This window comes from Chiloscyllium plagiosum, chromosome 13, assembly GCF_004010195.1.
Source record: "Chiloscyllium plagiosum isolate BGI_BamShark_2017 chromosome 13, ASM401019v2, whole genome shotgun sequence".
Taxonomy (NCBI): Eukaryota; Metazoa; Chordata; class Chondrichthyes; order Orectolobiformes; family Hemiscylliidae; genus Chiloscyllium; species Chiloscyllium plagiosum.
The window spans coordinates 56,590,971-56,663,059 of NC_057722.1; the positions used below are offsets into that span (position 1 = coordinate 56,590,971).

The 72,089-nt window shown below is 41.3% G+C and overlaps 1 protein-coding gene across 1 annotated transcript; it reads left to right on the forward strand.

Annotated features, from left to right (window-relative positions):
• Window positions 1-19,088: 19,088 nt before the first annotated feature.
• LOC122556074 (D-beta-hydroxybutyrate dehydrogenase, mitochondrial-like) lies at window positions 19,089-57,655 on the forward strand. The gene is made up of 5 exons (XM_043702504.1): window positions 19,089-19,425; window positions 35,662-35,772; window positions 41,523-41,664; window positions 49,342-49,494; window positions 56,820-57,655. Exons 1-5 carry the CDS (start codon window positions 19,216-19,218, stop codon window positions 57,287-57,289), a joined length of 1,086 nt encoding a protein of 361 aa, XP_043558439.1. The 5' UTR covers window positions 19,089-19,215; the 3' UTR covers window positions 57,290-57,655.
• The last annotated feature ends 14,434 nt before the right edge of the window (window positions 57,656-72,089 follow it).

The window sequence follows — 72,089 nt, forward strand, 5'->3', positions numbered from 1 at the left end:
TGCATCCTTACCATAATACAGCAGAGACAGCGTATCCTTACCATAAAGCAATTGGGAATAGGCATCCTACCGTAATACATCGGGATTGGGCATCCTTACTTAATATCCTGGGGGTTGGGCACCCCTACCATAATACACTGGGGATTGGATACCTTTACTGTAATACACCAGAGCTTGGGCATCCTTACCGTAATAGACCGGAGATTGGGCACCCATACTGTAATACATTGGAGACAGGACGTCCTTACTGTAAGATATCCAATCCTTAGTGCATCATGTTAACAATGTTCAGTCCCTGGTCACAGGGGACTGACCATCCTAAATGTACTCCACTGGGGACAGGATACCCTTACCATAATATGCCAGAGACAGGGAATCCTTACAATAATCCACCAGACTGTTACAATTATGCACTATTGGAGCATCCTTACTGTAGTAAATCAAGGATTGTGCACCCTTGCCGAATTATAGCAGATACAGGGCATCCTTGCGTAATACACCAAATAGGGCATCCTTACCGTATTACAATGGGGATTGGGTTCATTACCATTATAGACTGGCGATAGGGCATCCTTAATGTAATAGACTGCGACAGGACGTCCTTACTCTATTACACTGTGGAATGGGATCTTTACTGTAATGCACTAGAGACAGGGCACTTTATTATAATACGTTGAGGATTGGACATCTTTACTATAATACACCAGAGATGGGCAGCCTTACAGTAATACACCAGTGAAGATGGTGTATCCATCTAGTAATACACTGGTTCAACCAGTCTACAGTAGTAGACAGAGGTTTGGCCATCCTTACTGTAAACACAACCAGTCTATTGTAATACCCTGAGGACTGGGTATCCTTACTGTAATACACTGGCTAAACCCCCAATCTGTGGTAATATACCAGTGACTGGGAATGCTTACTGTAATACTCTGCGGACTGTATCCTGACCATAGTGATTGCAAAATGTTCAACAGCATTTGCGAATCCTCAGATACCGAAGCAGTCTGTGTCCAAATGCAACAAGATCTGGACAATATCCAGGCTTTGGCTGACAAATGGCAAGTAATATTCGTGCCACACAAATGCCAGGCTATGACCATAACCAAGCAGAGCCCAGCTAACCATTTCCCCATGGCATTTAACTGTGTTACCTTCACTGAATCCCTCATTATCCAACATCCTGGGAGTTATCATTGACTAGAAACTCAACTGGACTCACCACATAAATGCAATGGCTACAAGAGCAGATCTGAAGCTAGGAATACTGCAGTGAGTAACTCACCTCCTGACTCCCCAAAGCCTGTCCACCATCTACAAGGCCCAAGTCAGGAATGTGATGGAATACTCCCCACTTGCCTGGATGACAGCAGCCCCAACAACACTCAAGAAACTTTACACCATTCAAGTTAAATCAGCCTGCTTAATTGGTACTACATCTACAAGCATCCATTCCATCTACCACTGACTCTCAGTAGCAGCAGTAGATACTATTCACAAGGTACACTGCAGAAATTCACTAAAATTATTTAGACAGCACCTTCTAAACACATGACTACTTCCATCTAGAAGGAAAAGATGTATTGGAACACCATCACCTTCAAGTTCCCCTCCATGCCACTCACCATCCTAGAAATATATTGGCGTTCCTTCAGTGTCCCTGGGTCAAAATCCCAGAATTCCTTCCCTAATGGCATTGTGGGTCAACCAACAGCAGGTGGACTGCAGCTGTTCAAGAATGCAACTCACTATCACCTTCTCAAGGGCAGCTAGGGACAGGCAATAAATGCTGGCCAGTCAGTGATGCCTACATTCCACAAAAATGAATGAATTAAAAAAAAGACCAACTCAAACATTATACCAGGGACTGAACATTGTTAACATGATGCACTAAGGATTGGATATCTTACTATAATACTCTGGGAACTGGCTATACATAAGGTACTACCTAGGTCTGGGTATCTTTTTCATAATACACGTGGGAATGGGACTTACTGTAATATACCAAGAACTGGGTGTTCTTAGCTTAATACATTGGGGACTTGGCATCCTTACCATAATATAGTGGAGACTGGATATCTTTACTGCAATGGACAAGGGACAGCATACCCTTACTGTAGTACTTGGGTATCCTTAGCGTAATAAGCCAGGATTGGGTATTCTTGCCATAATATATAGTGTTAGGGTATCCTTCCAATAGTACACTGGGTCTGGGTATCCTTGCAGTAATACATCAGGGCAGAGTATCCTTACCATATTACAGCAGGGCTTTCCTCTGGCTATCCTTAACACATCCAAGTCTGGATATCTTTACCATAATATGTCAGGTACTGGATATCCTGAGAACATCAAAACTTGGTATAATTACCAGATCTGGGTACCTTTAATGGAAGGTAGCTGTGACCTAGAATTTTTACAGTATTACACACAGGTCTGGATATAGTTACCAAAGTACACCAGAGTCCGGCTATTGCATTCAAGGTTTGCTATCCATACTATAATAAGCCTGAGTCTTGATATCATTACCATAATATACCAGATTTTGGGTGTCCTTATCATAATGCTCCCTTAGGCTGGGTATCCTTACAGTGAGACGTCCAGGTCTGACTGTCCTTATCAGAATATATGTCAGTCTGGGCACCTTTATCATAATACACCCCCCTCTGGAAGCTTCTAATGCAAGGCATTCACTCTGGGCACCCACTACTGTAATACATCCAAGTCTGAGTATTCTTACCATAATACATCAAGAGTTTGGATATCTTTACCATAATACAATCCCCTCGGAGAAAGTGAGGACTGCAGATGCTGCAGATCAGAGTCAAAAAGTGTGGTGCTAGAAAAGCACAGCCGGTTAGGCAACATCCAAAGAGCAGGAGAGTAGATGCTTTGAATATAGGAGAGGCCTAACGAGGCTGAGAGATAAATGGGAGGGGATGGGGCTGGGGGACAGGTAGCTGGGAATGTGATAGTTAGATGGAGGTCAGGTATCATGGTGATAGGTCGGAGTGGAGGGTGAAAAAACGATGGATAGGTATGACAGATCAAGACAGCGGTGCCCGAGTGGAAGGTTGGATCTGGGATAAGGTGGTGGGAGGGGAGATGAGGAAACTGGTGAAATCAACATTGATCCCATGTGGTTGGAAGGTCCCAAGGTGGAAGATGAGGTGTTCTTCCTCCAGGTGTCAGGTGGCTAGAATCTGGCAGTGGAGGAGGCCGAGGACTTGCATGTCCTTGGTGGAGTGGGAGGGAGAGTTAAAGTATATGACTACAAGGTGGTGAGGTCGTTTAGAGCATGTGTCCCAGAGATATTCTCTGAAACGTTCTGCAAGTTGGCATCCTGTCTTCCAAATGTAGAAAAGACCACATTGGGAGCAACGGAAACAGTAGGTAATGCGCGTGGAGGTGCAGGAAAATCTCTGCCGGATGTGGAAGGATCCTCTCTGGCCTTGGATGGACGTGAGGGGGGAGATGGGGCACAGGTTTTACACTTCCTGCAGTGGTATGAGAAAATGCCGGGAGTGGAGGGCGGATTGGTAGGGGGCATGGACCTAACAAGGGAATCGTGAAGAGAATGGTCTCTGCAGAATGCAGATATGGCAGTGGAGGGGACGGGCGGGGAGGTGTGAAGGAAATATATCTCTGGTGATGAGGTCTTTTTTTAGGTGGTGGAAATAATGGAAGATGATACGTTGTATCTGGAGGTTGGTGGATTGGAAAGTGAGGACCAGGGCGTTCTGTCCTTGTTGCTATTGGAGGGATGGAGTTCTTGAAGAAGGAGGCCATCTGGGATGGTCTATGGTGGAATTGGAACTCCTGGGAACGGATGCAGCAGAGGCAGAGGAATTAGGAGGAATGGATAACATTTTACAGGAGGTAGGATGGGAGGAGGTGTAGTCCAGATAGCTGTGGGAGTCAGTGTGTTTGAAGTAGTTGCCTGTGTCGAGTCAGTCGCTGGAAATTGAGATCCTTAAAGAAGGAGGCTACCTGGGATGTTCTATGGTGAAATTGGTCCTCCTGGGAGCAGATGCAGTGGAGGCAGAGGAATTGGGAGCAAGGGATACGTTTTACAGGAGGTAAAATTCCATTTCGGGTGACCGACTCAACACGGACAAATTATAGAATGTGTGATCCCAGCCATGACACTTTTGGCATTGCACATCAGGACAGCACAGTGACTCAGTGGTTAGCACTGCTGCCTCACAATACCAGGACCTGGGTTCAATTCCAGTCTTGTTTGACATTCTCCCAGGGTCTGTGTGTGTATCCTTCAGGTGCTCCAGTTTCCTCCCCCAGTCCAAAGATAAGTACATGAATAGGAAAGGCTTGGAGAGCTTTGGGCCAGGAGCAGGCAGATGGGACTAGCTTACTTTGGGATCATTTTGATATGGATTCCGTGCTGTATAATGCCATGTGATCATAGAGTTGTTAATTAATCCTAGCAATCTGATTCCAAAAGATAATTTTTGAAGCAATCACAATACATTAGATTGTTGTAATACTAATGACAACTGCAGGCCTTCCCAAATAGTGACTTGTAACCCACAGTGGGGTCATCTGATGAAATTTAGGGTTCACAGCTCCCAAATCTAAAATACATGTTATAGAGTACAGCAAGGCCAAGAGGAACAGTTGAAGATGTAATAAACGTCAGTGTGTTGTCTGACTTCTCTGTCTTTCAGGATGGTGAGTACCTGAAACACCAATCTAGTGGTAATCATCCTTGCTGGTAAGCTAATTAGCTAATAACAGCAGTTAATAGTGCATTAGGATGGACTAATATCAGCAGTGTTTATCTTTTCATTCTTACTTGTCTCGCAGACTGGATGGTTCTGCCAGAGACTGTTGGAGCTCACTCTACCTGGTGAGTTTCACAAGGCAAAAGTGGTTCTTTCTACCAGCCCCATGTCCACCCCATCCAACCCACCATGGTCAGCTACATAATACGGATTAGCTGCAAATGGTTAATTCCCCTGGCAAGTCTGTGACAGAGTGTGAATATGCATGAGGTAAGGTGTGAGGCAGAGAGTATTTTGACAAGTGAAGGAGTGTTTGGAAAGTGTTGTTGGAGGACCTTGGGTGAGTTGTTGCATCAAATCATACATAACATGTCACTGGTGAAGGTGTGGGATGGGGTGCCAATTAAGTTGGCTGCTTTGTTCTGGATGACGTCAAACTTCTTGAGTGTTGCTGGAGCTTCACCCATCGAAGATAAATGGAGAACATTCCATCACACTCCTGACTTGTGCGTTGTAGATACTGGACAGACATGGGGGAGGCAGGAGATGAGATCTTGACAAAAAAATCCTAACCTCTGACCTGCTATTATAGTCGCAGTGTTCACTACCAATTGGCTGGTGCTGTTCAATATTTGGTAACCCCCAGGATGTTGAGAACGGGGAATTCAGTAATCGTAAAGAGTGCATCTTTTTCTTATCCAATTTTTTTGATTACTTCTGATTTTTTTTTGATATTGGACTAAAATGGGGAATGAACTGTTTTGAATCTAAGGACTTAGGAAGGAATTGCTGCGCTTTTAAAAACAAATCACTGTAACTCATTGTAAGTTGTCTTTACAGAGCTGCTTTGGAAGCAGTGTGGGAAGGGCGCTAACATAGCATGACACTGGGGCGTGTGTGCAGGGTGGGACTTAGCTGGCAACAAGAAGCTGATTGGTTTATGCAATAATGACCTATTGTGATTGTCAAAGGTCATCACCCTGACATAAAGTCTCTTATTGGTTCCTGAACAGCTGAAGAGTTGTGTTTGTGAGAATGATACAGTTACAGAAGATTTCGGAACTGGAATGGGGAAGGTCTGCCTCCATATGTCAGCAGCCAAATAACTCAAGCCTGTTGTTTTCTCCCCTATTTCTAGGAATTGTTGTCTCTAATCAGTGACTATGAAACTGAACAATTAATATGTAAATGCTCTGTGATTTCAGCAAAGAGCTGATAATTTGGGAAGTGAAGACTTTGGAGAAGAAAAGAGAAAGGAACATCTTATCTAAGCCTGAAGACTTGTGTTATTGCTTTGTGATTCTGCAACATATTGCAAATTCATAGTTATTTGTTTGTGGTTCAAATTTACTTATTTGTAATAAGCAATTGTGCATGTTGGTCAGTACTTTCTTTGACCTAATTATATCAGACAGGTAAGATGGGGACATTGTATACTTTGACTAAATCATTCATTTTTATGACAACACCAGCACTAGTTGGGCTTGAGAATCAGTACATTTTCCAAATGGGTCATAACAGTTGGTAATGGCATTGAATGTCAATGGATGATGAATAGATTCTCTCTCGTTTGAGAAATTTTGCAGTGGTTCAAGGAAGCAGCTCACCTTCTCAAGGGAAATTAGGGACTGGCAATAAATACTTGCCTAACTGACAATGCCTATATCCCATGAATTAATAAAATCAAAATTAAGGATGTGCAACAAATACTGGCATTGTCCACAATGCTCAGATCATGTGAAAGAACAAAATAATGCAGAAATTGTTGAAGGTGGCCAGTCGTATTGTTAAAATCATTAAAAAGGCTAACAGGATTCTTGAGCTATAGAAATTAAAGAGTAAAAATACAAAAACAAGGAAGTTGCAATACCTTTTTGAAAAGGTTTACTAACCTTTTAGAAATACTTATTATCTGATATATGATATCCAATGGGGATGATACAAATCAAGTGAAAGGTTAGCAGAGTATTCAGACAGGTTTACTTATTAGATTACTTCACTCTTGGCTTGCATTTTGATTTTGTCAGTACATACCCAGATGTGGTCCGCTGGCCAAAATGTTTGCTCACTTCTCAATTTGTCTGCTCACTATATAATGCCATCTGAATATTGATAGAGACAATGGACAAAGCCTGGAAAAAAGAGCTGAAATCTAGAGTCTGGAGAGTAGCAGGTGATGGAGGAGGTCTCCGACGGCAGCAGCAGTGGCAGCAGCATTAGGACAAGCGAGACAAAGCTCCACCCTACCCTGTCGAGTAAGGAGCAGGTCCTGCGCTCACACCCCCAGCCTGGTCTCACAGGCTGGGCTGAGGTTCCAGGTGCACAGTTAGGCCTAGGCACCTGAAGGAGCAGAAGCATCGGTAAAATAGACGGATGGCAGATCGACAGCAGCATTTGGAAGAGCATCAGATGGGTAACAGGAGGCTTCCCGTGTCCCAGCAATGAGGTGGGGGAGTTGAGTGGCAGTCTCGGCCTAATGTAACCATCTTGGCCCGGCTATGGCTGTCTTCCTTAGTGGAGGCTTCCCACCCAGTGTTCCTAGTGGCGTGGTGGGGTGGTCTTGTCCTGGCTGCGTTTTCAGGGTATTCTATCTTTCACAGTTGGCTTTCCTCAAGCCCAGGAGCCTTTAACTGAACTGCGATGAACTTTGTTTTAATATTACTTTTATTATTATGTATGGCTTCTGTTATTAATATATGTGCTGTGGTTTAGGGTGTAGGTTTGCTCGCTGAGCTGTAGATTTGATATCCAGACATTTCATTTACCTGGCTAGGTAACATCATCAGTGGCGACCTCCAAGTGAAGCGAAGCTGTTGTTTCCTGCTTTCTATTTATATGTTTGTCCTGGATGGGGTCCCTGGGGTTTTTGGTGATGTCATTTCCTGTTCGTTTTCTGAGGGGTTGATAGATGGTATCTAGATCTATGTGTTTGTTTATGGCGTTGTGGTTGGAGTGCTAGGAGTTCTCTGCATGTCTTTGCTTTGCCTGTCCCAGGATAGATGTGTTGTCCCAGTCGAAATGGTGATTTGTTTTTCCTCCGTGTGTAGGGCAATGAGGGAGAGATGGTCGTGTCTTTTTGTGGCTAGCTGATGTTCTTGTATCCTGGTGGCTAACTTTCTTCCTGTTTGTCCTATGTAGTGTTTGTGGCAGTCCTTGCATGGAATTTTGTAGACGACATTGGTTTTGTCCATGGGTTGTACTGGGTCTTTCAAGTTTGTTAGTTTTTGTTTGAGGGTGTTGGTGGGTTTGAGTGCTACCAGGATTCCGAGGGGTCTTAGTAGTCTGGCTGTCATTTCTGAAACTTCTTTGTTGTATGGTAAGGTGGTTAGGGTTTCTGGCTGTGTTTAGTCTGCTTGTCATGGTTTGTTCTTGAGAAATTTGCGGACTGTATTTTTTTAGTATCCGTTCTTCTTGAATACGTTGTATAGGTGGTTCTCCTCTGTTTTCCGAAGTTCGTCTGTGCTGCAGTGTGAGGTGGCTCATTGGAATAGTGTTCTGATACAGCTTCGTTTGTGTGTGTGTTGGGATGGTTGCTGGTGTAGTTAAGTATTTGGTCAGTGTTTGTCAGTTTTCTGTATACGCAGGTTTGTAGTTCTCCGTTGTCCATTCTTTCGACTGTGACGTCCAGGAATGCGAGTTTGTTGTCGGTTTCTTCCTCCTTGGTGAACTTTATGCCTGTGAGGGTGTTGTTGATGATGTTAAATGTCTCTTCTATCTTGTTTCATTTTGTGATGACAAAGGTGTCATCTACGTAGCGGACCCAGATTTTTGCTTTGATGGTTGGTAGGGCTGTTTGTTCTAGTCTTTGCATTACTGCTTCTGCTATGAATCCTGATAGTGGAGATCCCGTGGGTGTGCCGTTGGTTTGTTTGTAGATTATGTTGTTGAAGGTGAAGTGGGTGATGAGGCACAGGTCCACTAGCTTCATGATGTTTTCATTGGTAATGTGATTGATGGTGGTTGGGGTGTGAGAGATGGTCTCTTCTAAAAGCATGGTAAGTGTTTCCTTTGCCAGGTCGATGTTGATGAAGGTGAACAGTGCTGTTACGTCGAATGAGATCATTGTTTCGTCTTCCTCTATTTTGGTGTTTTTGATGATTTTTATGGACTACCAAAATCCATAAACCAGGAGCCCCCCTCAGACCCATAGTCTCACTACCCGGAACACCAACTTACAGACTGGCCAAAGAACTACACACAAGACTGAAATACCTAGTAGAAGAGTCACAGCACTCCAAGCACTCCGCCCAGGAATTCCTAAAAATCATCAAAAACACCAAAATAGAGGAAGACGAAACAATGATCTCATTCGATGTAACAGCACCTCTTTGTGTGCGAGCTGCTAGTCCAACTAAGGCCATCCATAGTTTGAGGTGGAAGATATTGTACATGATGATCCCTTTACAAATGAAGCAGGACATGCTCTAGAGATAATAGAAAAATTCATTGGAACATATCTTTAGGAAGAGGGAAGAGACGGACTGGAGTTTGTATTGAACTATGAATTGCAAATAAATAGATGTGGAAAACAGGTTGACACCAGCTTTCTGCTTCTGTAAATGGATGGTTAGCAATACAACTCATATTTGATGCAGCCCATGTGAGTATTGGTTCAAACATCCTGCCTTTCTTCTGTGGTCAGACATACCCAAACTTGGATCTGAGGGCACAGCCTGACAGTAAAGGGAAGACCCTTTAGAATGGAAATAAGAAGAAACTTCTTCAGCCAGAGAGTGGTGAATCTGTGGATATTCATTGCCATGGAAGGCTGTGGAGGTCAGGTCATTGAGTGTATTCAAGACAGACATAGATAGGTTCTTGATTGTCAAGGGGATCAAGGGTTATAGGAAGAAAGCGGGAGAATTGGGTTGAGAAACTTACCAGCCATGATTGAATGGTAGAGCAGACACAATGGGCCAAATGACCCAATCTCTGTTCCTATGTGTTATGAAGATGTAGAGGTGTACTGTACCTTTAAGAGAATTGAAAAGCTAGCAAAGACTGACAAAGCACACAGAGTCCTGAACAAGGTAACAATGAAACACTTGGTTAAAACAGATAGCAGCAGATGGGTTGCCATGAAACAAAGACAAATTCAAATTTGGCCAATCAGTTTAAATTATGGCCCAAGATACCAAAAGCCAATCAAATTTGAATTTAGTATTTTGATAATATTAAAACCAATGAAATGATCCAATGTTTTGGGGTGTAAAACCAGACATTTTGAACAATTAGGGGGAGAACAGCCAAAGACCAACAAATGTAGACTGCTAGCTGTAGACTGAAAAGCTCTCTGAAAGGTACTTGTCTGTGGGGAGTTTGTACAGCAGAACATTGAGGCTGACCTGGAGAGAATCTACAGAGGAAAATCTACAAGGGAGCATTGGCAAAGCTGACTAGTTTTGAAACATGACTTTTTTTTGTAAATCTTAATCGAGATTTTTTATTGGACTAGTATTGTAGAGTGGGAGTAAAGGATAGGTTTAAGAGAAAGGAGTTGTAAATAGTTGTTGGTTTTAATATTCTCTGTTGGACTTAAAGAATAAAGTTGTTAATTTTTACTTTAAATAGTGACCTCTGGGATAGTTCTTTGCCTCTTCAATTTTGATAAGAGGTGAATCGTTTCTGTGTGGCTGGTTTAAATTAGCAGAGGGACTTACCCCATGTTGTAACATGTCTTACAGTCTTATGGTCAAACAGGCCTTTGAAAAATGGCACATGATGGCTACCAGTAAACCTGACACCTTTTGCAAACAGTGATCAGTGACAGTATATTTAACTGTTAAATAAGGAGAGGCTGGAACGATTAGATTAGATTCCATACAGTGTGGAAACAGACCCATCGGCCCAACCAGTCCACACCGACCCTCCGAAGAGTAACCTACCCAGACCCATTTCCCTCTGACTAATGCACCTATCACTATGGGCAATTTAGCATGGCCAATTCACCTGACCTCCACATCTTTGGACTGTGGGAGGAAACCAGAGCACCTGGAGGAAACCCACACAGATATGGGGATTATGTGCAAACTCCACCCAGACAGTTGCCCGAGAATGGAATCGAACCTGGGACCCTGGTGCTGTGAGGCAGCAGTGCTAACCACTGAGCCACCGTGCCCCCTATTTATTAGATTTCCCACAGTATGGAAACAGGCCCTTCAGCCCAGTGAGTCCACACCAACCCTCTAAAGAGCAACCCACCCAGACCCATTCCCCCACCCTATATTCACCCCTGACTGACACACCTAACTCTATGGGCAATTTGGCATGGCCAATTCACCTGACCTGCACATCTTTGGACTATGGGAGGAAACCGGAGCACCCGAAGGAAACCCACGCAGACACAGGGAGAATGTGCAAACTCCACACAGACAGTTGCCCGAGGCTGGAATCGAACCCAGGTACCTGGTTCTGTGAGGCAGCAGTGCTAATCACTGAGCCAGATAGGCAGGGACTTTATTCACTGAAGTGCAGGAGGTTGAGGGGTGACCTTATGGAGGTTTCCAAAATCATGAGGGATATAATTAAGGTGAATAGCAAGGGTTTTTTTTTCTCCAGGGTGTGGGAGTTCAAAACTAGAGGGCATAATTTTAAGGTGAGAGGGGAAAGATTTAAAAGGGCCCTAAAGGACAACTTTTTCACACAGAGGGTGGTTTATAGATGGAATGAACTGCCAGAGAAAGTGGTATGGTTACAACATTTTAAAGACATTTGGACAGGTTCATGAATAGGAAAGGTTCAGAGGGATATAGGCCAAACGCAGGCAAGTGGGACCTATTTAGGAAAACTGAGGTGAGCCAAAGGGTCTGTGTCTGTGTTGTATGACTCTATGACACTTTGACTCTATTTGAGGTTGTGATCAGATCAGCAATGATCTTCCAGTCATAGAGATGTACAGCATGGAAACAGACCCTTCGGTCCAACCCGTCCATGCCCACCAGATATCCCAACCCAATCTAGTCCCACTTGCCAGCGTCTGGCTCATATCCCTCCAAATCCTTCCTATTCATATACCCATCCAAATGCCTCTTAAATGTTGCAATTATACCAGCCTGCACCACATCCTCTGGCAGCTCATTCCATACACGTACCACCCTCTGCGTGAAAACGTTGCCCCGTGGGCCTCTTTTATATCTTTCCCCTCTCACCCTAAACCTATGCCCTCTAGTTCTGGACACCTCGACCTCAGGGAATAAACTTTGTCTATTTATCCTATCCATGCCCCTTATGATTTTGTAAACCTCCATAAGGTCACCCCTCAGCCTCCAACACTCCAGGAAAAACAACCCCAGCCTGGTCAGCCTCTCCCTGTAGCTCAGATCCTCCAACCCTGGCAACATCCTTGTAAATCTTTTCTGAACCCTTTCAAGTTTCACAACATCTTTCCGATAGGAAGGAGACCAGAATTGCACGCAATATTCCAATGTTGTAATCTGAGGTAACCCTCTTCGCTGTCCACTACACCTCCAATTTTGGTGTCATCTGCAAACTTACTAACTGTACCTCTTAGGCTTGCATCCAAATCATTTATGTAAATGACAAAATGTAAAGGGCCAGCACCGATCCTTGTGGCACTCCACTGGTCACAGGCCTCCAGTCTGAAAAACAACCCTCCACCACCTCAGTCTGAAAGACAACCCTCTGTCTTCTACCTTTGAGCCAGTTCTGTATTCAAATGGCTAGTTCTCCCTGTATTCCATGAGATCTAACCTTGCTAACCAGTCTCCCATGGGGGAACCTTGTCGAACGCCTTACTCAAGTCCATATAGATCACATCTACTGCTCTGCCCTCATCAATCTTCTTTGTTACTTCTTCAAAAAACTCAATCAAGTTTGTGAGACATGATTTCCCATGCACAAAGCCATGTTGACTATCCCAAATCAGTCCTTGCTTTTTTAAATACATGTACATCCTGTCCCTCAAGATTCCCTCCAACAACTCACTGGTCTATAGTTCCCTGGCTTGTCTTTACCACCCTTCTTAAACAGTGGCACCACCTTTGCCAACCTCCAGTCTTCCGGCACCTCACCTGTGACTATCGGTGATACAAATATCTCAGCAAGAGGCCCAGCAATCACTTCTCTAGCTTCCTACAGAGTTCTCGGGTACACCTGATCAGATCCTGGCGATTTATCCACCTTTAACCGTTTCAAGACATCCAGCACTTCCTCCTTTGTAATCTGGACATTTTGTCAGATGACAGTAAAGTAGGGTTTCTAAGCCAGAGATTGTCTGCTTTCTTTATTTTATTTCTTTTGTTTTTTTCTCTCTCTCTTTTCTCATTTCTTTTCTTTTTTTTAAACTTATCTCTTGTTGAAGAACTTAGGCACAGTGACGGCATCGACAGTGGCAAGTGGGCCAAGTGTGGCAGGGTCAGAGGCGAGTTTGATTTCCTGGCGGAAATTTAGCATTGTTGAGGTGGTTCTGGCACTGATTTATGGCTGCTGTGGTGGAGGTGATTTTGGGTTCCTAGCGGTGTTTGCGCCTGGTGCAGATTTGTGGAGGTGATGGCAGGGGTGAGTTTGGGCCCATTACAAGATCAGATGACACCAGCAAAGGCTGCATCGGTGAGGTAGGCCAGAAGTGGACTCGTGGTGGCAGCACAGTTGAGTTTGGGCCAGTGCGGTACCCAGCAGTGTCATTTGCATCTGCATTATTGAGGGCTCATAGTGGCGAGGGCGTTGGTGAGATGGTGCTGAAGTGTGGCAACTTTTATTCCAGCGATAGTGGCAGGGCGAAGGGGACTTGTGCCTGGCCATCAGGCCCATTGACCCATAGTGGAGCACTGAACAAGAAGGACTGTTAAGTTGAACACTTGTTCCTTTTTTCTTCATTTTTCTGCCCTTATGTCCTACCATTTGTTTTTTGTTCTGTACTTTGAAATGGCGCCAGAATGTGGTGACACGATGCAATACCTTTTACTGTATTTTGTAACAAAATACACATTACAATAAATCAAATCAAATCAAGTCAAATTATTGAATGACAAAGCAAGTCCAATGGTCAAATAGCCTATACCTGCTTCTTAGTTTGTCTGGTGATACTATTTTAAAAATAAATGCAGAACCATGAGGACGATTTTTTCTTTATTATATGTAGCCAAGCTGCACAGTTAGAATGAGGGAGACTTCGCTGGAGTGAGACTGAGAGAGAGTGAGTATGGAAATTTGGGGCAAAGTGGGAATTCAGGGCTGACAGGGAAAGAATTGCTTTACTGGGAGCTTACTGCCAGAAATAAGATCTCTAATGCGAGAGGTGTATAGATGGCTCAGAATTATTATTGGTGTCATATTCCAGTGAGAGTAGAAATAACAGACCATATCGGATGGATATGTGGCTGGGGAAATGAATGAGGGATCGTTCAGATTCCTGGGATATTGGAACTAGTTCTGTGGAACCAGTATAAGCAGGATGGATTGCATCTGGGCAGGATTGGGTCAAATATCTCTGGGGATGTGGGGGATTTGGGTTTATCTGGAATAGCAGGGAACCTAAGCATGGCAATAATGAATAGTGAAACAAGAATAGAAACAAAAACCAGAAAGGCAAAAAGCAAAAGTTGAAAACTGAAAAAACATCGGAGAAAAACAAATGAGGTCACACTGCAAAATAAAGAAAAAATGATTAACAAGCTTAAAAACAAGCCAAAAATGTTTGTGTTGTAATGCATGGCAAATCCACAATAATGAAGATTTAAAATCTATTCATCTTTAGAGACTACTTATGTCCTCTTGACAAGTTAATTTACTGCTTATTTTTGCATCTTTAGCAAAGTTCGAAATCATGCCTAAGGTCTCCTCATCCAACTCATTAAAATAGGTTGTAAGTGGAGGTCACAGTACTGATCCCCATCTACACATTACATCAACCCAGCAAAACAATTACTTATCAATCCAGAAATGACACGTTTATGCCTACTGTCTGTTTCCTGTTTGCTAACTTTTCCTCTGAATTAATATATTACACCATGAGCTCTTACTGCATAAAATAATCATTGATGTAGCACCTTTTCAAATGCCTCTGGAAATCTCAATATGCCATATTTACAGGTTCCCCTACAGTTCTGTTGTTAGTTACTTCTTCAAAGAAAGGATATGGATTCAGTGCTGGAAAGTGGAATTAGAATAGTTTGGTCCTTGGTTTTGACCAGTGCAGACTTGATGGGCAGAAGTGTCTTTTCCTGTGCCTTACTAATTAGCAACACAAATAGATATAATGGTAATGGTATTTTTGCAATTATGGAGATCCAGCTGCAGGGTGACTGAGCATGGGAATGGAAAAATATGGGGTATTCATTATTTAGGAAGTACAGATGAAAAGGGAAAGGAAGTGGGATGGCATTTTTACTAAAGGCAATTCAGGCAATACTAAGGAAAGATATTGGCTTGGAAAATCATGAATCTGCACAGATGCTGAAAACAAAAACACCATGAGACAGAAAACATTGTTGGGGATTGTTTGTAGAAGCATAGAATCACTACAGTACTGAAAGAGGTCATTCAGCCCATCAAGTCCACTCTGATCCACTAAAAGCATCCCACCCAGACACTTACCCTATCTCTTTAACCCTTCATTTCCCATGGCTAATCCACCTAGCGTGCACACCCTTGGGCACTCTGGACAACTTAGCATGGCTAATCCAACTAACCTGTACATCTTTGGACTATGGGAGGAAACCGGAGCACCTAGTGGAAACCCACTCAGAGAGAACATACAAACGCTCTACATATAGTTACCCAAGGCTGGAATCAAATCAGAGTCCCTGGTGCTGTGGAGCAGCAGTGCTAACCACTGAGCTACCATGCTGACCTAAATGTAACAAGCCCCAGGGTTGTTGATTTGTTATCATTCATGGGAGCATGGAAATCACTGGCCAGGCCAATATTTATTGCCCATCTCTAATTGCATAGCGGGCAGTTGAGAGTCAACCATATTGCAGTGGGTCTGGAGTCACATGCATGCCAGATTTCCCTCTCTGAAAGACTTTAGTGAACTAAGTGGTATTTCCAACAATCGGCAATGGTTTCATGGTCATTATTAGATCTTAATACCAGATATTTTATGGAATTCAAATTCCACCATTTGCTATGGCAGGATTTGAACCTGTGTCACCAGGGCATGACCTGGGTTTCTGTATTAAGAGGTCTATGACAATACCATTAGGCCATTGTTAATAGTGGAGATTTAAAGGAAGGCAATAAAGAAAAACCTCAGGCTGCAACTGTAATCAAGAGTGACTACAGAAGGATTTCCTGTAATGTTTTTTCAGACCAAAACACTGAGGAGCCAGTTGGAGAACAGCATATTCTAGGATGGGTACAATGCAACAAGAAAGGATTAATTCACAATCTTGTGGCACAGGTTCCTCGAGGAATGGTGACCATTATACAATAGAACTCTTCATTAAGATGGAGAGTGAAGTAGTTAAATCTGAAACTGAGGTCCTAAATATATATAAAGGGAACTAAGAGGGAATAAGGTGCAGATGGGGAACCTGACTAAAAGAGTTGATAGTGGATATCATGGTTTATATTTAAAGAATGTGAATATGAATTGCAGCAATTATTCAATCTTGCCTGTTGTCAAAAAGGAAACAGGCAAGGTGGGTCACCCATAACTAAGAAAAGAAATTAGGGATAGTATTACAGCCAAACAGGAGACACAAAATTGCCAGAAAATGCAAATCTGAGAATTGGGAATATTTTAAAATTCACCAAAAGAGGGCAGAATGATTGATCAAGAGGGTGAAAAATATGAGAGTAAAATTGCAGGGAACATGGAAATTGACACATGACAAACCCTTCATTCCCAGATCATTCTTGTATACCTCCTCTGACTCTCCATATTCACCAGCATGTCTTTTGTTAGACACTGGGCCCCAAAATGCTCATAATATTCCAAATGCAGTCTGATTAGACTCTTCTTACACAGCCTCAGTGGTACATTTCTGCTCTTGTTTTCTAGCCTTGGTGAAATGAATCCCAACATTACATTTGCCTTCCTAACCACACAAATGAACCTGCATGTTAACATTTAAGAGAATCCTGAACTAGGACTCCCAAGTCCCTTTGCACTTTAGATTTCCATGACCTTTCCCCTGTTTAGAAAATAGTCTATTCTTCCTATCAAAATGTACAACCTACGCTTTTGCACATTGTATTCCATCGGCCACTTATTTTCCCACTTCCTGACTATGACTAAGTCCTAGCGATTTTTGAGAAGATTTGTAGCTCAGGTTGATAAGTTAGCTTGCTGAGCTGAAAGGTTTGTTTTCAGATGTTTGTGACTAGGTAACATCATCAGTGAAGCAAGCTAACTTACATACTTATGAATAAGTCCTTCTGCAGCCTGCCCATTTCCTCAACACTACCTGTCTCTCCATCTATCTTTGTGCCATCTGCAAACTTAGCAAAATGCCTTCAGTGCCTTTGTCCAGTTTGTTAATATATAACATGAATAGTTATCGTCCCAACACCAACCCCTGTGGAACTAGCATCTCGCTGTCATCTAGAAAAATACACCTTTACCCCCACTTTCTGGTTTTTGCCATTCAGCCAATCCTCTATCCATGTCAGAACCTTGCCCTAAACACCGTGGGCTCGTCTTATTTAGTTGCCTCTTGTGTGGCACCTTACCAAAGACCTTCTAGAAATCCAACTAGATCATGTCAATGGCTCTCCTTTGTCTAATTCGCTCATTACCTCCTCAAAGAATTTTATCAGATTTGTCAGGCATGACCTTCCCCTGACAAAGCCATGCTGACTCTGTCCTGTTTTATCATGCACTTTCAAGTACTCTACAATCTCATCCTTAATAATGGATTTCAAAATCCTACTAATGACTAAGGTCAGGCTGACTGTCTATAGTTTCCAGACTTCTGCCTTCCTCCCTTGAGTGAGTGAACAGACACATGGCAGGTGCAGTACAATGTAGCTAAATGTGACATTATACAATCCCTTGTAAAAAAAAAACAGTAAGGCAGAGTATTGTTTAAATAGTCATATATTGGGAAATGTGGATGTACAAATGCTGAACAAAAAAAACCTCAGAACAGCAGATGCTGGAAATCAAAAACAAGAACAGAAACATGCAACATTGTTGGAAAAGCTCCAGTCTGGCAGCATCTGTGGAGAGAAAACAGAATTAAAATTTTGGGCCTTGTGACCCTTCTTCAGACTGGAGCTTTTCCAACAATTTCTGTTTTTGTTTCTGATGTCCAGCATCTGCTGTTCTGAGTTTTTTTTTTGTTCAGCATTTGTACGTTCACATTGCCAGACCTGCTGATCTTTCCAGCAATTTCTGTTTCGGTTTTGAATGTACAAATGCACCTGGGTGTGTCCTTGCACACCATCAATTACAGTAACCAGGTAGTTGCTGTAAGCAATTATGAAGGCAAATGGCCTGTTGGCCTTCACTGCAAGCAGACTTGAGTTCAGAAGTAAGAATGTCGTACTGCCGTTATATGGATCACCTTGGTGAGCCTGCACGTGGAGTATTGCATGCAGTTTTGGTCTGTTTACCTAAGAAAGGATACATGAGCCATAGAAGCAGAGGTTCAGTAGACCGATGCTGGGGATGGCAAGATTGTCCTGTGAGGATATGTTGGTTTGACTGGGCCTGTATTCACTAGAATTTAGAAGAATGAGAAGGAATCTGATTGAAACGTATAAAATTCTATTGAGTTTGGACAGGGAGGATTGTTTTTCTGGTTGGGGAGCGTAGAATCAGTGTCACAGTCTCGGGATTTGAAGTAGACCATACTTTTCAATATTTTAACATCTAGTAATGTTCAAATAAAATGAAAAAAAAATTTCAATATGCCTATGATTTTTCTCGTGTTGCATATAGGGTTGTGGGGACTTACTCTCAGTCCCTGTTCATTATCACATGGCATGCTGCCTGTGGGATTTTGTTACGTGCAAATATTTTTCGTCCAGCTTTTCAAAAGTACTTCATAGAAGTAGTGAGCTTTTGAGATGTACCGACAGGAGGAGAAGCGCCATGGAAGTGGGAAGTCTTTCTTTCGAAGAATAATAAACCCAGAACTGTTTATTTCGGGTTGGCAAACGGCAAAGTTGAGGGTTGGATTTTTGTGATGGGTTGTGGGTGGATGGTGTTAAGATGTGGTCAGCCAAGCGGAATAAACTGGAGAAGCTCAGTGGCCTGCTCCTATTCCTCACTAAATCATCAAACTGTCATAAACTAGTTAGCCGAAGAGTTCAATCATGATGAACGATCGGAAAGCATTCCCTCGCCGTGTCAGTGGACTTGCGGTCTGTCACACTCCTGTTGGTGAGCAGATACAGTAACGTTTTCATAAGATTTTACACACGGAAGTGATCTCATTCTTCGTCCGGATTGAGTGGTTTGTACAGCGGAGTGGGAGGGGGAATGGATCCTGAGCTGCGGTAGGGACTCCGAGGACAGAGCAGTTAGGTTGTTGTGGAGCGGAGCCCAGCCCAGGGCGGCGGCGAGATGTCCAAGACCTATGTGCAGATGGCCTTCATGGTCCTGTTTTCATTCCTGTTGACCCTGGGCTTGGGCTTGTGGCTCCCCGAGGTTCTCAGTGCTTTTGTCCAACTGTTTGGTTTGAAGGAGGATATGGTGACTCACAGTATCGTGCTGATGTACCTGGTTTTTGTGTTGTACTTGGCTGTGCCCTCTCTACCGCGGGGCTCGGTGAAGGTAAACGCTTATCATTTGTTCAGTCACGTTAAATATGATTAAATGCTGCTAGGAATTTTGTCCCGGTGCAGGCGATTCGTTACTCTCTGGCATCCTGTGAAATTAGTCTCTTCATTCTTTACGTTTATGACCTTCCTGAAGTGACAGGAGGAAATAACCAATTGAAATGCCTACACGGTAACGCTAAGGATGAGTTACCCAGGAATAACCATTTTTCTTTAAACGGGGAATCAAATCTATTATAACTTCCTGAGTACCTGGCCTCGCTCTGCATGCTTATGTCACTTTCTCAAACTTTCTAACTCACTGCGACATGACAGCAAGGTTTTCTTTATCACTGTTACATTTCCTGGAAGTCTATTGATTACATTTCGTGTGAAGGACCAGTTGCAATCTGTGATCCCTTGCCCTTCTAGCTTTGTTTATTCTGCCATTCAATATCAGGAATACAAACAGGGAGGATGTTTTAAGCACGTAAACTGCCACTTTTAAGTGTTACTATCTCCACTGTTAGGTACATAGAGATATGCAGCATGGACACAGACCCTTGGTCCAATTTGTCCATGCTGACCAGATATCCCAAATAAATCTTGTCCCATTTGCCAGCATTTAGCCCATATCCCCTTTTGGATGGTATGGTGGCTCAGTGGTTAGCACTGCTGCCTCACAGCACCAGGGACCCGGGTTTGATTCCAGCCTTGAGCAACTGTGTGGAGTTTGCACATTCTCCCTGTGTCTGTGTGGGTATCCTCCAGGTGCTCCGGTTTCCTCCCACAGTCCAAAAGATGTGCAGGTTAGGTGAATTGGCTATGCTAAATTGCCGATAGTGTCCAAGGATGTGCAGGTTAGGTGCATCAGTCTGGGGTAAATATAGGGTGGGGGTATGGATTTAGGTGGGTTATTTTTCAGAGGGTTGTTGTGGTTCTATTTGCCGAGCTGGGAATTTGTGTTGCAGACATTTCGTCCCCTGTCTAGGTGACATCCTCAGTGCTTGGGAACCTCCTGTGAAGCGCTTCTGTGTTGTTTTCACCGGCATGTTTCCATGCTGATGGGATGCTAAACAAAATTCTAAACTGTTCCTATTCACATACTCATCCAAATTGCTTTTCAAATGTTGTAATTGTATCAGTCTCCAATACTTCCTCTGGAAGCTCATTCCATACATGCACCACCCTGTACAGCTGTATGGAAAAGTTGCCCCTCTCATTGATTTTAGATCTTTCCCCTCTCACCTTAAACCTATGCCCTCTAGTTTTGAACTTCCCCACCCTGAAGAAAATAGATTAGATTATAGATTAGATTAGATTACATTACAATGTGGAAACAGGCCCTTCGGCCCAACAAGTCCACACCGACCCGCCGAAGCGTAACCCACCCATACCCCTACATTTACCCCTTGGGCAATTTAGCATGGCCAATTCACCTGACCTGCACATCTTTGGATTGTGGGAGGAAACCGGAGCACCCGGAGGAAACCCACGCAGACACGGGGAGAACGTGCAAACTCCACACAGTCAGTCGCCTGAGGCGAGAATACTTTGTCTATTTATCCTATCCATGTTCTTCATGACTTTATAAAACTCTATAAGGTCACCCCTCAGCCTCTGACGCTCCAGGGAAAACAGCCCCAGTCTCTTCAGTCTCTCTCTAGGTTCAAACCCTCCAACCCTGGCAACACCCTTGTTAATATTTTCTGAACAGTTTCAAGTTTCACAACATCCTTCCTAGAGCAGGGAGACCAGAATTCCAAAAATTCATGACCTCCCAACTCCTATACTCAACGCATTGACCAATAAAGTCAAACATACCAAATGCCACCTTCACTGTCATAGCTACCAGCGAATCTACTTTCAAGGAACTATGAACCTGTACCCCAAGGTTTCTTTGTTTGGCAACACACCCCAGGACTTACTGTTAAATGTTAAGTCCTGCCTGATTTGCCTTTCCAAAATGCAGCACCTCACATTTACTTAATTTAAACTCCATCTGCCACTCCTCCGCCCATTTGCCCATCTGATCAAGATTCCATTGTACTCATAGGTAATCTTCTTCACTGTCCACTACACCTCCAATTTTGGTGTCATCTGCAAACATAGTAACTATACCTCCTATGTTCATATCCAAATCATTTATATATAAATGACAAAAGCAGAGGAGCAAACACTGATCCTTGTGGCACACCACTAATCACAGGCCTCCAGATGGAAAAGCAACCCTCCATCTCCACCCTCTGTCTTCTATCTTCGAGCCAGTTCTGTATCCAAATGGCTTCTCCCTGTATCCCATGTGATCTAACCTTGCTAACCAATCTACCATAAGGAACCAAATCAAATGCTTTGATCTCATCAGTCCCCTTCATTGCTTCTTCAAAAAACTCAGTTAAGTTAGTGAGACACACTTTCCCAAGCACAAAGCAATGTTGACTATCCGTAATCAGTCTTTGCCTTTCTAAATGTATGCAAATTCTATCCCTCAGGATTCCCTCCAACAACTTGCCCATCACTGATGTCAGGCTCACTCACATGTTGTTCTCTGGCTTTTCCTTACCACCTTACATAGTGGCACCACATTCGCCAACCTCCAGTCTTCTGGCACCTCACCTGTAGCTATTGATGATACAGGTATCTCAGCAAGGGGCCCAGCAGTCACTTGCCTAACTTTATACTCTTCTAGGGGTTGTCCTCCTTGGAACACAGCAGAATCCCTGCAGTCTATATCTGACATATACTTCCTTCTTATTCAACCAAAACCTCAATTTCTTCAGTCGTCCAGCATTCCCTACACCTATCAGCCTTGCCCTCCACCCATGGTAAAAAACAACATTTCTCACAGTGCCTTTCTCTTATGCTAGTCTAACGACTCTTCCATATAGAAACATATTGATGTTATAACATGGTCACATACCATTGTGTCTCATCAGTCTTATTGCTGTTTCTCCTCATACAATCATGGGGTTTCCAGCACTAAAAAAAGACCCTTCAGCCCGTTGAGTCTGTGCCAGTCAAAAGCAACCACCTAGCCATTCTAATTGCATTTTCCTAGCACTTTGCCCATAACTTTGATTGCCTTGACACCAAAAGTAAGCATCTAAATACTTCTGAAATGTTTTGACAGTTTTTGCCTCTACCATCTTTATAGTTCCAGATTCCCACCACCCTCTACGGTGTTGAAAATGTTTTTTTCTCATATATCCTCTGTAAACCTCCTTCCCCTTATTTTAAGTATATGCCTCCATGCCATTGATTCCCTCTACCAAGGGAAAAGTTCTTTTCTGTCTCTCCTAGCTATGCCCCTCATAAGTTTATGCATCTCAATCATGACACTCCTCATTCTGCTGTGTTCCAAGGAGGACAACCCCAGTGTATGCAATCTCTCCTCACGAAACTCACCAGTCCAGGCAACAACTGGTAAAGATCCTCTGGACTCTCTCCAGTGTTGTCACATCCTTTCTGTAATGTGAATTCCAGAACTGCGCACATTACTGCAGCTGTGGTCTCGTCAACATTTTATACAACATAATTTCTCTGTCCTTAAACTAATGGCAAGCATCTCATATGCTCTTTCAAATACTTTGTATCCTTGTCCTGCTACACAAAGGGACCAGTGGACATGCACACCAAGATCCCTGTAATCCTCAGTGCTTCTGAGGGACCAACTGCTCATCACATATTGCCTTGCTTTGTTTGTCCTGCTTGAGTTTCTCACCTCACATTTATCCAAATTGAATTTCATTCGCCACTGATCAGCCTGTCCGTATCCAGTAATCTAAGGCTATCCTCACTATTTACTGCCCCACCAGTGTTTCTATTAACTGCAAACTTATTGATCAACCCTCCAATACTCAAGTCTAAACCATTTATGTATACCGCAAACAGTAAGAGTCCCAACACTAATCCCTGTGGAACTCCATTGGACATAGGTTTCCAGTCACGTAAATATCCCTCAACTATCATCCTCTCCTTCCCGCCACTCAGTCATTTCTAAATTGAATTGGCCAAATTTCCTTGGATCCCAGGGGTTCTTAACTTTGCTGTCAGTCTCCCGTGCAGGGCCTTATCAAAAGTCCTGCTGAAGTCTAAGCAATCTGTGTCAAATGCAATGCTCTCTGCTATACACCTGGTCACCTCTTTGAAAAATTTAATCAAGGTGGTCAGATATGACCTCTCCTTAACAAAACCATGCTGACTGTTCTTGATTAATCCATGCCTCTCCAAGTGCAGATTAATTCTATCCTTTAGAATTGCTTCCAATTGTTTTCTCCATCACCAAGATTAGACTGACTGCCTGTAGTTTCCTAGCTTATTACTTCTTCCCTTCTTGAAGAACAGTATCCCATTGCCTGCCCTTCAGTCCTGTGACATGTCCCATGTGGCCAGAAGGGAATTGAGGATTATTGTTAATGACTTTGTTAATTCCTCTGTTGTCTCATACAACAGTCTGGGATAAGTATTTTTTCAAATTCATTCTTGGACATAGACATCGCTGACTGGCCAGCATTTATTACCCTTGAGAAGGTGGTGGTGAGCTGCCTTCTTGGACTGCTGCAGTCCACGTTCTGTAGATTGACCCACAAGGCCCTTTGGGAGAGAATTCCAGAATTTTAACACCGCAACAGTGAAGGAAACACAGTGTCTTTCTAAGTCAGGATGGTGAGTGACTTGGAGGAGAACTTGCAAGTTGTGGTGTTCCCATGTATCTGCTGCCCTTATCCATCCTGATGGTAGTGGTTGTGGGTTTGTAGGGTGCTGTCTAAGAATCTTCAATGAATTTCTGCAGTGTATCTTGTAGATGGTCACAGCAGTGTATACTGGACATCAGTGGTGGAAGGAGTGGAAATTGTAGATGTGACATCAGTCAAGCAGGCAGCTTTGTCCTGGATGGTGTCAAACATTCTGAGTATTGTTGGAGTGTACCCATCCAAGCAAGTGCAGAGTATTCCATCAGAATCCTGACTTGTGACTTGTTGATGGTGGACAGGCTTTGGGGAGTCATGAGGTGAATTACTTGCTGCCGTATTCCTAGCCTCTGACCTACTCTTGTAACCACAATGTTTATGTAACAAGTCCACTTGAGTTTCTGGTCAATTGTAACCCCAAGAATGCTGATACTGGGGAATTCAGTGATGTAACACAGTTGAATATCAAGGGGCAGTGAATAGGTTATCTCTTACTGGAGATGGTTATTTGGCCTGGATGTTACTTGCCACTTGTCAGCCCAAGCCTGGATATTGTCTAGATCTTGTTGCATTTGAAGATGGACTGCTACAGTATTGGAGGAGTTGTGAATGGAGTTGAAAATTGGTGAGCATCCCTACTTCTGATCTTATGGAGGGAAGGTAATTGATGAAGCAACTGAATGTGGTTGGGCCTAGGACACTACCCTGAAGAACAGTTGTAGAGATGTCCTGAAAGTAAGATGATTCATGTCCAATAACCATAGCCATCTTCTGATGTGTTAGGTATGACTCCAACTAGAGGAGAGTTTGCCCCTAATCCCCATTGATTCCAATTTTGCTAGGGATCCATGATACCACACTCAGTTGAATGCGGCCTTGATGTTACGGGCTGTCACTTTCACCTAACCTCTGGAATCCAGCTGTTTTGTCCATGTTTGAGCCAAGGCTGTAATGAGGTCAGGAGCTGAGTGGCCCTGTTGGGAACAATCCATAACAATATCAAACTTAATGGAGTTATGATTACAGTCTGCAAAATGGCTTACTGCTGATTCTTCAGTATTGGTAGGAACAATCCATAACAATATCGAATCTAATGGTGTTATGATCATGGTCTGCAAATTGGTTGACTGCTGATACTGCAATCACATGTCTAACTGCATTAACTAAAATTAAGTTCAGGACCACCCAATCTATTGTAGGCCCTTCTATGTTCTGGCTTAAAAATCTTTCCTAGATGCATTTTAAGAATTCTGCCCTTTCTAAACCTTCTTATACTGTAACTACACCAGGTAATATTGGGGAAGTTAAGCTGCAAACAACTAGTACATTCACTATATTTCCTCAATCTATCAAATCTGTTATCTTCTTTAGGCATTCTATGAATTTCTCTCGGGTTATGGCTTCTGATTCTTTTCAATATCATTCTCTCTTAATATCTGCTAATTTCATGCTAGTTAAGGATTCTAAAACATCCTGATTGTTATGCTGGCCTGTAATTGTTTCAATTAGCTTTGTCTGTCTTTTCAAAAATGGGTACTACTTGGGACTCTTTCCAAACTCAATACAGCTCTGAATTATAATTTCCAAGGCCCCTACAATTTCTTATTCAACTCCTTCAGGTTCCTGGGATATATTCCATTGGACCTTGGTCCCTCACTCTACATAACTTATTGAAAAGAAATTGCCATTTCACCGTCTCTATATAAGTAGTTTAGTTCTCAACTGCTCCAGAATTCACCTTTTTGATATTTCTGTCTTGCACGTTCTTCCATTTAATGAAGACCAGTTCAAAGTGACGTGACTTTGTTTCCACTAGAGTCAGCTATCTGAAACAGAAATGCCTATATTATCTACCGTTACATAAGAAACTGGATATGGATGTTGTGGTGTTGAAGAATCCACAGACCTCTATTACAAGTAGATGTGACATGCAAGCATTATATTCACAGGCACATTGGTTAACATGAAGCTGGAAAATTGTAACAGCAGTATGCTTTCATTACTGTGTCATGCCACAAGTGATTCTGGCAGAAGATAGCATATTTGACCTTTATAGCCTCTGGTTATATGCTATGATAGCATGAGCATGTCTCTTAAACATACTGACTCTGAGATCTAACATAATACAAACTAACTTATTCAACTATCCCATATTTTGGAATGCCATCATAAGTTGGCAATCTGCTGCTGCTGCCTGGGCTCTTATCTCACTTCGAATAGTTCTGTTTCTATTGATTTAGAAAAAAACTATTTTTAAAATGTGGGCATTGACCTAGTTATCTAGTTGCTCCTAGACAGTGATGGGATGTAGCTGTCTTGAAACACCGGTGGTAGTTTGGTATGATTTTGTAGCTTGTTAGTTCACTGAAGAGGATATGTAAGTCTCATATAGGGACATCACTGTATGGATAAAATAAGGCAAGATAGTTGGGTTCTTTCCTCAAAGAACATTTGTGAAATAGTTTGCTTTTTCAACAATCCGGCAGCTTTTACCAATGCCAGCTTTTTACTTTCAGATTTGTTTCAACTGTTTTCAAGTACAGGCAGCTCCTTGGTTGTGAATGTGTTTTGTTCTGGAGTCTGTTCAAAAGTTGGGTTGTGCACAAGTCTAAACACAATACAGAACAATGTGAAGTAGCTGTTTGTAAATTTGGAAATGTTCATATGTCAGAACTTTAAAATTATACAGCCGCATGGGAATGCGTTAATAAATTGGGGACCCCCTGTATTCAAACATGAAGAGATATTAAGGGAGAGAATATATCTGGAAACAATAAAAAAAAGGGAACGACACAGCTATCACCTTTTATGGTAAAAAATTATTAAAGACCTCAGGAGAATGCTCATTTAGCAACCTGTGATAACCTACAGGTGATAACCGAGAAGGAAGTTGCTGAAATGCTATACCACTATTTTTACATTTGTATTTCAAATAAAGAATGCAGAAACATTTCAAACAGGAAGAGACTACTAATGGTGAGAGAAGATTAGAAATGGCTAAAATCACATGGAAACATGTTAAGGAAGTTGCAGAAATGCAAGATAAACACTGTCAGGGCTCAGATAGTTTTCCGTAGAGAGATTTGAAGTTGTCTCCATAGTAATACTTCCTGAAGTCTCTGGACCTGCAGAAAATTCCAAGTAATTCCATGATCAGAAAAAGTGTTAAGAATGACTGTTAACATGCAGATTTTATGAAAAGATATAATTGCACAGGAATGTTAGAATTGTAATGACAGATGTCAAAAAATGACAATCACTATGGCTTTTGAAATGGCAATTCACGATCAATCCACTCACTGGATTTCTTTGAGGATGTTGGGACTGGGTGGATGGAGTGAGATAATTGATGTATATTGAGTTTCAGAAAGGAATTTAACACTGCCAACTACTGCAGAAGATTAGTGCTTGTAGAATGTATTGGAGTGTATCAGTCTGGATTATAAATTAGTTGGTTGCTTGTGATCCAGACTGGAGTACCTGTGTGGTGACTGATCACTGGTGGTGTGTTATCGAGGTTAGTGTTATGAATGTTAGTCATTTATATTTGTGGATAATTTGGAATTATGTCCCAAATATTTAAAATACAAGGCATCAAACTGGGCATAGTTGCAAATGATCATTACAAATTTAGAGCCAGCTAAATGTAACTAGAAAAACTAAAGGTACGGATTTTAACTTATGGTAGGATTGGTGCTTGTTGCAGACTGGTGGGTTATTGGGATGAGTGAACAGTTTCTATGCTGAGGCCTATAAGAGTTTAGCTTCAGGGTTTCATTTCCAATTGCAGTCTGGAATGCTGGTTCATGCAACAATCCAATCTTGCATATGTAACTAAAGTCCATGAACTAAAATCTCAGCACCTTCCTGACAAGATTGCAACTCCACTGTTGAATAAGGGTCTGAAAGAGTTAATGCTGACACATGCAATAAGCGCCACTCACCATGATGATGGATTGAGGGATTGCAAGGAAATAATCTTGAAGATGTTACAGAAAATCACCAGACCGTTTAAAATAACAATTCACAATTAATCGACTGACTGGATTCATTTGAAGATATTATGGAGTGAGATAGTTGATGTTGAATTCCTGATTTTGGAAACAAATTTAACACTGCCAACCACCAAAGAAGATTGGTGCCTATAGAATGTATAGTGGTTCATTAGCCTGAACTATAAATGGATTGGTTGCTTGTGATATATATTAGAGTAGCTGCGTGGTGACTATGGATTTGTGAGCAGAGCGGCTTAGGATCTGCTTCTCGGATGCTGCCTGAACTGCTGTGCTCTTCCAGCACCACTAATCCAGAATCTGGTTTCCAGCATCTGCAGTCATTGTTTTTACCAAGGTGTGAGAACTGACATTTGGTCTTCTCAAAGTTTTATAACATTGTCTATCATATCAGTGTAACTTGAAAATAGTGGCTAATATACAATAAACTATATTACAATAAACTCTTCTAGTTTGGCCTGGAAGTGATTTTCCTCTACCACGTTGGATGAAGCAATCTCTGTAGTTTTCTACACTTAAAGCACCCTTTCTCTTGATGCATTATAGTGAATTGGCATGCCCTTACAACATCTCTCTGAAGGACTCCATGCCTAGCAGCAGGCAGATGTGATAAATCAGGCAACAGGAGTTCACCAGCCTTTGGAAGTGGTCACTATCATGAGGCTTTTTCGTGTTGATAATGGATGGAGGGTGGATGGTGGTGGTTAAGGGTATAGGTGTGAACTAGAGTTGGCCCACTGAAACCCAGAGGGATGCTTCTGAGCCATCAGAAGCGAAAGAAAATTTTAAACAATGTTTAACCTCATTGAGCCTTTTCCCAGTCCTGTCGTGAAACTTAAAATCATGGTCTATATCTGTTATTGAAGAGCTGTTTAAGGGTATGAAACCTTGGAATGAGAGTTCATAATAAAAAAAAGTGAAATACTGCTGGAAAATTCAAACAAAATAGAAAACACTTTGCAGATATCCCAGCATCTTTGGAGAGACAAATACATTTAATACTTCATCAGAACATTAGTGCAGACTAATTTGAAACATCTGAAGAGTGTTGCAACATGAGAAAGATATTTGGCTCTGACCTCAAGAGTTCTGTATGATAGTTATAGAATCACAATTTGGGCATTTTGTACAGTATTCATCAAAATACTTTAGTTTGCTTCTAAAAGGACTTAACTTATGCAAGCAGGTGAAAAGCAGCTGCATTAAGTCCATTTACAGAAACTCAAGCGATAGCGAGATGTTAACAACACTGACACAGAAGTATTTAAGGTTAAGGATTTTGTAGAATGTTGATTTAGACAAGTTTGGCAGGCATGTTGACAGTTCAAATAAAGGTCAGAATTTCAAATGGTGAATAACAAAGAAAAGGGTAATTCATGCATAATGTATTTTGGATAAAAATGGTGTAAGCATGTGGAACAGGCTATTCATAGTGCTTAAATAAAACAACGAACTGTGGATGCTGGAAATCTGAAACAGAAAGTATAATTAATGTTTTGAGTCATTCTCACCGTGTCTGTGTTGGTTTCGTTGGGTGCTCTGGTTTCCTCCCATGATCCAGAGATGTGTAGGTTAGGTGAATTGGCCATGCTAAATTACCCATAGTGTTCAGGGATGTGTGGGTAGGGTACAGTAATCAGAGGTACAAGTAGAGTAACAGGGTGGGGAAATGGGTTTGGGTGGGATATTCTTCGGAAGGTCGGTGTGGACTTGTTCGGCCAAAGGACCTGTTTCCACACTGTAGGGATTCTGTGATTCCAGTGAGTCTTCGTCAAAGTTCTGCTTTCTCACCACAGATGCTGCCAGACCTGTTGAGTGTCTCCAGCAATTTCTGTTTCTGTATTAGTAATGCTTTCTGTTTTTATTTGATATATAAAGCATTATAATCATTTGCTTTGGATTTAGTCTGTACTACATTTTCTCCTTTTAAAGTTTCAAAGGTGAACGAACAAGAAAATTGAAAATGTCCAAATTGGCACATGGCAAGTTCCTAGTAGTGGATGGGACTACCAGGTACAAAGTAATCTCAGTTTAAAACCCACTTAGTCTTGTAAATCAGGTTTGAAGGCCCAAGTCGACTTTCAAATGAAATAAGTGGATATATCCTCCTTTGGGAGTTCTGCTTTCATTTACGCATTGTGTCAGCACTCTGGATTCAAGGCATACAATCTGTAAGTGTAGGGCCAAGGCAAAATGCAACTGCACTAGCAGTACAGTTGCAGTGTGATAGCCCTAAGGGATATGCATTAATGTAGCCTGGTCAGAGGAGATGAACAGGTTAGATTAGATGTTTCCATACTACTTCCCACTGTACTTTTGAGGCTTAAATTACATGAGCCCCTTGTAAGAACTTGGGGGAGTAGGGAATAGGACTCATATGAGCAGGGTAGAGTGGCAGAGCTATGTGATGGTCTTGGTGCCTCTGAACTCATGACCAAAACATTTCAGCTTGCCATTACTTTGGGAAACCCTGGATTAGATAATGTGTCTGCCGGTTGCTCCTATGGACTGAATCGTATGTTTTTTAGGCAAACTGCAAGTTGTGTTTCTGGGGGGATTCTTGTTGTGAGGCCTGGCTAGATGTCTTGCCACAACCTACTGCCTTTAATTACTTACTCTGCACCTCATGTCTAACTCTTACCACATCAACATGCTGTGCCTGGAACAACTCTCCACTCACTGGATATCTACCAAAAGCCTGGCAATCCTTGTGCCCATGTGATATTTAAAAGCCTGTCCTGCACCTGGGCAAGCACTGTTGGTCTGGAGCTGCCCTGACAATTGCCCTGGATATGGCAGTATCCCACTTTGCTGCCATGGACCTGGGTATCCAGCTGGATGAGGTGATGTAAATGTGGGACTACCTCTTTCCCCCTAGGGTCACCAGTGACTGCCATGACACCAGAGCAGCATGGTTACAGTGCTGAGATAGAGTCATAGAGAAGGAATGCCCAACACTGTGGATGGTCAATGGCCTTCTTCATTCTGCCACAGTAAGTGCCACCCTCTTCTTTCCAATACTTCAAACTAAAGCTATCTTTGCCACTGGAGCCACCTCCCACCAAAGCACATGCTCTCCCACACCAATCCCCAACACTATGAACCCCACATGCCCTCTGCACTGCCTACTCACTCACTTGGGAAACCCCACTCCTACCTGCAACAATGTACCAAAGTATATTTGTTCCACCCTCGTCCTTATTTCTTATATTCTTCATTCTTATATTATTCGTTCTGTGTTTTGGAAAAGCACATCAGAGCAGGACTTAGACACTTAATGGTAAGGTCCTGGGGAGTGTTGCTGAACAAAGAGACCTTGGAAGTAGAGTCGCAGGTAGATTGGACGGTGAAGAAAGCGTTTGGTATGCTTTCTTTTATTGGTCAGAGCATTGAGTTTAAGAGTTGGGAGGTCATGCTGCAGCTGTACAGGACATTGGTTAGGCCACTTTTGGAATATTGCATGCAATTTTGGTCTCCTTCCTATCAGAAAGATGTTGTGAAACTTGAAAGGGTTCAGAAAAGATTTACAAGGATGTTGCCAGGATTGGTGGATTTGAACTATAGGGAGAGGCTGAATAGGCTGGGGCTGTTTTCCCTGGAGCGTCAGAGGCTAAAGGGTGACCTTATAGAGGTTTACAAAATCATGAGGGGCTTGGAAGGGATAAATAGGCAAGGTCTTTTTCCTAGGGTGGAGGAGTCCAGAACTAGAGGGCATAGGTTTAGGGTGAGAGGGAAAAGATATAAAAGGGACCTAAGGGGCAACTTTTTCACGCAGAGGGTGGTGCATGTTATGGAATGAGCTGCCAGAGGAAGTGGTGGAGGCTGGTACAGTTGCGAAATTTAAAAGGCATCTGGATGGGTATATGAATAGGAAGGGTTTGGAGGGATATGGGCCAAGTGCTGGGAAATGGGACTAGATTAGGTTAGGATAACTGGTCGGCATGGACGAGTTGGACCACAGGGTCTGTTTCCATGCTGTACATCTCTATGACTCTATAAGGCATGTTGGCATTGTTGTCTAGGCCAGCATTTATTGTCCATCCCCAATTGCCCATAGGGCTGTTAAGAATCAACCACATTAGTGGGTCTGGAGTCACATGTAGGCAGACCAGGTAAAGATGGCAATTTCCTTCCATAAAGGGCATGAGTGAACCAGATGGGTTTTTCTGACAATCGACAATTGTTTCATGGTTACCATTGGACCCTTCACTCTGGATTTTTAATACCTGCCTCTCTCTCATACCAGGAGGAAAAAGGTCCACACTAAGGCAGATACTGTGAGGACAGGTGGTTGGTTGCCGGACATTTGGTTTCTCACCACTTTGAGGTGAGGATCTTGATTCTGACTGCTTCAAGTAGCTGGCTGACCATGTCCAAGCCCATTGACTGGTATTGTAAGCTGTCCTTGATTTACTGTGCTGGGACTCCTTAAATGAAGGCTGTCTCCCTTGACTTGACTGGTCACTGTTGATAATCATGATAAACCTCCTGTCTTTGTACCTGTGCTAGGTGACGAGGTATGACTGAATTAATAGGAGTCTGCTAGCTCTGGTCGAGGGGGAAAAAATTCAAAAACATGCAATGCAAAGGGATGCATCCAGATAGCGTTCACTCACTCTGAACCTATGAGAGCCAGTGAAGGGCCAAGAGTTGGAGCCTGAAGTAATCTGTGAACTGGGGACAGCCCCTGAGTGTACAGTATATTGCAGCAACATGAGAGTGATAGTTGCCAGTGCAGAATGGAATTGTAGAAATGTGCCGAAAGGAAATCAGAGATGTGCCATGAGGGCTCTTTGAAGCTGGCTCATGTTGGATGCCAGTGTCAGTGTAGGTGGGAGGTGTGTGGGCTGTGTGCTGTGAGATAGCACATGGAATAGTACAGCACAGGAACACACCCTTCATCACGCAATGTTGTGACAATAAGTTAAACTAATCCCTTCTGCCTGCCCTTGGTCCATATCCCTCCATTCCCTGCATATTCATGTACTTATCTAAAAGTCCCATAAATGTTCCTGTTGTATCTGTCTCCATTACTACTCCTGGCAGCACATTACAGACGTCTACCACACTGTGCAAAACAATTTGCCCCTCACATCTCTTTCGAATTTTTCCCCTGTCACTTTAAATACATTCCCCCTAGTATTAGACATTTCAAATCTGGGAAAGATTCTGACCATCAACCGTATATAGGCAAAAGTGAGGACTGCAGATTAGATTAGATTAAATTAGTTACAGTGTGGAAACAGGCCCTTCGGCCAAACAAGTCCACACCTGCTGGATATCTGAGTCTAGATTAGAATGGTGCTGGAAAAGCACAGCAGGTCAGGCAACATCCGTGGAGCAAGAAAATAGACGTTTTGGGCAAAATCCTGAAATGTCGATTTTCCTGGCTTCATTCCTGATGAAGGGCTTTTGCCCGAAACGTTGATTTTCCTGCTCCTTGGATGCTGCTTGACCTGCTGTGCTTTTCCAGCACCACTCTAATCTAGACTCATCAACCCTATATGTCGTAATTTTATAGACTTCTATCAAATCTTCCTTCAGCTTCTGCCACTCCATGGGAAACAACCTGAGTTTTTCTAGCCTCTCCTTATAGCTCATACCCTCTTATCCAGGCAGCGTTCTGGTAAGTCTCTTCTGCATCCTCTTCAAAGCCTTCATATCCTTCCTGTAATGTGGTGACCAGAATTGAATGCAGTACTCTAAGTGCGGCCTAATCAAAGTCTTGTAAAGTTGCAACATGACATCCTGACTCTTGTACCCAGTTTCCCAAGCAATAAAGTCAAGCATGCCATATGCATTCTTTACCACCCTATCTATTTGAGTGCCACTTTCAGGGAGCTGTGGACTTGAACTCCAAGATCCCTCTATACATCAAGTAGATGTCCCTCTGTAGATATTGTACCCAGTGCACAACATGGAGGCCCTTTGGAGCAAGTGGTGATCTGAAGTAATTGAAGCTGAGCTGCAGACCTACTCTAATTTCTACGTCAAGTGTTCTCAATGTCTTGTTTGTTTGGTGAGTTTTGTAAAATGGAAAGCTGAATACTAATGAGGGAATGTGTGCCATTAATATGGTGTAACAAGCCGTAATCACCCATAATTGGCACCTTGCTGCTGCCTAGTGATAAACTTGCATTGCTGCTCAGCAAAAGCTTAAAAGATGGAGCAAGATGCTTGTGACTTTGAGATAGTCTTCATCAGACAAATCTCACCATGATCATGTTGCTCAGACACCTCTAAGATTCCTCGCTACGTTATATACTTCTGAAACAAAATTCTTGATGCAAATGAGAAAAACTAGGGTTTGTATCACCAAGTACTAATTATTCCCTTTAATAATGGTTAAACCCACTCTTATATTAATCACTTGACCATGTAACAAAATATATTTAATCTTTTATATTTCATTGCCTTCAAATAAGTTTTGTGTTGTGTACATAACTTACATTACTTTTAATATTGTGGCTCTCTTTTAGTCAAAATGTATGGGCAGATTGAGTTGTTGAGGCAGCTCTTAATAAAATTGCTGTTTAACAGAGCAATTTTAACGTAATTTTCCAATATTGGTTAGAGTATTGAGTACAGGAGTTGAGAGGTCATGTTGTGACAGTACAGGACATTGGTTAGGCCACTGTTGGAATATTGCATGCAATTCTGGTCTCCTTCCTATGGGAAAGATGTTGTGAAACTTGAAAGGGTTCAGAAAAGATGCACAAGGATGTTGCCAGGGTTGGAGGATTTGAGCTATAGGAAGAGGCTGAACAAGCTGGGGCTGTTTTCCCTAGAGCGTCGGAGGCTGAGGGGTGACCCTATAGAGGTTTACAAAATTATGAGGGACATGGATAGAGTAAACAGGCAAAGTCTTTTCCCTGGGGTCGGGGAGTCCATAACTAAAGGGCAAAGGGTTTGGAGGGATATGGGCTGGGTGCTGGCAGGTGGGACTAGATTGGGTTGGGATATGTGGTCAGCATGGACGGGTTGGACCGAAGGGTCTGCTTCCATGCTGTACATCTCTATGACTCTATAACAAACTTGAAAATTTGTAATTAATATCATTGTTAAGCTGGGATATCTCCCTGTAAAGCACTATTTTAAATATCTTGGGACTATTTAACACAGGTTCTTGGTGTTCAAGCAGAAAATAATTTATTAAGCAGTAAGTACTGAATTTGCAAGGTCTTGCAGGATTTTTCTGAACTAAGTCACTTCCTGTAATTATTTTAGGATTATTTACTCAGGACTTGCACATGAAGACTGATCCCCTATTTTGATATGCAACAAGTCTGTGTAATGAGTCTAATGCTTTGAAAATCATGATCAAAATCTTCATTCTAATGCCATTTGCCAGTATTCAGCTAGTAAATATAATGCATTTAATTATGTAACAGTAGTTTACTCGGTTTAAATTGTTTGGTAGCTCAAGGAGGATCAGAGTATTTATTTTTTATAGTAATATTTCATAGCTAATTTTGTTGGAGGGTGAGGTGTGTTCCTAAATTCATGTAAAATTAACACATTTACGTTATTGGTGATCCTTGTTTCTAGATTAAGGACAAAGCCGTCTTGATCACAGGATGTGATAAAGGAATTGGGTTTGCTCTGGCCAAGCATCTACACAGCAAAGGCTTTACGGTCTTTGCCTGTTGCCTCTTAAAGGTGAGTCTGTGACGTGTTCTATTTGTTCTGCTTGGCCTTTGGAGTGAAGAAATTCAAAAGCATCTTGTTTTCTAATTTGGCCAATTACATTTTTGATGACAAAAGTTGTGGGAGATGGAAACGTTGGAGCAACACTGTTGGTTTGGACGTGATTTAGAAAGCTTTGCTTGAGAAGCAGAAATTTTTGGAAACTCTAAGCAGTTTTTGGAACATCTGAAGAGAAAAACAGAGTTAATGTTTAAGGGCATTGACCTGCATTCGAAAGTTTGAGTGTTTGAGTAGCACTTGGCAATGACACTTAAATGGAAATACTTTTATCAATAAATATAACTTGACAATATTGCCATGCTAAGAATCCTTTTTTTTTTAAGTTTGGATTTAATTTTTTTACCTCTCATTCCAGACGTAAAGAAACTCTATTCTAAGCTATTTTCATACTCAATTTCTTCCTTAGATTTTCTGTTTCTTTAAACAGACATGGTGCAGGGTTACCATGCTGTCATCAGCACGCATAGGTAAATTGGCCCCACATGTAACTTTTTCCAGTTTTCAATGTACGTACAAATGAAGAAAACAGTAGAACCCATAACCCTAGTGTCAAAAATACTGTGAAGGTAAGATGCAGATATCTTGGTTTCCATTAGTTTATATATTTTTTTAAAACACAATCAAAAATACAGCAATAAAATAACTACTGTCTCAAAATTTCACAGCATCCCAGAACCCGTATAGGTTGAAAATCAGAACAGTGCAAGTCTGATGTGAATGTTTAAATGCATACTTTTTGAAACATTTTTGCCTTTTGCCTTTTTTTGGGAGCTGGAGTTGCATTTTAAATCTCTCCACTTCTGTCATGCAAACACAGAATTACTTACTGTGAACTCACTTTGAACTTGATTAAACTTTGGCATTGCCACCCTAACTTGAGTAAGAACAACAAATTATGTTCCTGTCTGACTGTGGTACGTCCTAGCTCATTCTGAGTCATGCTTGTGATTCATCTCCTGATGTTGAATTCACTCTCTTCATTCTTCCATCTCCGCACTTTAACTACATAGAGTTTCGATGATGTGTTTCATAATCTGTTTGGCCTCTACACAGTCAAACACTTAGGATGCATGCTAAAACCATTTTTATTTTCCATTCCTCTTCTTTTTGAAAATATAATAAAAAGCCGAGTGCTTTGCAGTTCAAGCTAATAAAGTACATGCCATCCAATGTGCACCTAGAAAACAAAATGTCAGTATTTCAGCCATTTTACCAGAGTTGAAAAGCTGTAGAGATCTCTTATAGAGGGCAAAGTGAAGAGGCAAAAAAAGTCAAATTGGATATGGTTGGGTGGTGTTGTTGCAGATGAGGTACAATAGCCATGTGAGGATGGTGCAAGACAGATAAGCATGGCATACCATGTCAGCTGATTTCCTGGCAGGAGTAGTGGCAAATTGCATGCAACGCTGTCAGGACCATAACAATATGTATATGGGATACAGTAGCAAAGTAATTATGTTGTCAAACTAATAATCCAAAGACTACTTTATCTGGAGACATGAGTTCAAATCCCTCCATTGGAGCTTGGGAACTTAAATTCAGTTACAGAGTTATAGGGATGTACAACATGGAAACAGACCCTTTAGTCCAGTTTGTCCATGCCGACCAGATAGCCTAACCTAATGCAGCACTAAGCCCATATCCCTCTAAACCCTTCCTATTCATACACCCATTCAGCTGCCTTTTAAATGCTATAATTGTACCAGCCTCCACCACTTCCTCTGGCAGCTCATTCCATACATGCACCACTCTCTGCGTGAAAAAGTTGCCCCTTAGGTCCCTTTTATATCTTTCCCCTCTCACCCTGAACCTGTGCCCTTAGTTCTGGACTCCCTAACCCCAGGGAAGAGATCTTGTCTGTTTATCCTATCCATGCCCCTCATGATTTTATAAGCCTCTGTAAGGTCACCCCTCAGCCTCCAATGCTCCAGGGAAAAGAGCCCCAGCCTATACAGCCTCTCCCTACAGCTCAAATCCTCCAACTCTGGCAACATCCTTGTAAATATTTTCTGAACCCTTTCAAGTTTTACAACATCATTCCGATAGGAAGAAGACCAGAACCGTACACAATATTCCAAAAGTGGCCTAACCAACCTCCTGTTAGTAAGAGTATTGGTAACCATGAAATTACCAAATTTTCATTGAAAACCATCTGGTTCACTAAAGCGAAATCAATCTGCTGTCCTTAACCAATCTGTTCTTAAGATACTCCCAGACTTTCTGAAACGGTCCAGCCTGACAAAAACTCTTCAGTGGTTCATGAAGGATGTCCAGCTCCTCCTGGCATTTAGGGATGGCCAGCAATTGCTAACTTTGATGCAAACAACCTGTCAACAAATAAAAATAAAACGTGTATTGTAATTGTGATATGAATTAAATGATAAAATGCTGCAAGTAAACTAAAATTTGCAAAGTTCCAGTTCAATTCCCGCCTCAGGCTTCTATCTGTGTGGAGTTTGCACATTCTCCCCGTGTCTGCATAGGTTTCCTCCAGGTGTTCTGGTTTCCTCCCACAGTCCAAAAATGTGCAGGTTAGGTGAATTAGCCATGCTAAATTGCCCGTAGTGTTAGGTGGTGGGGTAAATGTAGGGGAATGGGTTTGGGTGGGTTGCGCTTTGACGGGTCGGTGTGGACTTGTTGGGCCGAAGGGCATGTTTCCACACTGAAAGTAATCAAATCTAATCTAATCTAATCTAATCACTAAACAAACTTTATGATTCAAATCACTAAAGTATTGAATGTGCATTCTTATTAATGCCATTAAGTTCAAAACTGTAGCACATTTTTCATATCATTTGTGTGCTGTTTGTCTGGAGAAAGAAAAATCAGTCATTGTGTTTATCAGACCAGATTTGTAAATTATTTAAGCTGCCTTGTTAAAATATCTAGATAGATAAGATAAAAGTCCCTACACGAAATCCAGTGGCTTATTTCATGGCAAGTATTACTTATGAGCCATGTTTTATATTAGTGCTCAATATGACCCGTGTCGAAGATTGTGTGGTGCTGGAAAAGCACAGCCGGTCAGGCATCATCCGAGGAGCAGGAGAGTCGAGGTTTTGGGCATAAGCCCTTCATGAAGCTCTTCAGCCACGTCCTGAAGCAGACTCGCTACCACAGTCATATCTCCTTTTAAATTTTCAGCACCACACTCTTTGACTCTCATCTCCAGCATCTGCAGTCCTTACTTTGTCCTAGTTGATTATAACCTTACTCTTCTTCCAAGGATACCAACCTTGAAGAAGTTCTCCTCCTTCCTCTACAAGGAACTCAGTGAGTCTCTCTCTCTCGCTGCACCCCTCAGGTCATCTCCTCTGTCCTGAAGCTCTTCAGCCATGTCCTAAAGCAGACCTGCTACCACAGTCACATCTCCTTTTCAATTTCCAGCATCACACTCTTCGACTCTCATCTCCAGCATCTGCAGTTCCTCACTTTCTCCTCCTCCACATGATCTGTACCTTATTTGGACTAATTTGTGTACTTTCCTGTGAAGTCAATGGAAAATATAATCGGGCTATGTGTAAAGTTGGTGGTCAATCTGACTGTGATAATTTTCAATCGACGGGGGGGGGGGGGGAGACAATTATCAGAACTGCTGTTTATTTTTAGCATTTATTTATTGCTGGCCTTATCAAAGTGACCAGTCTCTATTAATTAGGCTTAAGCAGGTTCAGAAATGACATGAGGAAAGCATCAGTGGTAAAGAGCTCTGACTGTGATAATTTTCAATCGACGGGGGGGGGGGAGAGAGACAATTATCAGAACTGCTGTTTATTTTCAGCATTTATTTATTGCTGGCCTTGAAGTTTACTCCGAGCAATGCTTTTTTCCTATTTCGTGTCTTAAGCATGTGTCCATAAATTTGAAATTTGGTCGATTTAGTAATAAAAAGACACTACTGGGAATGAGCATAGGAACAAGGGAATTCTGAGATTTTTAAAAAAACAACCAAGATCCGTTTAGTTCACTTTCTGATAGTTTACGTTATAACAAAATAGAGTTGTTGGCAAATCAAAGTGACCAGTCTCTATTAATTAGGCTTAAGCAGGTTCAGAAATGACATGAGGAAAGCATCAGTGGTAAAGAGCTTCGGGAACCGTGGGTCCAAAGTTATCTTTTACCTCCCAAGCATTCAATAGTTACCATATTAAATTCCTCAAATTCTGTTTCTCAAAATGGAGCTTGCTGCATCTTCTAGTGATAATATTTTTATTACTTATTTATACAAGGGCAGGAATGGGAAATATAATGACACCATAGTGCCAAGAGTGCACATTTATTTTTAAAACATTTACATGAAGAATGAAATTTGTCGGAACAGAATGGCTATTTATTGTCATTATTTATTATTTCTCATATATTTATTTTGAGATTTCCACAGTAAAATTATTTTAATGGAGATTTGATTGTACTTCAGAGGCTCCATAAGGCTTTGGTCAGACTACACTTAGAGTATTGTGTGCAGTTTGGCCCCATATCTCAGGAAGAATGTATTGGCCTTGGAGCGTGTTCATAGGAGACTCACGAGAAAGGTCTCAGGCGTGAAAATCGTAACACATGAGAAACGTTTGAGATCCCTGGATTTATACTGGTATTATAATGGATGATGGGGGGGCTATTGCAACATGAATGCTGAATGTTCTGGACAGAGTAGATGTTGGGAAGATGTTTCCATTGGTAGGAGAGATTAGGATTTGAAGGAATAGCCTTAAAAGGAGAAGGTGTTTTAGAATGGAGATAACAAGAAACTTCTTGAGCCAGAGAGTGGTGAATCTAAGTGGAGGCCAGGTCATTGAGTATATTAAAGACTTAATTAGACAGGTTCTTGAGTATTCAGGGGACCAAGGGTTACGGGGAGAAAGTGGGAGAATGGGTTTGAGTAACTTATCAGCCATGATTGTATGGCGGAGCAGACTCGATGGGTTGGATGGCCTAATTTCTGCTCCTATGTCTTTCGGTCTTGTGGACTTTACCAACCAGATTCATAATCTAATAGTCTGCCAAAGCTCATTGTCTAAACTCATGACTAAAGAATGGTCATTTGAGCCTGGTACCAAAGGGGAAAGACCCATGACAATAGCCAACAGGAGTCTGTTTCTACAAAAAATATCCAAAGAAGTGTGAAATTTGGCAAGAAATTCCAAAATGAAATATAAATTTAGCAAAATGTAGATACTTCTTTAAAAAAATGTCATAACTTACCTGTAAAATATTAGCCTAGATTAGATATTGAGAATGAAGCTTATGCAGTAAATTTGATAGCATCTTTGTAGAAGCAGACTCCTGTTGGCTGTTTTCTTGGGTCTTTCCCCTTTGGTACCATGCTCAAATGACCATTCTTTAGTCATGAGTTTAGACAATGAGCTTTGGCAGACTATTAGATTGTGAATCCAGTTAATAAAGTCTATTCATCTTATTCAACATTCACATCTGTGCACTTTTTAGTGAGGTCACTGAGCAGCATTTACCTTGTGAAACCCAGCCGAATATTCTGTTTTGGGACTATAGGGATCACTGGTTGCATTCCACCGCAAAATGGACAAGTTTAGCTAATTGCACAGGTTCACCATTGAACCTGGGATCTTTCTGTTCTATTGTTTGTTGTGACTCCACTAAATATATCTACCCTGAACCAAGAAGAAACTTGTTTTTGTTTCATTTAGCAGTTGAAAAATGGCAGTAATTATATTTTTCTTTGGAAGGATAAGAATGGAGAAGGTGCTCAAACACTTGAGAAGATGAAATGTGAACGTATGAAAGTTCTTCAAATGAACGTATGCACAGATGAGGAGGTGCGACAGGCCGTGGATTTTGTAAAGAGCCAGTTGAAGGAACCTGAGAAGGGTATGATGTGGGTTCCATTTCAAATTGGATCTGGTCATATCAATAGGATAATTTAACAAAATATATTGCAAGTCCACTCTCTCTGAGATGTAAGTTTTAATATTAGTCAGTAAGTGAGGTAGTGATTAATTGAGGTTGGATTTGTTGTAGTGATGAAGAGGTCATTTTCTTTGTGGTTTTATCCTCCCTTTGACTTGATTTGGTCTAAAACATAACTATATTTCAAATTGACCTTCTTTAAAAACACATAGTTATTTTCCAAGGCTATTTTATGGTTTTTCTTTTTCCATTACTAAACATCATGTTTCCTATGAGATCCAGATAGATTATTCATGAGTTTTACAGTGCAGCAGAATAAAATCTTACCAGTAGCCTGATAGTGCAGAACATCATCAGAGTGAACCACACATTTAATTTTTTCCTGTGGAACTTTGATATCAATAGTTACTTTCTGATCATTATCAAAGTTTCATCATACACGTTGACATTCTGCAAAAAAAAAAATCCTAAATAACAGACTTCTAACATTTTCAGAAGTATCTCTATAGTGTTAGTACTCCATTTTCCATTGCAGTAGTTCTCTGGCTGACTGAAGCAGTCAGTTTATGCCAAAGTTGTTAATGGTTTATGTTGTGGATTCACAAAGACTTAGAATCAATTCAAATCCAAAATTCAAATTGAATATAACCATTACAGCCGATGGCAAGAGATGTTTCTCCCATCTACCTGGATTCAAGGGGTTCCAAGGGTTATAGCACAACATTGTAGTGCTTTTTAATTCAAACACAAGGTATGTTTGTTTTTTGAATAAAAAGTACAGGTTGTTGGATGAAGACACCATAGATTTACAGCTTTCTTCATTCATGTTATTTTTAAATTTAGATTTAGGTTTAGGTTTAGTGGTTACACTTTCTACACTGATATCTACTGTCCAAGACATTTCTTAAAGCAATTATGAATATTTTACATGACTGTTAAAACTGGAATGATCACATTTATTTGATATTAAGGTTAACATGATATAGACAAATATTTTTTGTTAAACCACAACAGAGAGTTTGAGCTTAGCGTGCAAGACTGGAAATGAAACACTGCGATTGATGTATCCATGCATGATAATACAACTGCAGCAGCCACTGTGGGACTGTCATTTCCATGGTTGATATTCAGAATGTGGTTGCTATAAGTTTAGGGATTGAATATTGGGAACTGCCATTGATATTTAACACGATCTATGTCCTTCACCAGAAACTAATGTGCAATGTGATTGAGAATTCTAATGATGCTGTTGATCACAAAGTTGGAAGAGAGATTGCAATGAGTAGCAATCAGTGCACAATATTTAGTACAGCAGAAAAGAGTATGATATTTGGTAAAGAAAAAGGCTTTATTCATGAGTCAGCGACATCTAGGAGAGAAACTTGTTAAATTGTACATTATTCAACAGAGTTGTATAATGATATAAATGAAGTTATGAAACAAAAGCACACCTTGTATGTGGAATAGAAGGTGTCTATTGCAGCTAAGTTTCCAGTTTTCTCAGAGAAATAAGGCAAATCTCCAACTGAATGATCAAAGCATCAGGAGATTGCTTTGAACACTCAGTTCTTGATTGCTGTTGAATATGGGGATATGGGAACCAAGGGTATAATCTTGCATGGTCACAGCACATATCCCATATCTTACAGAATGCAGTCTTTCATATGACTGTCCTTTTCAAATCATTTTTGCATATTAGTGTGTCTGTGTGAATGAACCAAAATTACTTCTATCATGGACACACATGATATTGGGTAGCTAGTGACACATTGAGGGAGTAGAAGCCCTCTTAATTCTCCTTGCTATAGAGGAAAATGGCAACATTGGTGCTGTTAGTAATTTGGTGAGGTGGAACAGCTGGCAAAGGCAAGTAGCCAATGCTCTTGCTGTTTAAGAGACGTTCTGAGGCAATTTGTTGGAATTATTTAAAATCTTGAAGCATTTGATAGGATGAATAAAGAGAAACTTTATATACGTCGAAGGGTCAATAATCAGGTGATATTGTTTAAGGCCTCACAGCGCCAGAGACCTGGGTTCAATTCCTGCCTCAGGCGACTGACTGTGTGGAGTTTGCACATTCTCCCCGTGTCTGCGTGGGTTTCCTCCGGGTGCTCCGGTTTCCTCCCACAGTCCAAAGATGTGCAGGTTAGGTGAATTGGCCATGCTAAATTGCCCGTAGTGTTAGGTAAGGGGTAAATGTAGGGGTATGGGTGATTTGCGCGTCGGTGTGGGCTTGTTGGGCCTAAGGGCCTGTTTCCACACTGTAATGTAATGTAATGTAATGTGATTAGCAAAAGCATTAAAGGCAACATGGCGAGAAGCTTTTTAATGCAGTGAGTGTTTAGGGCATGAAATGGATGGACACATAATTAGTAGAAGCAAAGTAATTGTAGCTTTCAAAAGAGAAGTGGATAAATACTTTAGAAAGAAAAAAAATATAGTGATAGGTGAAAGGCATCACTAAGTGGCTTAAACTAGATTATTCTGCAAATTACCCAGTCCCGATGACCAAATAGCTTCTGTGTTGTATTTTCTTATAACTCTCAATCTATGTGTAATGCACTGAATTGTTGTAACTGGTAGTTTAGATCTTTTTTACATAACAAATGGTGTTGTATATTGTATAACACTGTTTCCAGCTATGTTTTAAGTTGGTATCTGTGTATTTGGTTACTTTGACTTGGTCTAGCATGTATTGCTGTTATTTATTTGAGTTGCAGATCTTGATGTAACCAATCTAGAGATAATTTTGGCACTCAGCCTCAACCTCACCATGCATAACGCATTCATATGGAAGATAAACTGTCAGTGAGGCATCTACAAAATCCTTGGCTTCATCTGTTAAATATTGATCATCTGCTGCTGAAAACCTCATTCTTTCCTTTCTGCAAGAGGGCTGATCAGGGTTCAGGAGAGAGGCAGAAGGAGCAGCAGACAGGATCTCAGATGCAAACTCATACTGGCATTGAAGATGTTGACCCCTCCAAAGGGGCCTCTCGGTTCAAGATCAGTCAAAAGAATCATTAGGAGTACGGTCTGTTTAAAGCAAGGTTATCAGTTTAATAAATTAAGGCAGCCTGGCGCAGATTTATCCAGCACACAGAGGTAAAAAGCTTCTGTGTTCCGTGGAGAAATGGCGCCATTATATTCAAAAATTACAAATTATTTATATGTTTTTTAAGAGACAGTATAGCCTTAATTACAAGAAAGGACCAATCAAATGTAATAAGGTGACATGATTGACAGCAGGCTAATCCAAGGATATTCCATGGGAAAGGGGTCTTAATTACATAAATCGTCATGTCATGGTAGCAGTTCAAGGTTAGTTCGAATACCAAATCACTGTCTTATGATTCATATTATGAAAACTCCATTGTTTTCTCTTATCTCTCTAAATACAACCAGCTTAGCAAAGCATCAGTTCAAGTTCACAGAGTCGAATGATTATTTGCAGCCATTTTGTTGTGTTATTTTAAATTGAGAAGCCATTTTGTGGTTAATAAAAATCTACATATACTTGTTGCTTCTGACAACAGCCTAAATTCTAATTTTAGATCCTCAGCATCACCTGGTAGGCACTCACCAATGACATTGACAGTGTGAGGAACCGTGCATGTGAGGATGGACCTAGTGACAGGCAAATGAACCTGGCATCTCTGGCCAATCAGGATTGGAGGAAATTGAAAACAATACATCATGAGCTGTTAATATTGACTCATTTAACTGCAAATTGGGTAACAATTTGGGATATAGTGTGAGAGTAATTTGAGACTTGGCTTTTGGTAAGTGTAGCATGTTTGTGTAGAACTTTAGACTCATGAATACCAATGGTCTTTATGATTTGTGCTCATATCTGAATCTGTTACAGAGTTCACAATAGGGATTGGTTTCTATTAGTGGTTAAATATTCCACTATTATTGTGTCTCATACAACGACCAGATGTAAAGCAAATGAAATGGACTTTGAGGAAATTGCAAGATGACAAAATACCAATCTCTTTTAAAGCAACAGTTCTGTCAAACTCCCTTGTGAATGATATCAGCTCATTTGTCCTGTATTTATCTCTTTGTTGTCTGGTGATGTTCCAGTGTTGCAAAATGAAATATAGGGAAGTAATCCAACTCATCCTGCAATCTGAGCTGACCACTTGATTTCCACAGTTAATAATATTCCAGTCCATAAACTACTAACATAGTTTACAGCTTGGCTTTATATTATTATTGCATTATTTCAATTATTATTAAAAATAATTGCTAAAAGACTTTACTGTCTGCAGCTTAAAGATTACATTTAAACTAATTGTGATATCTCTTAAACGCCTCCTGCAATGAACTCGAAAGCTACTCTGTTGTATCAGATGGAGCAGCAACTATGAGTAAAATGATATTTAATGTGATGTCAACCTGGTGAGGCTATGTTGCAGGATCAGTTGCATGCAAACAGTATGCAATAGGCAGAGCAGCAGAATATTTTTATCTTGATTTCCCATTGACTCCAGTGCTCCCACAAATCAGTGGATTGGTTCTAAGCTCTGCAGTTCTGCCCGACTCGGATGTGACTTGTAGTGGACAATTAAACAACTAACAGGAAGAGGATTCACAAGTAACCCCAGCTTCAAAGACAGGGGAAATCCAGCATGTTAGTGGCTTAAGCAGAAGTGCTGAAGGATAATTCATTTCAGTCTTCTCCTGTGGTGCCCAGCATCACAGACACAATCTTCAGTAATTTGATTTACTTTGTGTGAAATAAGGAAGTGGCTGCAGATATCAGATACTGCAAACTCTGTGGGTCTTGACAATATTCTGGCAATAGTATTGAAGGTTTTTTTCGCCAGAATTGGCTATGTCTCTATCCAAACTGTTCCATTACAGCTATAATACAAGCATTTACCTGACAACGTGAAAAATTGCCTGGGTATGTCTGTAAACATAAAGCAAGACAGAGATCCAACCTGGCCAATTACCGCCCCATCAGTCTATCTCGAGCATCAGTAAAGTGAAAGACGTTATCATCAACAATGCTATCAATCAGCACTAACCTACTCATTGATACCCAGTTTGTATTCTGCCTGAACTACTTAGCTCCAGATCACATTACAGCCTTGATCCCAAAGAAAAGGGGAAAAGATCAGAACTACAGTGATTGGCAGCGGGTTTCTGCCTTTGGTATCAACACCTCATTTGACTGAGTTTGGTAACATATCCTGTGTAAAACTGGAGTCAGTGGGAATCAGAGCAAAAATACTCTGCTGGTTGGTGTCATACTAATCACAGATGAAGTTGTTGTGGTTATTGGAGGTCAATCATCTCAGTCCCAAGACATCAATCCAGGATTTGCTCAGGGTAGTATCCTAGGCCCAATCATCTTCAGCTGCTTTTTGTTTTTGCATCAGAGTGGTGCTGGAAAAGCACAGCAGGTCAGGCAGCATCCGAGGATGCTGCCTGACCTGCTGTGCTTTTCTAGCACCACTCTGATGTGAACTCTGTTTTCCAGCATCTACAGTCCTCACTTTTGCCTATCTTCAGCTGCTTCATCAGTGACCTTTCTTTCGTCATAAGGTCAGCAGTGGAGATGTCCCCTGATAATTTCACATTCAGGACTTCTTGAAACCATTGATGTCCATATGCATACAGACCTTGTGCTGATATAGAGCAAGAAGCATTCATGTCACACAAACGCTGGGTAATGGCCATCTCCAACAAGAGAGAATCTGACCTTCTCCCTTGACGTTTTGTGGCATTACCAGCGATCAGCATCATAGGGATTACAATTGACTAGAACCTGAGCTAGACCATATAAATACTGTGGCTACAAGAACAGCCTGAAGAAGGGCTCATGCCCAAAATGTCAATTCTCCTGCTCCTTGGATGCTGCCTGACCTGCTGCGCTTTTCAGCTCTGATCTCCAGCATCTGCAGTCCTCACTTTCTCCTACAAGAACAGTCAGACTCGGAATTCTGAGGCATATATGACACCTTCTGACTTCCTAAAGAGTGTTCACCAATACAAGATGCAAATTAGGAGTATGATGGAATATTCTTCACTTGTCTAGATGAATACAGCTTCAGTAACACCCTGGAAGCTCAGCAACATCCAGGACGAGCAGTCTGCTTGAGCAGCACTTTATCTATCATCCTTCCACCACCAACACACAATAGCAGCTGTGTGTACCATCTACAAGATGAACTGCAGCAGCTTACCTAGATCCTTCAGAACCATCTTCCAAATGTCTGACCCCTCCCACCTAGAAGAGTAAGAGAAGCAGATACATAGGAACAACACATGCAGGTTCCCCACTAAGCTATATAGTGCCCTGGTTTGAAAATATATCACCTTTGCTGCTGCTGGGTCAAAAGTAGAACTGTCTTCCTAACAGCACTGTAGGTATGCCTACCATTCTGTTCCCTGCAACTGAATGGAATGCAGTGATTCAAGGAAGAGGTTTCCCACTACTTTCTGAGGGGCAATTAGGGATGTGCAGTAAATACTGACCTAGCCAATGACATCCACACCCCATGAACAAATAATTTATAAAATTTATGAGGATTTACCTATCCCCTCATGCAGGCTCATAATTGCATTTTGCTGTCTTTTCATCAGCTGCAAAACTGCTTGTGGTGGAAATCTGTTGAAAATTGTAGATTAACACACGTTTGGTAGTATAGCACATAAATGTTGCTGGAAGAAGATGCAGTTTGAAGGCTTTCATCTTGCACTTATCAGGACAATTTTCAAGAGATACAAAGTTAATGGAAAATGATATTTTTACTATGTATGTATTGATTCCCTGACAAGTGCTTTCTTTTGCCAGCAATAGAAAACTTCTATATTTGTTAAATATCACACAACAGGTTATAGTCCAACAGGTTTATTTGGAAGCACTGGCTTTCAGAGTACTGTTGCTTCATCAGACAATGAATTTATAGCACAAGGTTTCAGTGTTGTGCAACTGAAATGATATATTGAACAAACCTGGATTGTTTGTTAAGTCTTTCATCTTTTAGAATGGATTGCAGGTTTCGGTTCATTAATATGTAAATCCCAGAACTTCTTTTAAGTCACCTTCTCGAGATAGCTTAAGGTTTTATAACAAAAGGTAGCATCTCAGCTCAGACAATGTGTGAAAGGTACGAGGTCAGAGTCTGTCTGTATCCTGATCTTGAGTCAGACTGGTTCTGTTTCCAAAGTGGAATTTACAAAATGTTACATGTATTGACTGCCTGCAGATTGTCCATTCTTTGGGGTTGTCCTCTAAATCAACAGCTCCATGCCAACATGAACACTGCTCCATGGTTATCCTTCACCACATTCTTCCTCTTGGAGTGCCGACAAAGGTTATATTTGTTGATCAATGAAGTAAAACTCTAATGAAGGCAGTACAATGTAACATTACCACAGTGTGGTAACAGTCATATGATTTTGAGAATTCAAATGGCACAAAGAAGTGACAATTATATTTGATCAAAAATGGTGAGAATTCAAGAAGAAATTTGAGAGTGATATAGAACTGCAGGTCAGCTCCAGCCATTTTTAAAAACGTCTGTTCTCCTTAGATATCCATGGTCTGATAGATCAAAGATGTTATATATCGTACCCAAACATATTGTGATGACCAAATGCATTGTTTCCTTTACTCAGGTCTCTGGGGTGTGGTAAACAATGCTGGCATCTCAACCTTTGGAGAAGTGGAATTCACAAGTTTGGCACGTTACAAGGATATTGCAGATGTTAACTTGTGGGGAATGATCCGAGTAACTAAAGCCTTCCTCCCCCTAATCCGGAGAGCAAGAGGTGAGTAAAAGTGGGTTCAAACTCTCAAATAATTGTCAGCTAGAGAAAATACTTCAAGAAAATTTTAATAAACACAAAAACTTTGGAAGGAGTAACAGGAATACAGAGTACTGGGCTAATGTCAAGATTCTTGGTAGTGTGGACGAGCAGAGAGATCTCTGTATGCATGTGCATAGATCCCTGAAAGCTGCCACCCAGGTTGATAGGGTTGCTAAGGCGTGATGGTGTGTTAGCTTTTATTGGTAGCGGGATTGAGTTTCGGAGCCATGAGGTTGTGTTGCAGCTGTACAAACTCTGGTGCAGCCGACTTGGAATATTGTGTACAGTTCTGGTTGCCGCATTATAGGAAGGATGTGGAAGCATTGGAAAGGGTGCAGAGGAGATTTACCAGGATGTTGCCTGGTATGGAGGGAAGATCTTATGAGGAAAGGCTGAAGGACGTCAGGCTGTTTTTGTTGGAGTGAAGAAGGTTAAGAGATGACTTAATAGAGACGTACAAGATGATCAGAGGATTAGACAGGGCGGACAGTGAGAGCCTTTTTCCTCAGGTGGTGATGGTTAGCACGAGGGGCTGTAGTCTTCAGTTGAGGGGTGATAGATATAGGACAGATGTCAGAGGTAGTTTCTTTACTCAGAGTAGTAAGGACATGGACGCCCTGTTTGCAACAGTAGTAGACTTGCTAACTTTAAGGGCATTTAAGTGGTCATTAGATAAACATACAGATGATAATGGAATAGTGTAGGTTAGATGGGCTTCAGATTGGTTTCACATTTCAGTGCAACATCGAGGGCCAAAGGGCCTGTACTGTGCTGTAATATTGTATGTTCTATATTCTAACCAATCCTTACTTGTAAAATGAATTGAATCCTCACTATTTTACAGTATACATTTTTTGTCTCTTGTTTTTATGGTTTTCTAACTAACAGCCAATTAATAATAGCTTGATAATTCTGTGTACTTTGTATGAAACCTGCAGCAGCATTTACTTGTCAACTAAGATTTAAGACTGTTGAGGAAATCTTACTTGGGTTGAAAGGTTTGTATCTGTCCTGTGCTAGAAAAGTCCAAAGTAAATTGAAAAGTAAGCCTGGATTTCCACAGTTTATGAAATAAAAAAATTGCCTTGGCAAAAGTGCATTACAATTTTTTTTGAAAAATCTGCATTTGAAAAAGTGTATTTAAAGGTGCTTTGATGAAACAACTACTGTCCTCTGAGCTTCTATGTACTGGCTAAATGACCTTTTAATCTCTTTAATGTGTGAAAACCATTGAACCATGGAAACATAAAAACACAGAAGGAGACCATTCAGCCCATTATGTCTGTGCTGACTGATGACCATTTTAACCCCATCCCACTTTCTAGCACCAAGCTCATGGTTTTGCAGGTTTCAGTGCTTCAGGTGTAGATCCAGGTACCTTTTAAGAGCTGCTGTGTAGTGGCTGTAGTAATATCAGATCTACACTCTGATGAGTAAACGTTTAACAAGCTTTATTTGATATGACTATATACAACGAATAGTAGGAGAGGACATTCCTGGAATTCTGCAGACACAAGTCACAATCCCACATGATCTGCATCACTATAACATACTCCTTATGCATATGATCAGTAGTTATTCTTACAGTTATAGTTAATCCTTTATTTCACATCTTTAATCAAGTATTATCCCAATTGCCTCCTTACACATTTTTCACACCACCCACCGTCCCCGAAATCTGTGCGCTTTATGGGAAAATTCTGTGCGGTGTTTTAACCAACTTCTCTGAAGGTTTATGGAATTTCTTTGAGGTTGTGAGGCCAAACTGCTTCTCTGAGGCTTTGAGCCCTTTGTCTTTGTCATTAGTGGCTGTGTTATTACCGTTTCCTCCAGAGGATCAGGCTATGTAGACCACTGGCTTCTCTATATTTAGTGAAACCAAGGCACTCCTGTTTCTTGAACTTACTCCACAGGGTGCTCATACAGAGAATGGTCTTGGCTGTTGGTGCTTTGCAAGCTTTGTGCCCTTGTGCTGTTGGATCCTGAGTGACACTTGGGCTCTTTTTTCCAATGTGCGCAGGTTGTAAGCCCTGTGTGTCTCAGTAAAGGTGTTGGCTTGGTCTGCCCGAATGAGCATCTTCTGTAATAATGTTCTATTTGTTTGTCGTTTTGCACTATGATGTTTGGTGTTAGTGTGAGAGAAAGAAAGGGAGGTTGTATCTGCTGGGAGAAAGTGAGGACTGCAGATGCTGGAGGTCAGAGCCTAGAGTTTGGTGCTGGAAAAGCACAGCCGGTCAGGCAGCATCCAAGGAACAGGAGAATCGACGTTTCGGGCATAAGCCCTTCATTGGTAAGGGCTTATATAGGTTGTATTTGCAGCCCATGGCACATCAAAAGCTGGTATGAGGGAGTGAAGATGCTTTGTAAGGTTGTGAAGCAGTGACTGAATAAGGCAAAATATGGTCCATTGTCAAAGATGATAATCTCTGGAATTTCGTGTGTAAAATGTATGGTCTTCAAAGAGGTTATTACAAGCCCTCTGAAGTGGATTGATTAAGCTTCTGGACTTTGATCCATTGGGGCAAATAGTTAGCCAAAATGGGAAAAGACACCCTATTGAGTGCCATTTCCATTGCCCAACTGGAAAGGAGGAGAGCAGAAGTGGTTGTTTCTGCTTCTGCATGTGATCAGCATAAGTGGCACAGTTGGAGGTCAGGTCCTCAAGAGCGCAAGGTACCTGACCAACATCTGAATTGTACCCTGGTTAGCCATCATGGAAAAGCATCTGGATTTGTGAACTTCATTTCATAACAAGTGTCACAAAATTCTTGAAACAATGGCTGACAAATAGTGAATGGTTAAAAGTTTAATGGACTCAACATTGTGGACAAATGTTTTATCATCTGTACCTGGGCTGACGATAGATATTTTTGATATGGGTTAACAGTAGTCTGGTGTTTTCCTTCTATGTTCCATATGTTTAGCATTGTCTCTTCTGGTCTTTGCCTTAAAGCTGGTTCTTCCTGAACATTGAATTAAACAGAAAAAGACTGCAGGGTAAGCTTCCTTTTCAGGTAATGACACAGGGCAGTCACTCCAGCCCTGTGTCCAATGTAAAGTGTCCAGTCTTAGCATTCAAATATTGACCATCATAGTCTTTTACTTCCATGAAAGAAATAATTTGTTAAAGTTTGGCTTTAGAAGCAGTTTTCTTTGTTTGTGGGATGTGGGTATCAGTGGTTAAGCCAGTATTAATTGCCCTGGAGAGGGTGATAAGTCTGCTGAACTTTGGTTGTGGGATTGTTTAACCCAGACGATAGTTTGCTGTTTCCACTGTTTGGCATGTAATTAGTCCTGTGACATGGCTTCATTAATTTGGCATCTCATTTTTATATATGCCTGGGTTCCTCCTGGCATTCCCTTCTGGCTTCTTAATTGAGCCAGGATTGTTGATAATGGGTATGATGATAATGGTAGAGTGGGGATATGCTGGATACTATGGATACAGATTCTGGTTGAATACAATCCTGCTGTTGCGGCTGTTCATTGTCAATGCTTCTTGGATGCTTAGTTTTTGTTACTAGATTTGTTTGATGTCTGTTCCATTTAATGAGGTGGTAATACCCTCCATCATGTTGTATGGCATCTTCAGTATGGAGATTAGACTTTATGTCCACATTGATTGTACGGTCTTTCCCTGCTACATTGTACTGATACACGGCTTCTCTATAGTATAGTTTTTACTATTCTCTTGTAGTCAGATTTCTGGACTGACATTATACTTCCCCGAAAGCACTGAACTCCACGTAATGTCCTGGATGGATGCATCTATGACAGGTAGACTGGTGAGGACAATATCAAGCAGAGCTCTTTCCCCTCTTGTTGGTTCCCTCACCACATGATGCGTACCCAGTCTGGCAGCTATGACCTCTTGGACTTGGCCAATTCTGTCAGTACTGATACTATCAAGCTGTTTGTGATGGATATTGAAGTTTCTCATCCAGAGTACAGTCTATGCTCTTGTCACCCTCAGTACTTCTGTCAAGTTACAAGGATGTTGCCAGAGTTGGAGGATTTGAGCTATAGGGAGAGGCTGAATGGCTGGGGCTGTTTACCCTGGAGCATCGGAGGCTGAGGGGTGACCTTATAGAGGTTTATAAAATCAAGAGGGGCATGGATAGGATAAACAGTCAAAGGAGCCCAGAACTCGAGGGCATAAGTTCAGGATGAGAGGGGAAAGATATAAAAGGGACCTAAGGGGCAACATTTTCATGCAGAAGGTGGTGTGTGTATGGAATGAACTGCAAGAGGAAGTGGTGGAGGCTGGTACAATTATAGCATTTAAAAGGCATCTGGATGGGTATATGAATAGGAAGGGTTTAGAGGGATGTGGGCCAAGTGCTGGCAAATGGGACTAGATTAGGTTAGGATATCTGGTCGGTATGGACGAGTCGGACCGAAGGGTCTGTTTCTGTGCTGTACATCTCTATGACTGTAACTACTGTTCCACATAGAGTAGTACTGATTCATAAGTTGAGGTGGAGGGGCTGTAGGTGAAAATTAGCAAGAAGTTCCCATGACCATCTTTGACCTAATGCCATGAGATTTCATGGGGTGTGGATTCAACATTGATGCCTTCCAGAGGCACTTCTTCCTGTGTTGTAATGTGTGATGGACCTGTCCTGTCGCTAGGACAAGTCATATCCAAAATTGGTGATGGTGGTGTCTGTACTGTTTTCTGTAAGGTGTAGGTCTGAAAATGTGGCTATATAGGCGGTTTCTTGACTGGTCTATGGGTTAGCTTTCTCAATTTTGGCACAAGTGTTAGTCAGGAGGAATTGATAATGTTGACAGAGCTGGGTTTGCCATTGTCTCTGTTGGTGACTGGGTTAGTGCAAGGTGGTCTGTTAGATTTTGTTCCTTTTGGTTAGACTCTGTAGCAGTTCACATAACGGAGTGGCTTGTTCACCTGTTTCAGTGGGTATTTAAAACTCAATCATGTTACTGTTGCTCTGTAGTCACATGTAGGTCAGACCAGGAAAAAAAACAGCAGTTTTCTCTTTCTGAGGACATAGTGAACCATATCAAATTTTACAACAATTGACAATGATAACATGGTCATTATTAGACTAGATTTTGATTTCAAATTTTTATTGAATTTATATTTCACCCTCTGCCATGATGGAATTTGAATTTATGTCTCCAAAACATTAGCCTGTGCCTTGGAAATATTTGTTTGACATTATCACTATCCTGCCACCTCCCTATTACCTTGAGTCTTCTTACTATGGCAATGATGAGTGAAAAGAGGCTGCTGTGACTGTAACCATTGCTTTCAGCAATCCGGGTGAAGCCATTTTCCCCTTTGTGGACCTTTTTCATCCTGCCTCAGGAAGCACGCAAATGAAAGTTGGCACCTATTCCACGTACTTCCACAGTTACTGCCACGGTGTGCTTTCGCTCTCGCTATCTCTGTGACAATTCCATTTTCATTCAGCCTGTCTCGGGTTCTGTGTTGTCTAGAAGGGTTTTGGGTGGTTCAGTTCAAAATTAATTGTTCACCTGAGTCGAAGCCTTGCTTGCACAGTGCTATCCGAGTTGGTCGGCAGAGTGGTCCAATGATCTGATTATTGAGTCACAGAGTCGTATATCATGGAAACAGGCCCTTTGGTCCAACTTGTCCATGCCAACTAGATTCCCAAACTAAACTAGTTCCAATTTCCTGCATTTGGCCCATATCCCTCTAAACATTTCCTATTCATGTACCTATCCAAATGCCTTTTAAGTGTTGTAACTACCTGCATCTGCCACTGCCTCTAGCAGTTCATTCTGCATACGAACTTCCCTTTGTGTGGAAAAAGTTGCCCCTCAGTTCCTTTTTGAATCTTTCTCCTCTCACCTTTAAAATATGCCTTTTATTTTTGAACTCCCCCACCCTAAAGAAAAGACCGTTGCTATTCATGTTATCTATGTCCCTCATAGTTTTATAAACTTCACTAAGGTCACCCCTCAATCTCCTACCCTCCAGTGGAAAAAAGCCCCAGCTTATTCAGCCTCTCGTTATAACTCAAGCCCTTCATTCCTGGCAACATCCTTTCCCCACTGCACTGCACTGCTAAAGGGATTCTCTCATTCTGTTTCCTTAGCTGAGGTGGATTGTCTGGACTGGCCTAATCCATCTTTCATAGTACTGTACTGCTGTTGGCTTCATTTCAGGAGCACCTTGGTATTTGTTTCAGGTTTCATGGGTCTGTTCGCCATTGCCTCAGGTCTATATTTAGGTGAGTGAACATTAGCGGACTTTATGGATATAACTGTGCACAAGTGATGATAAGAGAGGACATTTACCTACTCCTACCACTTCCATGTGATCTTACGTCACTGATATAGCTCCTTATGCACATGCTCAGTAGTTATTCTGAGAGTAAAAATATTGTTATTCCTTTGCTCCACAGTAACCTTGCAAAATCTGATCAGGCAATTAACAAACTCTTTCTGGACCGGAGCTCTTGCTACTTCAGCATCATTTCTTGGTTTGCCTACAGACTACCATAAATAGTCTAGTGTGTGCCACTCAATCTTGCAATCTTGATTGAAAACTCAGATAACTCTCCTGATTAAGATATATTTAAGTAGTTAACAGCCTGGAAATTAAATAATGCCTGGAAAAATCCTTCAGGGTGTACGTCATTAGGAAAGCCACAAAGCCTTTTTTAAAATTATTCAATGTGATGTATATAATTTGACATAGAGTAAGGACATAGGCAGAGTGTTTCCCATAGATTTTAGGAAGGTGAGGAATGAACTAGCTAACATCAGGTGAAAGGATGAATTGCCATTCAGGAATGTAGAGCGATAATGACATGCTTCAAAAGAGAAAAAAAAGCAAATCCGTACAATAAATACTCTGTTCCATTTTAAAAATAAAGGAAAATGCAAGTGCTTTAGGATGTCATAGATAAAGAGAGAGTAGAAAGCAACTAAAATTAAAGAGGACAATAACAATAATGAGAAGCTAGGAAAATATGAGAAAGTAAATAATGCCCATAGTTTCGGTGCATTAGTCAGAGGGAAATATGTCTGGGTGGGTTGCTCTTCGGAGGGTCGGTGTGGGCTTGTTGAGTGGAAGGGGCTGTTTCCACACTGTAGGGAATCTAATCTAATATAAAAGATTTCCTTTATTCATCAAAATCCTGGGAATTAAGTGAATGCATCTTAGTAAAAATTGAAAGTCTGAAAGCATCTGTGTAACTAGATGTGGCCTTTAAAATAATTTACTTGCCCACTACAAACCAATTGCAAAGCAATTTAAATTAATTTGTTTTTGCTGTTTCAAATGTTTATAGGTCGTGTTGTGAACATTGCCAGCATGTTCGGACGCATGAGCGTAGCGAGTCACTCTGCATACTGTATTTCGAATTATGGAGTGGAGGCATTTTCAGATTGTCTACGCTATGAACAACGGCGCTGGGGTGTTAAAGTCAGCATTATTGAGCTGGGAAACTATATAGCTGCCACAGGTTTCCTTACTCGTGATCATGTTGAAAACATCGCTGAAAAAATGTGGAATGAAACTGCTGAAATTGTACAGGAGGATTACGGGAGGTCTTACTTTGATCGACAGACATTGATAATGAAATCTTTCTGCAGCAACAGTACAAAAGACATGTCTCTTATTATTGATGCCATCATTGATGCACTAACCTCCAGATATCCATACAGCCGCTATGAACCAATGAATGCCTATTGGTGGCTTAGATTGCACATTTCAGCTCACTTACCTACTCCTATAGCTGATTGGTTGTACAGACATTAAACACCTTGCCAGTGCATTGCTAGAATGATCTGCTTCCACACCTTATGCCAATTTCCTCATGCTTCCTACTCCTTTCTTCATTACCAGTGCCAACTAGAACTACTCTAATCCAAGGACACTTAATGAAATTGCACAAAGTTAATCAAAGTTCTATTTTATAGCTTTTATACATACTTAATTATTTTTCCCTTGAACACATCGTGTTTGTCACAGGGTAACAGGTACTCAAAAAAATGATGTAATACTGTTTATTTTTTAATGTACATATGTGTAATTCCATTCAACTGTTGAAACATTGTGTATTGTTCTTCAGTATTTTTGTGTGTGAGGTACAATTTGTTAAATAAAAACATTCTTATGATTACACACAGAATGTATATTTCTTTTGGTCCTTATCATTTTCCTCTTTCTGTTTGTCATAGGCACCCAAAATATGAATTTGAAGCAGAAAATGATGAGGAGACAGTGTCATTATTGTATCAAGATCAGCCATTTCAATCTCATATGAGGCCCCTGATTGAGGCTGTTAATCTGGTCCAATCAGGGAGCCCTGGCTGACAGATAAATAGGAGTGCCACCAAGAGAGGTCTAATCAGTCTGTGGTGTGGACTGGTGCCAGGTGTATTTTATTTAGCTATATTGGGTCTGTGTTCTATGCACTTTCTTATTTGATTGCACTGTCTTGTCTGTGTTTGTTACTGTTACCTTTGACTGAAAGCGGGACTGAGGTTTGTCCTCATTTCCCTGAAAACTGGTTGAACGGTGGGGTTTAGGGTTTGACTTTTCTGCCCCTTCCCCTGTATATAGTGTTTTTTTAGTGTGTACTGCTACTTTCTGTTTATTGTCAACTGTATTTCGTATTGTTTAATAAAATTAAAAAAAAGGAGTGCCAAACACCCTGTCTACTCTGAGAGCTGGCTTTGAGGGAACTGGATCAGTGTCAAGGACTGTCCATGTGTAAATAAAGGGTGACTTGGTGATGGGCTACTGGCTTCTGTGGAGTTATTTCAGACAGTCATTGAATATTGTTATGATAAAGGTCAATAATTTTTTGTTAGGCAGGGGACCAAAGGTTATCGGATATAGATGGCACTGTGGAATCTGAAACACAAAACAGATCAGCTATGATGTTATTGAATGGCAGAGCAAGCTTGATGGGCTGTATGGCTTATTCTTCCTAATTGATATGTTCGTACATGGCCCCTTGAGCATGCTTCACCGTTCAATAAGATCATGGCTGACCTAATTGCTCTATATTCCTGCCTACTTCCAATAATCTTTCACATCCCTCCTTGTTGAGAATCTGTCCATTTCAACCTTAAAGATATCAAAGATTCTGCTTCCATTGTATTTTTCAGAAGAAAATGCAGATGGTTTACAAACCCCCAAGAGAAAAAAAAATCTTTCCTTATCTCTGCCTTTAGATGAGCAATCCCTTACCTTTAAATAGTGAATCCTAGTTGTAGATTCTCCCACAAATGGAAGCGTCCTTTCCCAATTCATCTATTGAGACTGCTCAGAAGGACTTCCATGTTTCAATCATGTTATCTCTTATTGTTCAAAGCTCAGTAGATACAAGCCTGTCGTGTCCAACCATTCTTCATAAGACAATCTGCCCATTCAGGAATTAATCTAGTAAACTTTTCTAAACTGCTTCTAACATATTTACATCCTTCTTTGGATAAAGACAGTGGTCTTACTAAAGTCTTATATAATTGAACCATAAACTCCCTATTTTTGTATTGTATTCCCCTTGCAATAAATCATAATATTCTATTAGCTTTCCTTCCTATTTGCTGTACCTGCACACTAATCATTTGTGATCCATGTATCAACGCACCCAGATCCCTCTGCATCTCAGAGCTCATCAATTTCTCACTATTTAGATCAATCCTTTTTATCCTACCTTCCAAAAATGGACAATTTTGCATTTTCTCGCATTATTCTCCATTTGCTAAATCTTTATCCATTCATTTAACTTGTCTATATTGCTTTCCAACCTTATGTCCTAAACACAACTTTCTTTCCAACCTAGTTTTGTGTAATCAGGAAATTTAGCTTCTGTCCCTTCATCTATGTGATTTATATGAATTGTAAGAAGTTGACTCCTACCATTGATCCTTGTGACACATCACTTTATCTTGCCAACCAGAAAATTACTTGTTTTCCTACTGTCTATTTCCTGTTAGCTAGTCAATCATCTATCCATGCCCATACAGAGTGGCTTTTATTTTCCATTGTACCCTTTGTGCTGGCTTATCAATGTATGTTCATTTGCCATATATACCAACTACTTGCTGCAGACTGCTTCATCATTCCATTCATCCATAAGTTAGAACTCGAGCCAAAGAACCACACACTTATCACTGCTGCAAGTTGCACATTCCTATATTTCCATACACATTTTCAGCTATTGAATCATGGCGCGCACATCACCCAAACACATTGCACCACACATAACACAGATCCCTGTCTCTTAAAGAATAAGATGCTCCATGGCCTGTTGCAGATGGGACTCCAAAAGGAAGACAGGCACATCAGAGCATCTAAATCCCCATGGAAAAGATAGTGCTAGCCATTATTGTGATCTACGTTGATGCAAGCATGGCCAGCAGTGAGACTGGAACCACGGTGTTACTATTCTATTATCTAGTCCTCCTCACATCACATTTCCTCCACTTTCCTCACAACTTCTGATTTGCAAGCTGCAAATGGTGCATGTGTGCACTATTTATCTTCCTTTAACCCTAAACCTACTCCTTCACCAGAAGCTCACCCTTTATTCTTTCTCATTTAAAACCCCCAGGAGCTGCAACCTAGATAAGGAGGGGAAGAACAGCAAGAAGACTGTGCATTTCCAGTATCGCTATCACTCAATTTTCATACTCACACTTGAATCCAGAAGGTTGCACCAACACTGAATAGTATCTCCCAACATAGAAACAGACCCTTTGGTCAAACTCGTCCATGTTAACCAGGTTTCCCAAATTGAACTGGTCCCATTTCTTTGCTTTTGACCCATACCTCTCTAAACCTTTCCTATTCATGTACCTGTCCAAATGCCTTTTAAATGTTGTAACTTTACTTGCATCTATCATTTCCTTTGGCAGTTCATTCCAATATGAACCACCCTGCCTGTGGAAAGAGTTGCCTGTCAGGTCCCTTTTAAATCTTTCTCCTGTGAAGTGTAGCTTTACTTTCTTTTCCATTTTGTTTTATCAGAGACTCATTGTGTCCAGCTGCAAGATTATTCAAAAGATTAGGCTTTTCTTGAGGTCTGAAAAGAAGAACATTATTCCTGAAGACAAATCTGCTATTGTACTGTGCTCTGAAAACAGACTCAATGAGTCATGAGTCCATGTTATGCCTCTATTAGTCCTGGATGGTCATTTGTCGGCCACTATCCTATGTGTTTCATCTTTATATCTTGTCTTTTAAATCATTCTGCAGTAGTCAAACTACATTTTAATGCAATGTTTATTTACACAATAGTAGAACATACAGACATTGATCTACACTAACTCAGAGTGTCTCTGAGATCAGATCTCTCCAGTTTTCTCTCAGTCATGTGATTTTATGTTATTACATTATGATCCCGTAAGTTCATGCTGTTAAAACATTACTCCGCAGTACTCATGTCTAACCTGGGCATTTCTCTGAATGTACCCGTAATACATTTTTGCCTATTTTCTAGTCTGGGTGTGACATTTGATGCTAAATTGAATAATGAACATTGTTTTATGAAGAAAATAAATGACATATTATAAGCACTGGATGTGTTGGACCAAACAGTCTGTTTCCATGCTGTATAACTCTATGATTCCAAGCAGATAGCATATTTACCTATAGGTTGTTGCATTGTCAACATATGCACTATTTTGTTCAATCACTGCTGTTGATTGTACAGTTCTTGTATTTTATTTTATGTAGATGGTGGGCATTAACTGGAGGTTAGCTAGGTCATTTGAAGCTTCACACTGTGACTGATCCAGGCACAGGTTAGGACCTCAAGGTTACAAGCCACGGTTACTCTGGCAGAACCAGAAAATGATGCTGGAAGAGCTTGCACCTCAAGTAATAATGATTAAAGGCAGAGGTTCCTTCAGGAAGAGAACTTGTATCATACGCATAGAGAAGATACTGAGAAACCACCACATATATTCTTGTCTCTAGTCATGTTGCTTATTGAAATTGAAAAGAAAACTGGAGGACCATGAAGTATGAAGAAATGAGCAGAGGTCTGCTGTAAAGCAACATAGACTATAACTGTGGGTGTTGGGTTAGGATGTATGTGCTTGTAGTCTGTAACTAAATAAATAGTAAAGTCTTGAAGGATAATCTCCAGTCTTTCTGCGTCAATTGTTTTTTTTTCCTGGAGTAGAACAATTACTGTTCAACCACATGTTCTGCAAATACTAGATGATCTGATGCACCACAGACTCTCACTTCTCTTCAACTTTCACAACTTCTAGATCTTCTAAGCTATTCCTTTGGAACAGTTTGGCACCCACTTGCTCAAGAGAAAATGCTTCATTTTTTTTCTATTGATTACTATACATCCAGTTCTTTCTAGGTTTAAACTTCCAGCATAAAGGCATTGTGGATTGGGACAAGGTGATGTTCAATAATGAACAGGGCCTATGGGACAGAATATTCTCAGACCCTGACAAATTGGGCTACAGTGAGCAATTTGGGAGAGTCATGTGAGAAGTCAGGTAAGGCCTTCCTCAACACCAAGAGAAACAAATCCTGTTTTCCATCTGAATGATAAGGGTAAGATTTTCAGTGGTGAGAGGCCTATTAATGGGGATTATTGCTAATTATCACCCTCATTATTACTGAATTGCATCTCATTAGTGTGCACTAAATCACTGGTCTGATTAAAAACCAGATTCTACGTTAGAGCTCGGGTGTCCTTGGAGAAGGAGCACGCGGTGTCGATCAACACCCTGGAGTTGTTCAGGGAGAGGTGGGGGGACGTGCTGGGTGCCGGGGGCCTGGGCTGGACGCTGCCGCAGGACATAGCAGGCAGGGCGGCGGTAGACGTCCAGTACGTGGCCACCGCCATCCGACGCCTCAAAACGGCGGTGCTCGGACCCGACGTAGTGCACCAGTTGGAGGACGCTCAGGTGTGCGGTGGGATCCCGTCCGCGCTCACCCCAGCCTGGACGGAATTTCACATTGGCCCCAAGGTCCCGTACTTCCCGCGGGAGCCTGTGCCCCACAACCTGAGCCGCCTCCGAAATTTTAATTTTGTTTTGTTTAGGGAGGTGGAGAGAAAGGCCCTGTATCGACTGCTGCTGCACACCATCCACCTCTTCTCCCTCATCTACCGTCCGGACACGCCTTGGCGTGCCCATTTGCCACCGGGCTGTGGGGATCCCCAGTGGAGGGCTCTCTACGTGGGAGTCCTCCCCCTTTCTCTCGGGGATCTGGGGTGGACGGTGCTGCACGCTGCAGTCCCCTGCAACCGCAGATTGCGGTGGTTCACGGACTCCCAGCCCAACTGCTTGTTCTGTGGCGCTGTGGAGTCCGTGGACCATGTATATATTGGGTGTGGGCGTTTGCACTCCCTTTTTGATTTTCTTAAAAACCTTCTCCTCTGTTTTTGGCTGCACTTCAGTGCCACGCTCCTGATCTTTGGGCACCCAGTACGGAGGAAGGAGGGCAGGTCTGAAGACCTCCTCGTGGGTCTGCTCCTGGGCCTGGCCAAACTGGTCATCAACAGGTCAAGGCAGCGGGCCGTGGAGGGGGTCGTTAGGGCAGACTGCCTGCCCCTCTTCCGCGGTTACGTTAGAGCCCGGGTGTCCTTGGAGAAGGAGCACGCAGTGTCGACCAACACCCTGGAGTTGTTCAGGGAGAATTGGGCGCCGCAGGGAGTGGAGTGCATCATTTCTCCCTCCAATTCTATTTTGATTTAGTCCCTACCCTCCCCCTTCACTGTTTTGATCACACAGCACTGCCCTTTGATGTGAAGGGCAATGCTTGTCACTGGCCACCTGGGTGTTTTCCTATCTTCCTGGTGGTGGAATTTGAATAAAGATTCGTGCACTTTGTGTCTTTCACTGTGTCTCACACCTGCACACACACCCCATGGGTGCTGGGGCAAAAATAACCACTACCGCACTTAGGTGATAGTGTGGGGGTTAAAAAAAAAGAAAAAAGAAAATAAAATAAATAGGAGTGCTATTTAGTCCCTACCCTCCCTGTTTTGATCACACAGCACTGCCCTTTGATGTGAAGGGCAGTGTTTGTCACTGGCCATCCGGGTGTTTTTCTATCTTCCTGGTGGTGGAACTTGAATAAAGATTCGTGCACTTTGTGTCTTTCACTGTGTCTCACACCTGCAAGAGAAAAAAACTAAAAAAAAGAGAAAAAAAAAGATAAAAACCAGATTCTGAGAATTCCCAACTTGCAAGTCAGACTCCTCCTCATCATTGCTTCTCCATACGTCCATCTTGGATGCCCAGAACCAATATCTCAAGTCACTCATCAAGCAGGTAGACAGGTTGCTGTATGGCACCATGCTGTGTCCATCTCACACCTGCTCCATATGCCAACTGCATACAAGGCAAACACTGCATGCGCTGCAAACAAGTGGCCATGTCTCAAAGCCTAAGTGGAGCCTCTAAGTCAAGTCAAGGGAGACACCCGCCAGTCAGAGAATCCCAGTGCAATCAAGGGCAGCCTTATTATCAATCCAAGTGCTTGTGCACAATCATTCAGTTGGTCATGGTCGTCAAAAATCTCCTCTAGTAGGGCTGAGGAATTAAAACCCACCTGCCCTGGCTTTGTCTGCCCCAATGGGCCAATTTCTTCCACAATGAAGGAAGGACAGAGACAGGAGAGATTAAGTGAGTGACACAGCTGTTAGTGCTGGTGCAGGTGGGAAAAAGGAAGTGAGGTGTCCCAAATAAGTGAGTGAGCAGTGCACAAGCCATGGTTTGTGGTGTATGAAAATGACTACCAGCTACCTTTAAGTTGGCTACTTATTAAGAACTCCCAAAGACAGTCAGATACTAAAACAATTATTTAAGCTTCATTGCATGTGGCAACCAAAATAATTTGCTTCAAGTAAACATGGTAAGCCTTACAAGCTAACTTAGCTATTGTCCAATTAATGGTGGAATTTAGTTATGATTCCAACCAATGGTGTTTGTCTGTAGCTTGCTTCCTTATGAGGAGTGGCTTCTCTCTGGCTTGTTACATTCGCTGTCCATATCTGTTCAAAACACATCCTGTCCTACCATTAACCCCTTAAATTCTTCTGCAGGACAATAATTTGTTCTTTTGGCATAATGCAGCCAGTTATCAAGCAGTTGTGAAAACAACTAGCTTTGACTTCTTTTCCTGGGCATAGCTAATTGCCATTTTGTTTTTAATTCCTTGTACCGTTACCTCAGAAAACAGTTTATTCTAGAAAGAGTTATTGCTGATTGGTTCAATCCCTGAATGGTTATTAAAATTCTGAAGTTTACACAGTCTCTCCTTGTTTTTTTCAATATGACAAACACTGGTATAATTTGGCCATTTTCCACCACATCAGTTCATATCCTAGCTGAGTTACTACACCATAAACAAGTAAAATGTGCCATTTTGTTATGTGGCACAGATTTACACAAACTAATAATCAATAAATAGTCATTAAATATATCATGAAACAAAATAAGGTAAGCATGCCAATCAATTACTGTGAAATATGCTAATGATGCTACACCTGTTGCAGTTCTAATTTCATATGTTTTAACTGAATTAATTCTATTTTCATTCACTGCATTTGTTGCTTACATCAACAAAACAGATTAATATAAGTAACTTATATCCAAGATATGAAATAACATGTAAATCTAAGCAGCTGTATATACATTACTTCACAATTCTAGATATTGCCCCACTAAGTATATTCCTTAATAATTTTATTACCTGTCTTGATTATCTATTTCACTGAATCTTAATGGGTGACCTTCATTTCTTTCTCAAAAACCCTTTTATTTCTTGCAAACAAGACATAACTATTTCCCTAGGTGAGTCTGTCACATCAAGAGTCACAGATTTTCTCTTCCTGATATTAACCAATTCCATTGTTCCCATTAGCATGGTACTTATACTCATAAAGTCATACAGCCAAACAACACAGGCACAGACCCTTCAGTCCAACTCATCCACATTGACCAGACACCCCAATCTGACCTAGTCCCACTTGCCAGCATTTGGCCCATATCCCTCTAAGCCATTCCTATTTATGTAACCATCCAGATCCCTATTAAATGTTGTAATTGTACCCAGCTTCACCATTTCCTCTGGCAGCTCATTCCAAACATGCACCACCCTTCGCATGAAAATGTTACCCCTCAAGTCCTTTTTAAATCTTTCCCCTCCCCCTTGATCCTATATCCTCTAGTTTTGGGAATCAACCACTTTAGAAAAAAGATATTGACTGTTCACCTTATCCATGCCCCTATTTGGTCAATCACCTGCATAGCCAACTCTGATTATGTTGTCCCGAGTGTTACTTGAAATTTCGATAGTTAACTGTTTCATTACCACTGGAATCAAAACTGCATGTGGCTTGTCCAGTTGTGTTGAGGTGATAGAAATCAACAGTGGTTTTATCAGTCTGTTGGCATTCCTTAAGTGCTGTCCCTACAAGCCTCCCCACTTTTCTGCTGGGTGAGGTAAAACCGCCTTAACTCTCATTCAGATGGTGTTTTGGATCACTCCAATATTGTGCACTGCTGAGCATGTAACATTTTTTCATCTTCAGACACAGCAAATAAGGCCTATTCTGCTCCCTCCAATAAATTAATAATTAGTCCATACTTCTGTTAATTAACTTAACTCGCAGAGATTATTCTTAAATTCATGTCAGGCTACTAAGTTTAGTATCATCATTCATTACACCAAATATACCACTAATTTGAGAAGTTAATTGATTTAATCGATCACTTATAGCACTGACATCTAGGCAATTAACTACAGAAACTCCTGAACCGTATGTGCCTGCAAGTCTGCTGTCAAACTTCTGTGCTTTCTATTTTTCTTTGTGATTTTGTCACCATCATGATTAAGCAAAGCCTTGACCAATTCCTTATAAATGTTCGGTAAAGATTTTGGACACCATGATGGTAACTGAATACCTGAGAAATACAGAATTACCTACCAATTAATGATAAACATATTCATGCAATGCTTTATCCACATTTCACATAACTGTCCTTCCTTTGGGTCCTTCTTTTCCTACAGAATTTTCAGTTGCTTTTGATGTAAGTGCAAATGTGATCTGAAGTTCTATGTAAATTGTCAATGAAAATGGACTTGACTTCTGTATGACCGCTAAATGGAAAATTAACACATGAGGTTGTGGATGGAGACGTTTCCCAATGCTATTGGTCTGCAAACATCAGACTTGGTAGAATAATGCAGTCACCATATACATCTGTATACAAGTAACAGTGTGTCCTTCTGATGAACTGGTTAAATGCATAGACCTCTGTATCTCTGACAAAGGGGATGGTGTCATGACCCTCATGGAACCGCAGAGGGGCTTATGGTTACATGATAGCACTCCCACTCAACATTGGATCCTGGCTGCTGACTCTACTTCACTTGTGAAAACTAGTCAGCATTACAATTCCAATTATCATCTTTATTATTTATCTAAAGATCAAAAACAAAAGATCAGGTAGTTTCTGCTCCAATTTACAGTTTACAATGATCCTTAATCCAAATTTTGTTCTTTCAAAATTGGGATTGTTGCCTGTGAAATATTCAATACAGGCACTTCAACCAATTTATTTCTCCAAGAACACATTTAATCAGGTGCTGTTACGTTATGAGACAAGAAAATGACTGCAGTTCAAACATAGTTTCATTCCTCTTTATTCTCTCTCTCTCTCTCTCTAATGTTTGGACAGGGTTTTGGGAATTGATTGAGGTTCGGGTCTGGCTTCTGCTAAATTACCATTCCAGTCCTTTTAAGTCTAAAGTGTTCAAAAATGCACATCACACCCCTCTGACATTCCAAGAGACAGATCTTAGCCCTTCTTGTGGCTGATTATAGAGTTTACCCACACCCTTAACTAACCTAGTTTCAAATTCTGCTATTTGTTCATCTCACTTTTCAAAATACCTGGTTAATAGCCCAATTAGTGGTCGATTGCATCTACTCTCAGTTATGATGGTGGATTTTCACCAACTCTTTCTTTTTACTTTGGGCTTGTACTACACTGCAATAGGTGGATCAAGGGAACCTTTATCAGAGTCAGGATTATAATCATATTTCATGCCCTGATCCATATAGCATATGACTTCACTCTCAAATGATCCCTAGTCAGACTGCTCCTTTGGTCCCGTAATTGCTGTACAGCTTCCAAAGTGCAGAAAAACCCTCTCTAACTGGGCATCAATCCAGGCATCAATCTCTCATTGACATTGAGAATGATCAGCAGTCTGCACTTGTTGTTCAAGTTGTACTTAATATAGAACTTTGTGTTGCCTTTGCTTGAGTCTTAAGTTTTGACTCCTGAACCTGCCTCTGTACCTTCTCAGTATTACTGTTCACTGTATCAAACTGACTTTCATCACTTGAGAGGTAAACTATCTTCTCCTGATTGTCAGTCTCTACAGAATCAACCTTTCCCTTTAATTCTGTATTTTCCGATTGGAAAACTGCCCTTTTCTGACTAGAAATTTCTAAGGTTTCAAATTTTCGTTTTAGCTCTGCATTTTCTGTGATTTCATATTTTCAGTCTTCAAGTCACTTATCTCAGCATTTCCCAGTTTCAATGTATACTTCACATACCAGGTCCCTGCATAATAACTAGTTCACGTCATCCCATCTTGTTTGTGTGTGTGCTTTCCCAAAGACTTCCTAACAACCTCTAACAAATGATTTGATGCATTTAGTCTTGTAACATCATAAGGTCCACCATACTCTATCCATTTCGACCGTTACTTATTCAAATACTCCTTAACCATGACCTCCCATTTAGGTCGACTGTCTGCCATGATTGCATAGTAAAGATTCAAAACCAAATTTTAGATTACAAACGTTTAAACATTCAATTAAACCTGCAAAAAGCGTTATTGTAAATTCCAGAGATGCCAATTGTTGCCTTTTCCTCATCCACCCATTTGAATCCTGGCCATCATCTGGTTCTCTTAATTCAAGCTCAGGTTTGGTTTTTAAGAATTCAAGACTAGTGCATTTGATTTCAGAACAACTTGGGGTTACTTCTTATTGAAGCCCACCCAGAGACACCAATTGTCGCAAGCTACCTTCAATTAAGTTACTCATTAAAAAAACACTTCAATACACTAACGGTTAGTTAGTACTTATTGCCTATAGCAACTAATGTAAGACCCCTCAAGTAAGCAAGTTAAGCCTTACAACTCAGCTATTACCCAATTAATGCTGGAATTTAGCTATGATTCCAATCAACACTTGATCCTTGTGCAGTATGCTGCTAAAGAGTCCCAAACTTCAATTCTTATTGGATTTTCTGTCTTGTACAATTGCTGAAGTAACATTATTGATGCTCCTTTAGATCCATTCATCCACAAAATTGCTTATACTTACAAAGTCATTCGATTTATTGCTTACCTTCACATTGGGAATAGCTTTTCTGTTCTTTGTTACATTTGGTGTTTGTTTGTTTGAAACACATCCTGCCATCCCAGTAACTCCTTCAATATTTCTGTCGGGCAATAACTTCTCCTTGTTTGACAAGGCAGCTACATATCAAGCAGTTGTTAAAACAGTTTGTTATGTAGCTTTGATTCCTTCAAGGTACCATGGTGGTTCAGTGATTAGCAATGTTGCCTCACAGTGGTTAGCACTGTTGCCACATAGTGCTAGGATCCTGGGTTTGATTCTAACCTCAGGTGATTGTGCGGATTTTGCACACTTTCTCTGTGTTCTCTGAGGGTCAGTTTGGACTTGATGGGCCGAATGGCCTGCTTCCATACTGTAGGGTTCTATGGTGATTCCTGAGCATAGCTAATTAGCATATTGCTTTTAATTTTTTGTCCCATTATCTCAGGAAGCAGTTTATTCTTGAAAAAATTATCATTAATTATTTCGATCCCAGAACCATATTAAAGTTCTGAAATTTACAGTATCATAATGCTGTCAAGGAAATTATCTGGGTGAGTGAGTGAGGGAAGATGTTGTATGCAATAGTGAGAGTTCTAAATCAATGGAGTTTAGAAAGAAAGGAAAGTTCAAGATGGAGGATGGGAAAAAACTGTGGCTATAAAAGCTGCTCCTTTTTTGAGGTAGTTTTAGCATTGGAGCTGATTTCCACAAATTCCAGAAGCAGTAATTACTGTTTTATAAGCTGTTGCATTATTTTAGAACTCTGGAGAGAAAAGAGATCAACACAATGGCATTTCAAAGAGGAGGAAGAGAAACAAAATAGTGAAAACATGGAAAGTGAAGCAATGGATAAGTCAACCTGCACAACTGTTGACCCAGCAGTAAACCTGCACAGCTGGTGTCTCTGCTGTTTGGTTTCAAGTATCTCTGGATATTAGAGTTTGTCTAAGAAAAATAAGCAAACAGTAAGATTTACAACTGATCTTGGAGAAACCTGGGTGGGAGAGCTTACAGCAAGGAAGCAGCTAAGTAGCTAGTTTTTTAAAGTGTACACTTTTTTTGTAAGTCTACAACAGTGAGTAGAGTGAGTTCTTTTTGATTAAGTGTTTTTATTGAGAACTGTTTCTTGATTAAACTTTAAGAATATAAAACATAAGTACTACATTGGCCTGGAGCAGTGTTTTTAGAACAGTAAGACTGGGCTATTTTCTGAGTCTATAGATTGTTAAGGTGAAAAGATGGCCTTTAGCAAAGTGATGTCCTCTTTCTGTCAGATGAGGGAGACTATGGAGAGTTTGCATTTTACTGATTATTATGCCTGCAAGAAGTGTGTTTGGTTGTGAATCCTATTGAAGTGCATGGATCGATTGGAGCAACAGTTAGAGGCAATGAGGAATTTACAGGAGCCAGGGATTATGATGGATGGCAGATGCAGGAAAGGAGAAAAACTGCAGATACAGTCAGGTAGGTGGGTTACCTCCAGGAAAGGTAGGAGAGGGAAGCATGTCGTGCAGGAGTCTCTTGTGGCTATCCCCATCTCAAACAAAAATGTTGTTCTGGCAAATGTAGAGGGCAATGCACTCTCAGGGGAATGTAACACTGACAGCCATGTTTCTGGTATTAACACAGGCTCTAATGTAACAAAGGGTGTGTCAGGTTCCAATTGATTTATTGTGATAGGAGATTCTCTAGTCAGAGGCACAGACAGATGTTTCTGGAACCGGCAGTGAGAAATCAGAATGGTGTTTTGCCTACCTGATGCCAGGATCAAGTATATCTCACAGGGAGTGCAGAATATTCTCAAAGGGGAGAGGAATCACCAGAAGGGCATTGTATACATTGGAACTAATGACATAGGGAGGGAAAAGGATGAGATTCTGAGGAGGGAATATAGGCAATTAGGCAGAAATTTTAAAAGATGGTCCTTGAGGGTAGTAATATCTGGATTACTCCCAGTGTCACAAGCTAGTGAGGGTAGGATATGAGGATAGTGCTGATGAATGCATGGCTGAGGAGCAGGTGCAGGGGAGAAGAGATCACATTTTCAGATCATTGGAATTTCTTCTGGGGTAAGGAGGACAGATTGCACCTGAATTGCGAGGGGACTAAGATGCTGCTGAGGAGATTTGCTAGAGCTGCTTGGGAGGTTTTAGGTTAGTAAGGGGTGAGGTGGTGGTGGGGAGTGGGGTGCTGGGGGTGGGGGAGGGGGGCTGTTAGTGGGTGAGATGGAGTACGACCCAAGGAGACAATGAGAAAAGAGATCAGTCTGAGACTGGTGCAGGTGGGAAAAGGAATAAGTCAAACAAGGCAGGCAAGAACAAATCAGAGAACGAGATAGGACTGATAAGTTAAACTGCATTTATTTCACGCAAGAGGCCTAACAAGTAAGGCAGATGAACTCGGGCATAGTTGGGAGCATGCACCTAGGATATCATAGTGATTACAGAGACGTGGTTCAGAAATGGACAGAACTGGCATCTTAATTTGCCAAGGTATAAATGCTATAGGAAGGATAGAAATGGGGGCAAGAGGGGAGGGGGAGTTGCATTTTTGAGTAGGGATAAATTACAGGATTAGTTAGGGAGGATATTCCTGGCAATACATCCAGGGAAGTTATTTGGGTGGAACTGAGAAATAAGAAAGGGATGATCCTCTTACTGAGATTGTACTATAGACCTTCCAATAGTCAGAGAGAGGAAAGTTGAGAAACAAATTTGAAAGGTGGTGTCAGTTTCTGTAAGAATAATAGGGTGGTTATGGTAGGGGATTTTAACTTTCCAAACATAGATTGGTACTGCCATTGTGTTAAGTGCTTGGATGGAGAGGGGTTTGTTAAATGTGTACAAGAAAGGTTTCTGATTCAGTGTGTGAATATTCCTATTAGAGAAGGTGCAAAACTTGACCTACTCTTGGGAAATAAGGCAGGGCAGGTGACTGAGGTATCAGTGGGGGAGAACTTTGGGGCCAGTGACCATAATTCTATTAGTTTTAAAATAGTGATGTGGAGAGATAGCCCAGACCTAAACGTTGAAGTTCTAAATTGAAGAAAGTCTAATTCTGCTGGTATTAGGCAAGAACTTTCAAAAGTTGATTGGGGGTGGAATTTCTCAGGGTAAAGGGATGGCTAGAAAATTGGAAGACTTCAAAAATGAGATAATGAGAGTATGAGATAGTATGTTCCTATTAGGGTGAAGGTAAGACTGG

What these genes read in the sequence shown, in the direction of transcription:
- LOC122556074 (XM_043702504.1), top strand. Translation starts at nt 19,216, where the DNA reads ATGTCCAAGACCTATGTGCAGATGGCCTTCATGGTCCTGTTTTCATTC. An exon ending in TTGCCTGTTGCCTCTTAAAG is followed by an intron (nt 35,773 to 41,522) that starts GTGAGTCTGTGA and finishes TTTCTTTGGAAG; the next exon opens with GATAAGAATGGAGAAGGTGC. An exon ending in GTTGAAGGAACCTGAGAAGG is followed by an intron (nt 41,665 to 49,341) that starts GTATGATGTGGG and finishes TCCTTTACTCAG; the next exon opens with GTCTCTGGGGTGTGGTAAAC.